Source organism: Myxocyprinus asiaticus, chromosome 8 (assembly GCF_019703515.2).
Source record: "Myxocyprinus asiaticus isolate MX2 ecotype Aquarium Trade chromosome 8, UBuf_Myxa_2, whole genome shotgun sequence".
In the NCBI taxonomy this organism is placed as follows: Eukaryota; Metazoa; Chordata; class Actinopteri; order Cypriniformes; family Catostomidae; genus Myxocyprinus; species Myxocyprinus asiaticus.
The window spans coordinates 50,986,098-51,058,186 of NC_059351.1; the positions used below are offsets into that span (position 1 = coordinate 50,986,098).

General features: G+C 38.5%; 3 protein-coding genes across 3 annotated transcripts; 2 read left to right on the plus strand and 1 right to left on the minus strand.

The window, feature by feature from the left end:
• Positions 1–19,469: 19,469 nt before the first annotated feature.
• On the minus strand, positions 19,470–26,010 carry tekt4 (tektin 4). The gene is made up of 6 exons (XM_051705104.1): positions 25,381–26,010; positions 24,757–24,827; positions 24,423–24,566; positions 22,874–23,096; positions 21,893–22,047; positions 19,470–20,372 (listed from the first exon to the last, which is right to left on the minus strand). The coding sequence occupies exons 1-6, from the start codon at positions 25,924–25,926 to the stop codon at positions 20,159–20,161; spliced, it is 1,353 nt and encodes a 450-aa protein (XP_051561064.1). The 5' UTR covers positions 25,927–26,010; the 3' UTR covers positions 19,470–20,158.
• A 9,022-nt stretch (positions 26,011–35,032) lies between these two features.
• On the plus strand, positions 35,033–39,986 carry si:ch211-202h22.9 (uncharacterized protein LOC559480 homolog). Its single transcript, XM_051705605.1, has 5 exons — positions 35,033–35,168; positions 35,465–35,574; positions 38,208–38,294; positions 38,949–39,093; positions 39,222–39,986. Exons 2-5 carry the CDS (start codon positions 35,475–35,477, stop codon positions 39,325–39,327), a joined length of 438 nt encoding a protein of 145 aa, XP_051561565.1. The 5' UTR covers positions 35,033–35,168; positions 35,465–35,474; the 3' UTR covers positions 39,328–39,986.
• A 4,143-nt stretch (positions 39,987–44,129) lies between these two features.
• LOC127445093 (lipopolysaccharide-induced tumor necrosis factor-alpha factor homolog) lies at positions 44,130–50,508 on the plus strand. The gene is made up of 6 exons (XM_051704863.1): positions 44,130–44,236; positions 47,208–47,323; positions 47,469–47,570; positions 49,341–49,433; positions 49,732–49,879; positions 49,985–50,508. Exons 2-6 carry the CDS (start codon positions 47,218–47,220, stop codon positions 50,088–50,090), a joined length of 555 nt encoding a protein of 184 aa, XP_051560823.1. The 5' UTR covers positions 44,130–44,236; positions 47,208–47,217; the 3' UTR covers positions 50,091–50,508.
• Positions 50,509–72,089: the final 21,581 nt, after the last annotated feature.

The window sequence follows — 72,089 nt, forward strand, 5'->3', positions numbered from 1 at the left end:
TTTTAAACTCAGATCTGTTCAATATTGTAGGAGTCAAGTGTCAATGCTTGAATTGTGAGTGCATGAGTATGGCTGTTCAGATGAGGACTGTTAATTAATTACCCACCTGCTTACTGTGTCCTCACAGAGTGAAGGTTGTCATTGCATGCATGGATCTCTCATTAAAGGCGAAGCGTTTAATTTTTTCGTTTATCGGCGGTTATGTGAGCAGAGCTAGAGGCAAGCCAAATGTTCAAGCTAAAATTATAAAAGTCCCTGGATACATAAGTCATTCATATGTGGCACCATTTGAAAGCTTAGAATCTGAATGTTTTATAGAAAACCATACCTTTTACATTTATGTTACATAAACTAACAAAATAGAGCATTAAAAACATTGCTTCACAAATGAGCGCCACCTAGAGGTGATATAGAAATATGCATATTAATATAAAAGTTTTTCACACAGCACTTAAATAGACATCATATATCAAGTGAAAGCTCTCGTTCTCAGGAATGTAACTGTATAGTTTATGGTGTTGCCCTAACACCACAGTTCGAATGCTTATCAAAAGAATCACAAAATGAAATATGAGCTCTGTGAGACAACAAAGACAAACATCTCATGTCTGCTCCGATCACTGCTTCTGTAAGCCCCAAAGTAGCAAAAACTCCATATAAGATTTTTTTACTGGTCTGTGAGCTTGCCTAGTAAAATAATCCAATGTTCTATCTCAGATGTCAAGTAAAAATTGGAGTCCAGCAGAAAAAGCATTGGCAAAATATGTTATCAACTATTGATAACCCAGAAATCACATTATTTTCTCTGTAGAGCCACAGCTCAGAAATGTTGTTGTGTTACACTGTGAGGCAGCGTATGTGCTGCTGCAACATGATCACACGGGAAGTCAGCAAGTTGTTTCCAAGAGTTTTGGTACACTAGGATCGGCTCCAGTATGTTTCATTTCACCTGTGGCACGACCGGAAGCGCATTGCGTCAGCAGCGTGGGAGACACAGGTTCAGATCCCGTGTTGAAACCAGGAAGTAACTGTGTTAGCCAGAGGTGGGTAGTAACGTGCTACATTTACTTTTAGAGTAGGTTTAAATGTGGGTCATTTTTACTCTCACTCAAGTAAATTTCTAATGAATTTTTTTTATTTTTACTTCGTTACAATGGGCGGCGTTCCTGTCGTTACATTACTGGGTTTAATTTTAATTAATGTGTCATTTATTCAGAGATTATTGAATGGGACTTTTATGACAGAGGAAGTTCATACATCTGCGCGCGCTGTCACAGACTGTCACTCAAGCCGAGTCCATCACTGCTGCAGCATCAAGCTCTTGAAAGTGAAACACTTTCTTCGCTCCACACAATGAAAGAATAGATTCATCATGCAATGCCTTCAATTAACAGCAAGACAAGTGGATATTTCAAGATTAAAATTGAAGCTCCAACTTAAGGCAGCACGTCGAGGTAAGTTGTGGCTCTTTTTTTTTTTTTTTTTTTTTTTTTTTCCCTTTTTCTCCCAATTTGGAATGCCCAATTCCCGATGTGCTCTAAGTCCTCGTGGTCGCATAGTGATTCGCCTCAGTCCGGGTGGCAGAGGACGAATCCCAGTTGCCTCCACGTCTGAGACAGTCAACCCGCGCATCTTATCACGTGGCTTGTTGAGCGCATTGACACGGAGACATAGCGCGTGTGGAGGCTTCACGCCATCCACCGCGGCAACCACGCTCAATTCACCATGCACCCCACCGAGAACAAACCACATTATAGTGACCACGAGGAGGTTACCCCATGTGACTCTACCGGGCGAAATTGGTTGCTTAGGAGACCTGGCTGGAGTCACACAGCACGCCCTGGGATTCGAACTAGCGAACAAGCAAACTCCAGGGGTGGTAGCCAGCGTATTTTACCACTGAGCTACCCAGGTCCCCGGTAAGTTGTGGCTCTAATCCTAACGCGGGCTTTTCTGTGTAATGTGATGGTAGTTTTCAGGGTGATTCTGTAACTGGGCTCTAATGACATCAGCTTCTGAGTGTACATTTTTAAATCAGTGCAGCAATATATCAGTGCGCATTGTTCCGCATGTCATGAGCAGTATTTATGCATTTACCCCGTGCCCTTGTGGGAATACTGGAAACTATCGCAGCTACTTCGGGCTGATTAACTGAATAAATCCATGTAAACATCCAAGTTAAGTGTAAATGCCTTTTGCTCCGCCGTTCACGTGATTGACAACTGGAGCACGAACAGCCAGCATTTCTGCGCGTGCACAGCGTGGGGTTCGAGGCGATCGTATGGCGAATAATATATATGTTAATATAAAGAGTAAACACATTTTATCAAATGTACATTATTGTATTTATTTGTTATACTTTAGTATCTTTAAACATCAATACAAGCTGGATAGCGTTTCTGGTCACATAGCGCCCTCATCCGACCAAATTATCATAACCTATATGTTAAAAAAGAATATTTAAATCATCCACAGAATTATCATGTCCACTGTGTGCAGTCTCCTGAGTTAAAAAATTATATCACCTTTATTTACCACAATTATTTAGTAAATAAAGATTTCTTCAGCTTAATGGCAAAATTCTGTATAAATATAAATAAAGAGTACTTTTTCAAATGTATCTGTATTTTTTGCCTCTCTATATGCTATTATGTTATTTTAATCAAGTAATGATTTGTCAAAAAGTAATTTAATACATTCAGCATGAAATAAAACAGGAGTGAAGGAAGCAGTAAACTCCCAGCTCATACTTCTTCCCCGCGGTGGATTATGGGCAATTAACCATTGTCAAGTGTACATCAAATGTACACTCGAAATTAGAGTGCAAAAGTAGGGAACGAGTGTCTCACTCAGAATTCAGACACTCCTACAAAATGGCAGACACCCGAAATAGTGCACTATATAGTGGATAGGGGGTGGTTTCAGACACAGCGAGTGTTCCACTACCGGGGTTGGTGCCCTATGCAGGCCGCATTTAGAGAGCGGCGGTACTGCTGTATAGAAATAATGATCTAAATTCTTTCGACGCTGAAAACTGTAACTACACTGAAATAAGAATCCACGCAGGACTTTAAAAGTTATGAAATAGCGAAAGTAGGCATTAATAAAACATGATTTTGCTTTGGTTTATATTTCAGCATTATATATAATCTCCCTGTGGGACATTTTCTCATTTTCACCGTAATAATTACTAGAAACATTTCCAAACCTCTCTTCTTATTGACAAATTCATCCAGATCTGACAAGAGCCCTTAAAGAAATAGTTCACCCTTCAAGGACTATGCAATAGCTTTTGCCTATTTTATCATTCGCCAGCAGAAAACTGTAGTTCAATAGTTTAGAAAGTAAAAGCACATGCGTCTTAAAAATGAGCTGCATTAGAGGTTTGTTTAAATCCACAATAATTAACTGTGAATAAAAGTAATAGTAATACTTGCCTTTGCAAACACCATTAAAAAAATTGTTAAGGGATAGTTCACCCAAAAATGAAAATTCTCTCATCATTTACTCACCCTCATGCCATCACAGATGTGTATGATTTTCTTTCATCTGCTGAACACAAATGAAGATTTTTAGAAGAATTTCTCAGCTCTTTTGGTCCACAAAATGCAAGTGAATGGGTGCCAACATTTTAAAGCTAAAAACAAATAAAAAATAAAAATTTAAGAAAATCACATAAGTCAGCATAAAAGTAATCCATAAAACTCTAGTGGTTAATCAATATCTTCAGAAGCGATGCGATAGGTGTGGATGAGAAACAAATCACTTTCAAATTCTTCTTCTTGTGTTTTTGGTGATTCACATTCTTCTCTGCATATCACCCCCTACTGGAAAGGGAGAAGAATGTCTAGCAAAAAATGTCAAATATTGATCTGTTTCTCACCCACACCTATCATATCATGAAGATATGGATTTAACTACTGGAGTCCTATGGATAACATTTGTGCTGCCTTTATGTGCTTTTTGGAGCATCAAAATTTTGGCACTCATTCACTTGCATTGAACTGACCTACAGAGCTGAAATATTCTTCTAAAAATCTTAATTTTTGTTCTGCAGAAGAAAAGGAAGTCATACATATCTGGGATGGCATGAGAGTAAATGATGAGATAATTTTCATTTTTTGGTGAACTATCCCTTTAAAGTGATAGTTCAGCCATAATTTAATATTCTGTCATTTCCCAACCCTCATGTTCCAAACCCGTGTGACCTTCTGTATTCTGTGGAACACAAAATATGTTAGACAGAATGTTAGGGACTGACAGTCTCGGTCACTGTTCACTTTCAAAATATATAGAAAAAATACACATTCACTGAAAGTAAATAATATCTCAGGCAAAGATTCTGTTTAATATCTCCTTATTGTGTTGCATGGAAGAAAGAAAGTCATACGGGTTTGGAACAACATATTGGTGAATGATGACAGAATTTCCATTAATAATAATAATAATAATAACTCTGTAATACATGTTAAATGTGTATTATATAATGGAATATAGGGGAGTTAATGTCCATTATGTCATTTGTGAAAGTAATGAGTTACTACTTGAGTACTCTTTTAATTGGATACTTTCGTACTCTTACTCAAGTAATTATTTATGTTAGTACTTTCACTTCTACTTGAGTAATACATTTTTTTTTTTTTAAAGTAATTGTACTTTTCCTTGAGTACAGTTTTTGGCTACTCTACCCACCTCTGATGTTAGCATAATCAGTGATGAGCGTGATTCTGAAGTTGTATTTTGCCCTGTAACATTACATTTTTACTCCACTGATGGTTAGGTTAAGGTTTGGGGTTTGGTTTGGAGGGTAAAGTTCATAAAGTTTGAATTCCTCTACACTGTATTACAGCCTGAACAGCTGAAAACAACTTGCTTCACAACTCACTTTTGGTGCCCCTCTGTGGACATTTCACCTAGAAAATGGAGCTCAAACATGCCCATGTGTCCAGCAACACTTACTGCTCTGGCCAATTGGGCAGTGTTTCGCATTTGAGTAATCACAGACTGATTTTAGCTAAAGAAAAGTAGATCTACTGTTTCCAATTTGACTGTGAGATCAGTCTGGCTGCTTATGCATGCAGTGTGAAACAGGCTTTAAACAGGGTTTATAACAAAGAATCGCCTCAGAAGCACAGTAATTTGTTTGTTTCAAAGGCATTTATAAAAAAATAAAAAAAGTCTTGTCAGATTTGTTAATCAACTTTGAGTAAATCAAAGAAAAACTGATAAATATATTTTTAGCTTTGCTTTTGATTGGACTGAACTTTATGAAGCTCTGTATGTTCAAGGTTTGATTTACTGTGTAATTTATGACTGTGTGTGACTATGTTTAAAGGTTCTTGTAATTGTGGTTCATTAAGGTTGACAGAGAGCAACACTAACCCGCCAAACACACAGCAGCACAAAAGAACACTTGACATTTTCAATCGTGAGGATTACTTGCCTATTCTATTATATCTCTCGGCCTCTTTCTATCCCTATCTCTCTGCACTTCTTCAACAATTAAGAAACAGCCTTGGTGTAGGAACAATCCACAGGCCTCTCTGTGCTACACTACAAGATATCAACGAGAAACTTAATTAAATGTGTTTCAAAACATAGGCAACTCTCCACAGGGTGTACGAGTGTATCTAAAACAAAGATGGCCTCTTGAGTCTTGAGACTCGAGTTGTACAGAAAAGTCAACTTGAGACTTGACTTGGACAAATTAGAAACTTGTGAACAACACAAGCTTGCAGGTCTACAAAGAGAAATAAATTCTCTACATATTATGACACTGTTTAGATACATGGGAGCCTTTCACGGCACTCTCTGTTGCTTTTCCTATGAAAATGTCCAGTCATTTGCTCACTTTTCAGGAAATCCCTAGAGACATGCGCTAAAAGCCTCTGCCCACCTCTTTATATATAATGTGTGGGGTTTAAAAGTGACCGAGGGCTCTACAGATATCCAGTGAAGATGATGGACTCAGGATTCAACACGATTACCAACTTTAATGGGCAGAATAATAAAGTTACACTCAGAGAGCGGGAGAGAAGAAAATGTGCTCACTCAATCCCAACCCTCTCTCCTTCTTTGTCAGGTTTCCGGAAATTACCCATAATTCTTGATAGGTAAAGGATTACCAAAATAAAAGTCTTCACATATAACAATGTAATATAAAACGACTGTTAAAGTACTAGTCTCTAAATCAGTTTTACACTAGGATAGGAGAAAGTATTTAAGCCGTTAAGGCTAAAATCATCTATATCCGATTCTTTCTCACAGTAAGTGGTGTTCTCCTGTGAATGAACTCCAGAACACTGAAGACGCTCTTATATAATGTGTGATTATTGTGATTGTGTTCTGTAGCGTGTGGGATGAAGGCCAGCAATGTTCTCAGAGGAGATGATGCATCTCAATCAAACACCTCAATCTTCTGCGTACCTACACTCTAGGAAGCCTTGGTAATCGACCCTCAACTCTTGCTCTAACTGCCTCTTTCTTTAAAACAGATTGGTAAGAATGTCTGTCAAGCTCCAAAAAGGACAACAAACACTAAAAACCTACCATAAAAGTAGTCCAGATGACTCATGCTAATTTCCAAGCCATACAACAGCTTTATGTGAGGAACAGACCAAAATTTAAATTGTTATTGTAACAGTTCAAGGATGGGCAAGGAAGGAACCGGCTGAACAGTCAACATACATTTTTATGATATTAAAACAACATAAAATGTAAGGACACAGACACACATGCAGCACGGCCACGTGCATCTCACTCTCCAAAACTGGTGTCTCCGGCTCCGCTTTATCTCACTCTCCCACTGATCAGCTGATTCAGCACCACCCGTGCACCCTCACAGCCCAGCCACGCCCTCCTCCTCGTCACAGTTATTAACTGCAAGTCTTCCCTTCCACTGTACCTTTCAAATCAAACATGGCGACATTGACGTCAGTGATGTTCAGACATGTGAGAACCAATGGTGTTTGGCATCAGTGGCGTTAATGTAGTCAATAAGACTTTTGTAGTCCATTTCACAGTTTCGGCGGAGGGTTATTATCCCTGAATTTTACTTAAAGTTTAGTGTTCATCAATGAAGGCAATTGTAAAAGACTTCGGAGACTTATAATGTAGCGTAAATCATTTGGACTACTTTTATGCTGTTACCAATTGTTTTTGCTGAATTCTCACCCTCTTCTTTCAGGGGTTTGTCATACTCACCGATTAAAATGAATTGTTCACCCTTCCATGGAACACAAAAGAAGAAGCTTTTTTTTATTTTACTTTTTTTTTTAAATATCCAGGCAACTCTTTTCCATATAATGAAAGTGAAGTCTTCTGAAACCATTGGCCGTGTTTCCAGTTTCGGGCCAAATGAGGGCATGCTAGTGCGTGCCAGGGCCAGTTGCGTTCCCAATGTCACTTCCAGAGCTTAATCGTGCCTCCTCAGGGCTTATTTGGGGCCAACGGCCAATGGCCTTTGGCCTGCTGATTACCATAGGGTCAAAGAAGGCTAACTGGGGATTGAGGCGGGGTCAATGTCAAAGGCGGAGTTTAACGAGATACTCATGCTGCATTTCATTCAAGTCAGATATGGGATATTCCTACTTGAATTCTCCAATCTCCGACCATAAAGGAACTCCATTGCCATATGCTTGGAAAATTATTTTAAACAACCAAATCTGCAATGCGCTCATTAGCATAACAGGGGTTTGATTCTCACCAGAGGCGTGTCCTAGCAACCCAACTGATTAACAATGCTACTATGCTAGCATTTGTTCTACAGGTGTACGATCATCAAAAGAGAGTTAATTTACTGTGTTTTGTACACCTGTTTGTTTTAATATCTTTAATGTAGGAACTTTGACTCATTGATTGATATCATTTAATAAAAGTGAATGTTTATCACTAACTTTGTACGTCTCTGGGTGCCGACATTGTTGTGTGACGTCACGCACCTGCATCTCAGCGAAAACAATTGCGGACACATTTCAAATCCGTTAAGATGCACAATGGACAAAGCGGTGCCCAAAGGAAGAACTTTCCATGGCTCGAGATCATGGATGGTGTGCTGGGACATCGTCCCGCTGATAGTGGAGTGACCACTTGGGACACCATGGCAGTTAAAGACGGTGAGTTGTCAGTGGTTACTTATCTTGCTAGTTATCTAACATTTACATACAATATAAACTTGATATTCTAGATAACTAGATAACATGCATATTTGGTTTGGCTTGTGAAATGGGCAGGGTGTGGGACGTTTGCACCACAGTGGTGTATTAAGGGCGGGTTTTAGGGCAACGCTTTCTGGTGGGAATGCAGAGCATTTTTGGTCTCATGGCTCGAGATCCAAGGCTATTGGCCCCGGATGACCAGTTTATGGCACTGGCTCGCACTGGCCCGATAATGGAAAAGCAGCTAATGACCCAATATTAAGTCGATATCCACTGCTAATCATCCTTTCTCCCAAGTTCTGAAATGGACTATAAAACTCATGCATTATGTACTACAAAAATAGCACTTAAATGTCTGATGATATGGCCTCTACATAGATACGTTTATGGGATAATTTCACATATTGTCAGCCAGAAGAAAATCGTAAATTACACTTCTTACCTTAGCAAACACCATTAATAGCTAACTTAAAATGTCTTGACCTGGATATGAGCTGACATCACTGCAGTTGAATATGTCTGAACATGTGCACTAACCATTACCAAATACTTCTAATTTGTACATGGTGTCAGGTGACCATGTTTCTATTAATGTGAGTCGACTACCAGAAATGTATTTTATTTAGAAATTCTATTAATCAACAGCTTCATAATTGCGACTGCAATAATGGTACTGGAATAATGTTCCTGAATTCTCACCTGTGTTGCCTCTGAATCTCTCCCACTCTTTTCTAATGTAAAAATGTAAATCAAAAAGCTTACTAGTGATGATTTCAACCAGTTAGTGTTAGCACACCACAATCAAACTCATTTCCATTTTAATGAGGTGAAGATGAGAGAATAGTAAGAAAGAAAAAAACAAATGGATTGACTGCTTTAGAGAGAGAGAGCAAATGAACAGATAAAAGGGGAAGAGGTGAAAGGCAAGAGAGAAAATGAGATGGCTTTGAGGATGAAAGGTAAAATGGATTGAAGAGAGGAGAGGAAGATGATGAGAATATGAACCCGGTAGGTTAGAATCATTGTAATGAGAGGATTCAGAGAGAGAGGAAGACTATGCTGATGTTCATGTGAAGGGCTGGACATTCAGCTCTAATAACATACACCACAACTCATATCACAAGGAGGAAGAGCACAGATGATATGGTGTATTTTAATAACTCCCTACAACATCATTTAGGTGCAACTGTCAACAAGTATAACTATCCTGTACTGAGTTACACTAACTACAGCATTTATACTCACATAAGAGACATTGTGAAATATGGGGGAGGGCACCAAATAATGTTTATACGTTAATCATTTCAAGCTGTTTTGTGAAGATATAGAGTGGAAAGAGCCACCTGCAGTGTATGGCTTGACACCGTTACCACTGCTAAATTCATCCAGAGTTACACTCCGACAGGATCACGCTCTCTGATTCAGTTACATTCTCTCATGTAATTGGACTTCTCCCAGAGAGCTACATTTATCTACAGTATAACATTAGTCTCCTATAGAGTGACACTCTACTATAGAATTACAATATCATAAAGAGTTTCATTCCCCTATAGAATTACACTCTCCTAGAGTTACACAATCCTAAAAGGTTACACTCTCCAATGAAATTACATTGTCCATAGAATTGCACACTCCTATAGAATCACAATCTCCTATTGAATTATACTCCTCTATAGAATCACACTCTCCTATATGGTTACACTATAGACTATAGAATTGCAATTTTCTATAATTACATTCTCCTATAGAATTGCACTCTCCTGTAGAATCACAATCTCCTATAGAGATTCTCCTATACCCTCCTGTAGAGTTACATTCTCCTATAGAATAACACTCTATAATATCGTTATACTCTCCTATAGAATTACACTCCCCTATAGGGTTACACTTTCCTATTGAATTACAATCTCATATAGTGTTACATTATCCTATAGAATAACACTCCTGTGAGGTTACACTATCCTACACTACAGAGAAAATTACACTATCCTATAGGGTTGCACTCTCCTATTTAGTTGCATTCTCCTATAGATTACACTTTCCTATAGGGTTACAGACTCTAATAGAATTACACTCTCCTGTATTATTACAATCTTCTAACTGCACTGTCCTATAGGTTTGAACATTACAACATAATTTAAATCTTCTACTGAATTCAATTTTCTCATATAATAACACTCTTCTATATGGGTACACTTTCCTATAGAATTACACTCTCCTGTGGAGTTACAGTACATTCTCCTATAGATTCACACTCTCCTATAGGTTTACAGACTATAACAGAATTACAGTCTCCTGTATTATTACAATCTTCTAATTGCAATGTTCAATAGGGTTGCACATTACAATAGAATTTAAATCTTCTATTGAATTCAATTTTCTCATATATTAACACTAATCTATATGGGTACACTTTCCTATAGAAATACACTCTCCTATAGGGTTACACTTTTCTATTGAAGTACAGTCTCATATAGAGTTACACTATCCTATAGGGTTTCACTCTCCTATTTAGTTGCATTCTTCTCTAGATTACACTCTCATATAGAGTTACATTCTTCCATAGAATCACACTCTTCTATTGGGTTACAGTATCTAATAGAATTACACTCTCCTATGCCATTACAATCTTCTATAGAATTACACTCTCCTATAGGGTTACACTTTCCTATTGAATTACACTCCTATCATATTGCACTCTGAGAGAGTTACACTCTCCTAAAGAATTATAGAGATTTACAGTATAATGTTTATGGTAAAATGGTCATTTGAAATTATTTTAATCAGAGTGAGAAAGAAGTATTTATCATAAGTAATAGCTGGCTTATTAATAGTTTCTTTCTGGGATTTCTATCTTAATGTTGCAATCTTCTGGGGTTTGTCTTACAGGCCAGTGAGTTTTGTGCATCACAGATGTTCCTGCCCAAATAGTAAGTGATCCTACAGTCACTTTGATATAGGAGCAAAAGCCATGTTATGACTGATTCAGTACAGTTGTTAAAAGTTCCACATGCATATGCAAAAAATTTTGTTAAACAGCCTCATAATGTCTTTTTTGACTCTTTAGTCTAACATTAAGTGGACGTATTCCTTTCAAACATATGCTTTGGATATTCAGCTTGATGTCAAAGATGAGTACCGTGAGGCTTGAAGAAAAATCCCCACAAGATCCAACATGTAATATATATAATTCATAATTCTGTCATGTAGTATTAAAACTGAAATATAAAGTCAAGAAGCAACTGACCTGCAGCGTACATGAACTGCTTTGATTTGAGCTTTAAGCTTTCAAGGAATAGTTCACTCAAAAATGAAAATTCTGTTCCTTTAAGAGTTTTTATTTTATCTTAAATAATGCCATATATTTTCTTTTTTTTTTGTTTTTTAACCAGCATTTGTTTGACGAAGTTTTTGACCTTCTGTGTCAAACTTCACTTCTGATACTGTGAATCTACAAACTACGTTTATCTTGGTAATCACTCGGGTCTAAAAGCAGAAAAAAAAAAAAAAGTATGAGCAACAGCAATAGTGATGCTTGCTTTAGGAAGCACTACCAATAAAAGGATAAATATACATGTGTGTGTGAGAGAGGGCAACGTTTTCTGATGTCTCGTAACCCACCACATAAAGCTAAATTAGATTCATGTGACTGAAAACTAAATATTAGCTTTCCTCAGGAACATAAACAGACTGAAAATCGATAGCCGTTTCACTCTCAATTAGCTGCGCGTCACTTGTGGTCTGTTAGCGCTACATGAATCTTTCTGCACACCCACAAACGGTAAGGACTGATTATAATAGAGAATGACACTCGTGTACATTCCAGTCATGCAGACTTTATAAAGATCTCTTCTGAGAGTTCAAATATGTCTCCACCATGAATAAAAATGCCATGGCTAAATGTGTTTGGCCCATGAGAGCTGGAACACTGTGACGCTCACGATAAATGAAGTGAAACAGACTACAAAATAAATGTTTCTCCTCAAACACTGGCTATGGTGGATGTGTGGTTGATTATTGAGTAGATCTTGATTTACAGAGCAGAATTTTCAGTTTCTGGTGTGCACAGAATAGATCCACAAAGCATCAACCATTCAGTTAACATAAAAGTGCGTGCGAGTGTTGTTGGTGGTGTTGCCCAAGTGTGTCGACGGGGGGTGTGCGCATGACCTTTGTTCCAGTTAGGGTTAGATTTAGCGCCATGATGATAAAATTCTATCCTATGCTTCATTTGTGCTTTGGGGGGGAGGCATAGATATAATATTTTATCAGCATACCCCTAAATCCTGCCCTGTTTAGTGGTGAAGTAAATATAGCAGAAAAGATTAAGTACTATCTACATTAAATAAGTTAGTTTAAGTATGAACTTGTAAATATTAAGTAAATTCTACATTTCTCCTAAATTCAAGCATGTAAAAATGAATGCTCTAGCTTTTAAGAATAAATATTATTTATGATTATTTGTTATCTTTACAATGTGTCATAATGATCAATCCTTAAGTAGAAAATATTTTCATATTTATTTACTTATTTGAGTAAATTTCACAGCTAAACAAAATAAGTAAATTTTACTAAACTCTTCAAAGCTGGTGTTTCCAGGTTGAATAATTAATGAGCTTGCACTGTTTGCAAGTTTATTTACACAGTTTTCACTGTTGAGTTTGTTGTAACATTTGGTAACTTCTTGTTTTGTGAAGAATTACCATTCATGATAATTTTTTTTTAAATATTTAACACTTAAATGCATACCTCGGGTCTCGGGACCTCATTCCACTCAAGGTTCTTACTCAAGGTGGCGCTGATGTTTTCAGTGATTGACTTGATTTACATTTGACGTTGCTATTTGATGAAGAAACAACATGGAAGTAAACTATAGCAAGTTTAACACATGAACAGTATGATATGACTATTGTCATTTGGGTGTGCTACTGAAATAATGTATGTTGTGCATCTATTTAGATTCAATATGTGCTTGAGAAAATACATATGTGTAATGTATGTGTATCTTATGTGTAGATTATGTGTTATGTGTAGCTCAATATGTGTTTGTCAGTTGTATCTCATTATATTTTAGTGTGAAAATTATTAATCCTTTTAATAATTTGTTTTCTAATTGTCTTGAAAATATTTTTGAAAGTGTTACACTATCTGGGCATTTACAGATATACTGTAAGTGCCGGGTCTCTAAAGACCCGAATATGTAAGAGTGTTTGGGAAAAATACCATGCATTTAAGGGTTAGGTTAAATTTACTCACTTGCTTTACTCAATATTATGTCATAAAAATAAAGTAGATTTTACTGAATTTTATATATAATTTTAAAAAAAATCTGTGAATTATTCCTCATCTTACCCCTAATGAGTGCAAATAAAGGGCTGACACATGAACTTAATAAAAAAAAAAAACATTTGTCCTTATTACAATATCAAGCAATTCTTAAAATAGTTACTAAATAAGTGAAATTCCCATTGCCATCTGAAAGCGGTTTGTTTGAATTGTTTATGTAATGAATTACTGGCACACAGGTGAGTGTAATTATCCCTCTGGTTCATCAATTATTCTATAATAGACCTCAGTGCAGCCCCAGTCCACACATTTTATTTTGGTGATGATGGATGGATCACTCCTGCGCTAGAGTAAGTTGCTCCGTCTCTCTGGATCCGAATGGATTTTTTCTTGGAACTGTAATTTCCCGTGGTAGAAAGAAGCTGATATCTCTTCAACATTAGCAGATCCTGGGGCGTCTGAATGATCATGAAAGAGGAGTAGAATTGGAAAGGAAAATAATGAAAAAGTGAAATCATTCCGTGACTGTCGGCCAGCAGGTCCCTGAGATAAGATGGACAGAGGTGCATGATCTCTCTCTCGACAGAAACAGTGACACGGTTCAGTTCTGACAGAGGCTTCTGCAATGAGACGCAATTCTATAGATAAGATAAATCTGAGAAATGATGACATTTTCAGGCAGAGAGAAAAGGTGATTTTGATGGCGACTGAGATGGTAACAAAGCAGAGGACTTTTTCTTTTTTTCTGTAATTGAATGGTATCACTTCCATTTCCATTTGACTTTAATTCCAGCACTTTCACAGTAATATGGTGACTCTGCAGGGTAACACAGGTTTCACTGCAGTGGCATCAAGCTTCTATAAATAAATATGTATAATCATTTTTAGGGGGGCTGTGGAGGAAAATGGGATCGCGAAGTGACGCAGACCAGACTTAAAACTACATTCCCACTGGAGCGCCAAGGCCCTCGTACAGTACGTCACAATGACACACTATTGGCAACATTTCTTTTATGTTAGTCATATCCATGACACAGTGTCCATGACACTTAGCTTTGATGTTCCGAACCTGTATGACATTCTTTCTTCCACAAAAGGAGAGATGTTTAGCAGAATATCTGAGCTTTATCATACAAAGAAAGTGTACTGTGACCAGGGACTGTTGTGCTCCAAAAAGAATTAAAAAAATACCATAGAAGTAGTTCATACTACTTGTGTTTATGTTCTAAGTCTTCTTGGAAGCCATGATAGTTTTATGAGAATAAATGCACCAAAATTGAGTAAAATCTTTGCCTCCACCATAGCTATCAACTGCTTAAGTCAGCCAAAGCTGATGGTCAAAGCTGGTCTTCAACTGGTCCCCCATCTGACAAGTGTCCAAACTCCCTCTAAATGCAAACCAACTTCGGCTGAGTTAAGCTGGAGGGGGGGGCAGTTTCAGGTAAGATGTCTGTCATTTCCATGTTTCAGTAGCTGTGATCCTGCCATGTGGCCTAAAGCCCTTCACTGGGGGAATTTAGTGAACCCACGACACCCCGGAGACCCCTGAAGCCCACACCGAGGTCATGAGATACTACACAACATGTCACTGTTATGTTGAGCTTGGAAACAAAGAGAACTGGAAAAATCTAAATGTACTCAGATGTTTAAAGACCTCATGAAATCAAAATTGGGGTTTTGTGTCTTTTAGTCCATGTCTTTTAGCTTTGAGTTCATCTACTGTATATGCTAACATTATTCACTTTGAGCGAATATGCACATTTAAAATATAGCTTTTCTATAGAATATGGACCAAAAAATATTGATGACTCATGATGCACTCACTCATTTTGTCCAATCAAATGCTCTCTAGAATGAAAAGGTCCAATCTACTTCTGACTAGTAGAAAATCATACATACGAAAGATACAACACAGGAAAGAAATCAACCCTCGTCAAGCCATTTCATGTGGTAATAAAATACAAATCTATCAGTTAGAGTGACCCTCCAACATGATCGGCATGTTGTTTCGAGAGTTTATGTAGGCTAGGATCGATTCGCCGACAAGCACCATCTCCCATCAGACATTTTTTGCATCGGCTCCAGAGTGTTTACATTCCCTTGTGGTGTAGCTGGAAGCGTGTTAAATCAGCAGCGTGAGAAACCTGAGTTCAGATCCAGCTTGGAAACCAGGAAGTGATTTGCATAATCAGAGGCAAGCGCGATTTCAAGGTTGCACTTTTCCCTCTAACATTACATTTTTACTCCACTGATGGTTAGGTTTTGGTTTGGGGTTTGGGGGTAAATTTATGAAACATGCATTCCCCTTTAATGTATTACAGCCCATCCAGCTGAAAACAACTGAGAATCACAACTCGCTATGGCACCCCTCTGTGGACATCACACTCAGAAAATGGAGCTCACACATGCCCATACGCCCAACAACACTTACCGCTTTGGCCACTGGGGGCAGAGTTTCACATTTCGGTAAGCAGAGACCAATTTTAGCTAAAGATAAGTCAACCTACTGTTTCAGATTTCACTGTGAGACCAGTCTGGACCCTCAGAGGCTGGTTGTTATCATTGATAATGTTCATATATTGTTTACTATCGCAACACAAACAGTTTATGTACAGGCATGCACATTAGCATCATTCACGAACACGATCTGTTCCTCCATGGCGACCTTCACACCATTATCAGGGCTGTGGACAGATTCATGTTGTGCAAAAGAAGCACATGTGTCACACAGCAAACGGTTCTCACGGTCTCATGTTCATGACATGCTTGTTGAACTGTGGTGAATGTGTTCTGGTGGGTTTTAAGGTCTCTGTGCATTCAGATCGTGTCATAAGTGTCTTTACATATGGAGTAAAAGCATAGGGCAACAAAGTTTCAGACAACAAATAAAAATGAACTAAATAAAATGGAATAGATCATTAGATATGTCTGGAATACTTGAAGGACCAATGATCATTAACCCATTAGACTAATCCAAACCTTAACTTTAACCTCTTTTTAGATAAAGAGAAAACATTTAGTTTATCTAAGGATTGCTTTTCCCTTTTAAGATTTTCCCAAAAGGATGTTTAGTCAGATTTGGTTAACATCAAGAACTCTTCTCAATGATTTTGTCCCCAATGTATGAGCTAAGCACACAAAGTAGTAATGCTCTGAATTATTCGTTATTTTTAAGTAAAATGGGTTGTGAACAGTGTTCACATTGACTTCAATTAAAATCTAAAAATGCCAGAAGTGTTAAGGGTTTAGACGTAAGGTTAGGGTATTGCAAATATAATTAGCCTAATATAGACAGAGTGGCAAAGAAAGAGGAAATACAAGTTAAGTCAGGAAAAGACAGGAAGAGAAGAACAGCAGGAGAGAGTAAACAAAGAGAAAGAGACCTTCATGTGGCAAAAATAAATAAATAAATAAATAAATATAATGACGGCTTTGAAGCAGAGAGGAGAGAATAAAGACTGGAATGAGAGGGTTTGAAGTGAAGTGAGTGGCCAATGTGGTGACACACACACCCAAACACACTCACAGAGAGAGAATAGTGCGTCGCTGAGACCCCTCAAGTCACAGTATTCACTTTGATAAGGAAGTCTATGTGAAGTTTTGGACTGTCCTGTACATCAGAATAAAGATCTGCTTGGAGACAGTAATGGGAAAAAGAAAAAGTAGAAGAAAAAGTCTATATCCAAGAGAGTGAAGAGAGAGAAAGAATGCTTTAACAATATACACCCATCACACACACTCACATGGGCCTCCAGATGCATTACACACATTCACACTTCATTTAAAGAAAGATTTAATGGGATTTCAAAGATAACACTTACTGTACCGATTAGATTAAAAAGAGGATTTACTAAACAAGACTAATGCTGCATTGAAGCCGGACTTCCAATTTAGAAACTCGTGCAGAAATCTGTTGTATGGACCAACAGAGCTGAGATATTTGTCTAAAAATCTTCATTTGTGTTCAGCAGAAAAAAGAAAGTCATTCACATCTGGGATGGCATGAGGGTGAGTAAATGATGAGAGAATTTTCATTTTTGGGTGAACTGTCCCTTTAATTTTTTTATTTTTTCACCCAATTTGGAATGCCAAATTCCCAGTGCGCTTTTAAGTCCTTGTGGTTGTGTAGTGACTCGCCTCAATCCGGGTGGTGGAGGATGAATCCCAATTGCCTCCGTGTCTGAGACCGTCAACCCGCGCATCTTATCACGTGGCTTGTTGAGCGCGTTGCCACGGAGGATTCACGCCATCCACCGCAGCATCCGTGCTCAACTCACCACGCGCCCCACCGAGAATGAACCACATTATAGCGACCACGAGGAGGTTACCCCATGTGACTCTACCCTCCCTAGCAACCGGGCCAATTTGGTTGCTTAGGAGACCTGGCTGGAGTCACTCAGCACACCCTGGGATTTGAACTAGTGAACTAGCGAACTCCAGGGGTGGTAGCCAGCATATTTAGGCCCCCCCACCCCCCTTAATTTTTTTAAAGGTGTTTGCAAAGGCAAGTATTACTATTACTTTTGTTCACAGTTCATTATTGTGGATTTAAACAAACCTCTAATGCAGCTCATTTTTAAGACGCATGTGCTTTTACTTTCTAAACTATTGAACTACAGTTTTCTGCTGGCGAATGATAAAATAGGCAAAAGCTATCGCATAGTCCTTGAAGGAGGGACCTGATCCATATCTAAAAACCAGCATATCATAAAGACTTGGTGGTGAGCTGTTTTGATTTGCTCTTTACGAAACCACACAGAACACCCAAGCAACCACCTAGAAACACCCTACAACCACCCAGAAAACCTTGGCAACAGCATAACAACGTCCTAGCAACTGCCCACAATACCCTGCATTGGAGCAGCAACTTTTGCACAGGCAAGCATGACTAGTTTTTTCTTCAGAAAATGTAAAAAATCTAGTTTACTCATGAAGCCGACTATCAATTCAAATCAATGATTCAGGCAAAGGTGCACTCAGTAATATTTTGAATTTGTCATCTTGGACTATCACTGACACCTAGGGGCCTGGATGCAGGATCATTTATGGGGCGGCTGTGGCTCAGGTGGTAGCGCGGTTTGGCCACTAATTGCAGGGTTAGCGGTTCAATTCCTGGCCCACATGACTCCACATGCTGAAGTGTCCTTGGCAAGACACTGAGCCCCAAGTTGCTCCCAATGGCAGGCTAGCGCCTTGCATGGCAGCTCTGCCGTCATTGGTGTGTGAGTGTGTGTGTGTGAATGGGTGAATGAGTCACAGTGTAAAGTGCTTTGGAACTGCTAAGGTTAAAAAAAGGTGCTATATAAGTGCAGACCATTTACCATTCAAATGCAATACATTTCAGTTATCAATGCCATTGTAGAAATTCACTATTCACAGTCAGCCATGATAAATTTTATCTATGAGTAAAAATGTCCAATAGCGGGGCAGTTAATGAGATTAAGCAAATAGTGCTAGGCTAGCCATGTGATCCTAACATGGCAGCACCCATGAGGGGACCCTCTCCATGTAGAATAAAACCACTTTTATAAGGTTACTGATACAACTGGAGTCCTCATCTCATGTACATGTTTCAAAATGACAACTAATTTCTTTAGAAGTAAAACTTTTTAAATGAGGAAAAATACTGCACCTTTAAGATAAGTGAAATGAATAAAAAGTTAAATTATTCTTATGAAGAAATGTATAGGTTAAACCCAGTGAAGCGAAGGATTTTTTTAAGAGATAATTTTTGAAAATTAAACACTAGAATTGTGCCAGAGTGTGTTTCCCTTCAATCTTTTGTTGTCCTTATGGGAACTGCATTTATGAAACTGTCCCCCACTGAATAGCAAAATGATTAAACTACATTGTGGGCATGTCCCCACAAGACAAAATGTCTATAAAGGGACTAAATAAGGTCTCAGATCATAAATAATAATGTCAAAAGTGATATTTATAGTAAAAAAATTATTAGTTTATACATGTGAAATCAGAACTCCCCACAGAAGATGTGTGTGAAAGAAAGAGACAGAGGAAATGTGGGTTTTTATCTCTTTTCTAATTTGCTCGTCTTCTCCCATCCCTTGGTCCAAAAGCCCTGCATGTAACCTCAGCACACACTTACTCATCTTTATCGGTGCTCACTGATAAGAGCCAAACAACCGCCAATCAAAACTCCAGATACGATGAGTTTTCAACATCTCTAAATAAAAGAACCACTCGATGATTTCATCTCCGTATCTCATTTCATCTGAAAAGGAATTAGAAGAGATAAGCAGAGGAAAGATGACCAAAATAAGTTTGAATTAGCAGCGCGTTGACTTAGTGACGAGAGTCGTGTCGTTTCACTGGTAATAATAGACCCTTTTTACCTGTTTCTCTCTATCAGTATTTCTCTAACATTCACGCACACATTAACACACACATTATACATGCATTAATGTGGACTATGTCCTTCAAATTTCCCACACAGAGAGAGGATGCTATTGTAAATGTGCCATGTGATAATGACAGTTCAGTTTAAACTTGCATGACACTCTATGGCCACCCTGTGTTCAAACATAGTACTGCAGGCCTTTCTGGGTGTGTGTGTGTCTCATTGATTCACACTCTCCCTTTTTTATTTGTTTGCCTTGGAATCACTGCAAATACACACAATAACAACCAGTACAGACACTACAAACAACATGAAATAACTGTAACTGGTCTAGATCTCCCATCCTGTTGTGAGTGTGTCAGTATCCAGACAGCATTGTAACAGTAGGGTATCGTGTGCGGTGTGTCATACACTTCTCTCGGTCGATGAGGACGGAGTTGGTTTTGCAGGCGATGTCTTTCTCCAGTGTGAGTCTGCTCTCCTCGAGGTCAGATAAAGATCTGCGAGCTTCATACAGCTGCTGCTGCAGGGCTGATGCTGTACCGCTGAGCTCTGACACCTCACCTAACAGACTACACACACAAACACACTTGTCAGATGGGTTTATGTGTGTCACAGTAGTATCTGGGACTTTCATTAGTGTACACAAGGGTCTCTAGGTTTGATTTGTATCCTCTGTCCTTGTTCCTTGGCATGCTTTTATTTTAAAACATGTCAAGAATACTTGTTGTCTCTGATCCAGTTGTTCACACCAAGGAATCAAGTTAGCATGGACCAGTTAGCCCCTGCTGGTAGATACTGTAACTACACTATTATGAGGGCAAAAAGCAACTTTCTCCATTGGCAGCTATTCCAACCTGATCTCAGTTGGCTAAATTGTACACATTTTTCAGAATTCTCCTGATGTATAATGCAGAAGTAAGGGAAATGTCCGCGTGTCAAATGTTGCGTACATGCTTATTAATTTTATGCTCTAACCCAAACCCCATATTTAAACCTAACCAAAGAGAAGAGACCGTAAGCATGGTTTGTGCGTATATGACGTGTGACGCAAATTTCGTCATCAGCAGAGTGCTCTTTTCTAAACACGCATACTCTGAACGTGCAGAATGCGCATGCACCTGGAATTATTCGCACTACTAAGTGGATCCACAAGGTGGCAACACTCAGTGTTGAGCCATTGCTGTCACAAAGAAGTGCTAGAAGAAGATACCGTAATCTCTTCTAAAAACCAGGAGACGAAGGTGGAAACAACAACAGTGGATGTGCACGTCAAGAGTGCGTGTGTGAGGAGGACAGGAGATACCTGCAATTGCATAACTCATGTCTGAAGGAATGTAAAGACATATTTATGGATCTAAACTCCTACAGAGAAATAGTTCAGTATTTCAAAGCAGTCGTTGCGTGTATGCGTCAACCACCTGCATAGGCACACACAGTTATATGAAGTATACTTTGAAAGGCTAGCGTCTGACTGAATGCAGTGCACCCTCGTTTCCTCGCTCCTCCTCCCTCGAGTCATTGACCCAGAAACCAATCAAAGTCCACCATCATGAAGGATGTATCAAATCTCTAAATGCACCATGAGAAGGCAACTAACGAGGACAGATGAAGCTTCCCGAGGATGCTTGAGCGAAGAAGCCAAGGAGCATCGTATGCGGAAGACTTTTTGGTCGAAGCACCTGATGCACGCATAAATTCTCCTCCCCCTTCAAATCTAACACAAAAGTCTTAATTCACGTTTCACTATAGTTGTCACATACTTAAAAGTACATCTTGAATTATTATTTTTTATTATGACTATATTAATAAATCAACGGCAAGTGCTCTGATGTAATGCAGCTGTGAAGAGATGACGCTTTGAAGTGACGCATGAGTGAGCAAGACATTCCATTTTACCAATGTGCCTGTTGAAAATGTAATTTCATTAAATCATGCTTGTGTTTCCCTCTTGTTGCACTCGGGTTCTTTACCTCTGCGTTTGAGTCATGTTTGCTTCAGAGGACCAGACCAAACATGAAACGAGATACTTCAATATAAAAGCAAACAGGACAGACCACAGTAATAATCCAACCTAATGTGACATGTGTACCTGAGTTGTGGCTGGTCTCGGCACAGCTCCATATTGGGTCTAAGGGCCCGGTAATGCAGTCTGGACTGGGCCACTCTGAGCGGAGCTTCTTTATCGTACACAGCCTGCTGCAGGTATGAAATATTCCTCTCCTGAGCCCCGATCTGCTCCACAATCTACAGCACACACATTGAACATTCATTTATTCAAGAACGTCTTACCCCATTACATACAAACTGATGGAATCAGATGTTGGCAAAGATAAGATCTGTACTTAAAATATGTTTATGCTCTTATTCATACAGACTGATCTCAATGTGAATTCAGCAACAGTAGGTTGAACGTTCTCCGGTTGAAAGCGGTCTGTGTTTACTGAAATGCAAACCACTGCCCCCCAGTGGCTAAAGCTGGAAGTGAGCTCCAGTTTCTGGAGAAATGTCCACAGGGTGGCACCAAAAGCCGAGTAGTATTTTTAGTTGTACAATGATGCAATACAGTCAGCAATAATGCATATTTTATAAACCGTCCTTACCCAAACCCCAACAATCCTAATTCCAACCATCAGTGGAGTAGAAATGTAATCTAAGAGCGAAAATGCAACCTCCGAATCGCACTTGTCATTGTTTATGTGAAAGCGATTACTTCCTGGTTTCCATGGGAATGTATGTCTCTGAGGCTACTCATGCAACACACAATCAGTAGCGCCAGAAGAAAAAGTAAACATATTAATTGATGTAAAAATGTCTGATGGGACATACCACTTGTCAGTAACTCGGTAGAATGGGGTCGAAGTGAGGGTGCTGGAACACACGGTAGCGACATGTCGACTTCCCGTGTGATCATATTGGATTAAATGCCCCATAATGATATATAATACAGTGACCCAAAAGAATATTTGGACACTTAAAAATGGCTGATGTCATTAAATACCAAAATACCAAACCAAGTGCTTTATTTCAAAGAGAGATAGCGCATGTTAGCATGTTTTTGTGTATGTGTTACCTGTGTTAGGTGGAGTTCCAGCTGTGTTTTGGCCTGGCTCAGCTCCATGCAGCGCTGGGTGAATGCCCGATCTACAGCGGCACATTGCACCCGCAGGTCCTCAGCCGTGTCCTGCAGAACCTGCTCAGACAGCTGCCGCAGGGCCTGACTCGCCGCCTCCTCTTGCTCCGCCAGCCGTAGGTTATCCTGAGTAAACTTACGCCATGCCTCCTGATCACTCACCCTACAGAGACACACATCTGTGAGCAACATCACTGAGTGTGTTTCACCACTACAGCTGTGATCTCAAAGCTTTGACAATGTTATAAATTATATATACTTTTCCATAAAACAGCTCTGAACTGACTTCAATTCAACTGAGAGTGAGAGAATAGAAAGAAAGAATATTAGCGACTCACATAGACCGTAGATAAATGTTAATAAATGTTCATTAGAATCAAATAATACAGCCTAATGCCATAAAAGAACCTTTTGATAAGAACTTGTTCTACTGTAGTTCTTTAGAAAACTATCGATGTTCTAGTTTTAACCAGACACCAATTTAACTAAAACGTAACATCTCGAACCATAAGAATCATTTAGCATCTGACATTTTTTTTCTTCATATTTTTAATAAATGTAAATAGAATGTAAAAATGCAACGGTAAAACACAGTTAATTGGTTAACTCGTAGTTACCTTATCATATACGGTGAAAATGTATATTTATTTAACAATATAATTTTATGATAAAATACTGGAAAAAGATTTTTTTTTAAGAGGTATATAATGTGATTTACCTTATCGTTAATAGTGAACATTTATATTATGTTTAACAAGACAATACCTGTACTTTCATGGTATACTATTACTGTATTAAAATTATGGTGAAAAACAAAAATTGGGCATTCCCAAAAGTACCTGCCTGACACGTCACATTTGTAAAAAATGTTTTACATATTCTATTGTTTATTCCATGTTTGTTGCATTTGTGTGTGTGTGTGTGTGTGTCTGTGTGTGTGTATGTGTGTGTGTGTGTGTGTGTGTGTGTGTATGTGTGTGTGTCTGTGTGTGTGTGTGTGTGTGTGTCTGTGTGTGTGTGTGTGTGTGTGTCTGTGTGTGTGTGTGTGTGTCTGTGTGTGTGTATGTGTGTGTGTGTGTGTGTGTGTGTGTGTGTGTGTGTGTATGTGTGTGTGTCTGTGTGTGTGTGTGTGTGTGTGTGTCTGTGTGTGTGTGTGTGTCTCTTCTGTCACCCTGATGGTGTTTTGTGTTTGTCTGGTGTCATGTGTATTGGCCATTTCTTGGAAAGGCCACCCTTGATAAAATTTAAATCATCATGTGGCATTTTGCATTTCCGCCTGCATTACTATGGTAGTTAACAGTAAAATTACATAACGTAATGCCTGAAACATGGTCACTGTATTTTATTCATTTTTTTATTTTTTTATTTTAAGGTGAATTTCAGGCAACCACCAGGACATCCTTTGATATTTTGAAATGTTGTGTAAGAGGTGTGTGACAGTAAAAAATAGTTTGTGTCATTGTTCTATCTGTGTTTGATTTGCACTTACTGGTCCTGCAGCACCGCTGAGCTGGGATGCCATTGTGTGTCTGTGCTCATGTTGTTATAGCGACCACACTGATCGTCCAGACTGTAGGCCTGCTGTTTATCAGACCAGTCTAACTCAAGAGTCTGCTTTACCTCCTGGTTCAGCCTACCAGACACAAACACACAGGTTTATTATTATAATCAGACTAAAAGATTACAAATTATTAATTCTGATTTTACTAAAATTATTTGATAGCCAAACTACCAGAGATTGGTACTGTTTGTTTGTTTGTTTGTTTGAATACTTTTTGGGAAATTCATTGTGTGGATAACTAATAATAGTTTTGATAACTTACCTTATCTGATTGACAGTTTGATCCAGAGTTTTTTTCAGCAGGGCCTGAATGCTTCTGATCAACTCCACCTCCTGTTAGAAATAATTTGACAACTTCGTAATGTGTTGTTCAGATATAGTTTTTTAATGCTTAATCTATTATTTAATTAAATCTATTATTATTATTATTATTATTAATACTAATAATAATGATATAATTATTATATTTAATATAATAATAATAAAAAATGATATTTTCCTTATATTATTATATATTTTTATTTTATGTATTTTTCTTTAATAATAATAATTATTATTATTACTGTTGTTGTTATTAAGTTAATAACAACAACAGTAATAATGGTAATAATAATAATAATAATAATAATAATAAATGTTATGATTATTATTATTATTATTATAAAGAAAAATATATAAAATATATAATATTAAATGAAAATATATAATTAAAATAATATTGTATTAACCTGCAATTTATTGACCTTGATCAATAAGTAAAGAATAAAATAAAATTGATGACATATTTTAATATATAACAATACATATTATTTGTTAGGCTGTTATTACTAGAATCAATTTTATTTTTCTGCGATCAATATTTTTTCATCTCTTCAGTTCGTCATACCTTCAGTAGTTCCTCCTCCACCTGATCCTTCACCAGGTCCGGCCCGAAGCGTCTCTCTCGGCAGGTCAGGTTATCAGTGGCGATGGCGAACGGGATCTCGGTGGCGTCCAGCGCTCTCTCGAGCCGCCTCCTGGAGCGCGTTTGCAGGTCTGTTTCTGCGGCCAGGCGCTCGATGAAGCGCTCCAGCTCGGATCTCCAGCGGTGGATGTCCTGCAGGCGCTCGCCCAGGTGTTTGGTGCCCTCAGTCTGAGTGCGTAAAGTCCCGGTGTCGGTTTCTGCTTTCAGCGCTTTGGACTCGTGGCAGATTCTCTCCGCGATGCTCCGGTCTGTGACTGCCCGGTTCAGCAGGGTAGAGTTATTGGCGAACCACTCGCCGGTGGTGTATTTGGCGCTCCGGTAGCCCGCCGTTGCCAGACCGGCGGATGTACCGGCGTACAGGTTTTCCTTAACGGAGGTCTCCGGTTCGACCGGCAGTTGTAAGCCATTCTGCGCCACAGCTCGTGTGTCAAAACGGGGTCGCGAGACTAAAACTTGGGATGACATCATTATAAATTTGTGTAAAATTAAATCATATATTTAACCGATATATATATATTTAATGTATTTAATTATTATAAATATATTTATCGTTTCCTGCAGCGGCAAACAATGCTGAACACAATGTTTGTGTTCGCTCCGTTGCCTGGATACCGCCGGTTTCTAAGGACGCGTTCCATTGTGCATTCTAAGTGTCAAGTTCCAAAGTTCCACTTCAAATTATCTGATTCTACTCATTTAAATAAGTTTGATCAAATTAAATTAAATTGAATACATTTAATAAGCTGGCTGCTTCATGAGCTGTTTCTTTTTTTTATCTCTAAATACTTTGTTATTTAGAGATCAAACTCATTTTAACCATGTCCCCATCATGTTTTAGGCCTAATTTATAATTTATAAAGATGGAAATTATGTTAATAGCTTCCTTGTATCGCAGTATTACGATTAAGTGAACATGCGGGTGAATTTTAAATAATTTCACTGGTTTGAGTGGATGTTGCCATTTTTGCCATGTACAGGTGCATCTCAATAAATTAGAATGTCGTGGAAAAGTTCATTTATTTCAGTAATTCAACTCAAATTGTGAAACTCGTGTATTAAATAAATTCAATGCACACAGACTGAAGTAGTTTAAGTCTTTGGTTCTTTTAATTGTGATGATTTTGGCTCACATTTAACAAAAACCCACCAATTCACTATCTCAAAAAATTAGAATATGGTGACATGCCAATCAGCTAATCAACTCAAAACACCTGCAAAGGTTTCCTGAGCCTTCAAAATGGTCTCTCAGTTTGGTTCACTAGGCTACACAATCATGGGGAAGACTGCTGATCTGACAGTTGTCCAGAAGACAATCATTGACACCCTTCACAAGGAGGGTAAGCCACAAACATTCATTGCCAAAGAAGCTGGCTGTTCACAGAGTGCTGTTAACAGAAAGTTGAGTGGAAGGAAAAAGTGTGGAAGAAAAAGATGCACAACCAACCAAGAGAACCGCAGCCTTATGATTGTCCAGCAAAATCGATACAAGAATTTGGGTGAACTTCACAAGGAATGGACTGAGGCTGGGGTCAAGGCATCAAGAGCCACCACACACAGACATGTCAAGGAATTTGGCTACAGTTGTCGTATTCCTCTTGTTAAGCCACTCCTGAACCACAGACAACATCAGAGGCGTCTTACCTGGGCTAAGGAGAAGAAGAACTGGACTGTTGCCCAGTGGTCCAAAGTCCTCTTTTCAGATGAGAGCAAGTTTTGTATTTCATTTGGAAACCAAGGTCCTAGAGTCTGGAGGAAGGGTGGAGAAGCTCATAGCCCAAGTTGCTTGAAGTCCAGTGTTAAGTTTCCACAGTCTGTGATGATTTGGGGTGCAATGTCATCTGCTGGTGTTGGTCCATTGTGTTTTTTGAAAACCAAAGTCACTGCACCCGTTTACCAAGAAATTTTGGAGCACTTCATGCTTCCTTCTGCTGACCAGCTTTTTAAAGATGCTGATTTCATTTTCCAGCAGGATTTGGCACCTGCCCACACTGCCAAAAGCACCAAAAGTTGGTTAAATGACCATGGTGTTGGTGTGCTTGACTGGCCAGCAAACTCACCAGACCTGAACCCCATAGAGAATCTATGGGGTATTGTCAAGAGGAAAATGAGAAACAAGAGACCAAAAAATGCAGATGAGCTGAAGGCCACTGTCATAGAAACCTGGGCTTCCATACCACCTCAGCAGTGCCACAAACTGATCACCTCCATGCCACGCCGAATTGAGGCAGTAATTAAAGCAAAAGGAGCCCCTACCAAGAATTGAGTACATATACAGTAAATGAACATACTTTCCAGAAGGCCAACAATTCACTAAAAATGTTTTTTTTATTGGTCTTATGATGTATTCTAATTTATTGAGATAGTGAATTGGTGGGTTTTTGTTAAATGTGAGCCAAAATCATCACAATTAAAAGAACCAAAGACTTAAACTACTTCAGTCTGTGTGCATTGAATTTATTTAATACACGAGTTTCACAATTTGAGTTGAATTACTGAAATAAATGAACTTTTCCACGACATTCTAATTTATTGAGATGCACCTGTATAAGTACAATCTACTAGCTTCTAAATTTAATAAATAATAATATATAAAGGCATATTCCAGGTGTTTTTCCATTGAAACAAACCATTTGAATTTCTAATCAATCTTTAGGTTTTTTTCCCCTTTAATCTCAATATCACTTTCCATCCATTTAGTCTTTTGTATCTAACAGGATGGAGATAATATTCCTTGGAAAGATGAAAGAAAGAAAAAAAGCTAATTCCTTAGTGACATTGCCCTCCAGGAAGTGACACTATTTTAATGTGAGGGAAACAACAACAAAGAAATGATTGAAGAAATCGGTAGGCTATGATCAGAATCAAAATGAGCTTTATTGCCAAGTATGCTTACACATACAAGAAATTTGTCTTGGTGACTGAAGCTTCCAGTGCACAAACAATACAGCAACAAGAAAGATTATAATAAATGTAAAAAAATAAATAAATAGAATAAAAATAAAAAGTGAATAGAAAATAAAGTATATATAGAAATACACAATAGGACAATTATATTATATATATATATATACACACGTATTTACAATATACAAATACAAATCTATTATATACAGAAGCGAGGGAATGTAATGGCAGAAGAGGTGTGGTATGTTGGGGCAGTTTGAACTGTTCATGAGATGGATAGCCTGAGGGAACAAACTGTTCCTGTGCCTGACGGTTCTGGTGCTCAGAGCTCTGAAGCATCGGCCAGAAGGCAACAGTTCAAAAAGGTAGTGGGCAGGATGAGTGGGGTCCAGAGTGATTTTTCCAGCCCTTTTCCTCATTCTGGAAGTGCACAGTTCTTGAAGGGGGGGCAGGGGGCAACCAATAATCCTCTCAGCAGTCCGAACTGTCCTTTGTAGTCTTCTGATATCTGATTTTGTACAGTTATTGAAGTGCAGAGGACTGACTCAATGACTGCTGAGTAGAACTGTATCAGCAGCGCCTGTGGCAGGTTGAACTTCCTCAGCTGGCAAAGGAAGTACAACCTCTGCTGGGCCTTTTTCACAGTAGAGTCAATGTGGGTCTCCCACTTCAGGTCCTGTGTGATGGTAGTGCCCAGGAACCTGAATGACTCCACTTTTGCCACAGTGCTGTTTAGAATGGTGAGGGGGGACAGTGTTGGGGTGTTCCTCCTAAAGTCCACAATCATCTCCACCGTTTTGAGCGTGTTCAGCTCAAGGTTGTTTGACTGCACCAGACAGCCAGCTGTTCAACCTCCCTCCTGTATACAGACTCATCGTCATCCTGGATGAGGAAGATGACAGTAGTGTCGTCTGCAAACTTCAGGAGCTTAACAGAGGTGTCATTTGTATACAGGGTGAAGAGTAGTGGGGAGAGGACATGTACCTGGGGGGTACTAGTGCTGATCGTACATGTGCTGGAAGTGAATTTCTCCTGTCTCACTAGCTGCTGCCTGTCCGTCAGAAAGCTGGTGATCCACTGAAAGATAGACATGGGAACAAAGAATTGGTGTAATTTAGTCTGGAGTATAGCTGGGATGATGGTGTTGAAAGCCGAATTGAAGTCCACAAAAAGGGTCCTTGCATTTGTCCCTGGTCTGTCCAGATGTTGCAGGATATGATGCAATCCCATGTTGACTGCATCACCCACAGACCTGTTTGCTCAATAAGCAAATTGAAGGGGATCTAGAAAGAGTCCAGGGATCTCCTTCAGGTGGGCCAACACCAGTCTTTCAAATGATTTCAAGACCACAGACGTCAGAGTGACAAGTCTGTAGTCATAAAGTCCTGTGATTTTTGGTTTCTTTGGGACAGGAATGATGATTGAATGTTTGAAGCAGCATGGGACTTCAGACTGCTCCAGTGATCTATTGACGATTCTATCTATTGAAGATTCAAGATTATTGATAATAACATCATAACTTCAAGATTAACTTCAAGTCAACATGTAAGCTAACTTTCAATCACTCAGTAAGCAATGGCTAAGTTTATCTCTTTATTTCTATCTTGTTAGGAATCTTGTTAAATTTCTTGTCATTGTTTATAAAATGAAATTATAATTAAAAAAGTTTAAGCCTCTGACCTTGGTACAGCACATCATTTTATAGACCATTTTAAGAATGTAAACAAAAACAAAGGAATTAGAATGGTCCAAATCTCTGTTTTGACAAGCAGGAAATGTTCGTGGAACAATGACATCATTTGACATCAGCAGCAAACAGTCAATTTCAAGGAGTGTTCAAGACTATTTCAAGGACTGTTCGTTAGTGTTCCATGAACATTTCCTGCTTGTCAAAACAGAGACTATTTAGCAGAGACGAGCCACTACTATTAAAATGAATGGGAGAAATTGGAACGCCCAACGGCAGCCAACAATCAACCCGCCTTACATGTAAAATAGCCAATCACCTTTTAGATACAGAAATCGCCTGTCAATCAACTCGAGAACATGCATGCGCATTAGCTATACAAGACAGTATAATTAAGTTTTTAGCGTAATCTGAGGTATAGAAACACAATTTATTATACCAGTAGTGACGGAATGACATGCCCTTCCTGTGGATCATCGTCGCCCCGCCTCGCGTGATGGGGCTTGCATGTTCCCAATGAAGAGCCTCATCACCGCTGCCTTTAAACACAGAGCGTGCCTCTCCTCGGGAGACCGGTCTCTACCTGCTGGCATCTTTACAGGTCAAGGAATGGAGCCGCACCCCGGAATCCCGGTGCGAGTTGGAGCACACAATGCGGCCGATGGACCAGGATGCTGGGCCGCTATTCCCCTCAAGTGCTGAGGCCCAGGGAAGCCGGACCACTCGAGTGAAGCTGCACAGTGTTATCAGATTTTACTGCTTATTTGAAATATGATTATTTTTTTTATTTTTTTCGTAATCTTGACCAACCCTTTTGGAGATTTCAGTCTTTTCCCATTCAAGTAGATAGGAGCTGCACTGTCATGCCACTTGTTTACATAGCTGCCAAAACTGCCCAAGAATGTTCCAAAAACGGCCGCCAAGTGGACTGACTTACCTTGAAAAAGAGACTTTGTTGAAAGGATCCAGAAATACGTCCGGACCGTTCTAATTCCTTTGTTTTTGTTTACATTCTTGAAATGGTCTATAGAAACTTCTTATATTTACACTGATTGCCAGGAGCTGGTTTACAGTATACAGTGCAGGAAGACTTGGACGTTCTATAGGAGACTAAAGGTAGACCGATATAACAGTTTTACCGATTAATCTGTGCCGATAGTTGCTTTTTGGAACAATCTGTTATCGGCAAAGATCTATGCCAATAGTTGCCAAATGCTTTATTCTGGTAAATAGAATATAGAAGCTTAATTTGGCAAATACTTAAATATATATAGGATTGTAATGGAGCCAAGTCTCAGTCATTTCAAATAAAGTCCCACGATATGCACCGAATCTTCATTTTTTCTGGTTATTTGTTTTTTTATTTTGGTTGACCAATAAACTGCTTTTGGGATTTAATTCATTTTGGGCTCTTGTAGCATCAATGCCTGTGCCCATCATAGTAAGGAAAGACTTTTGGAAAAACTATCGGCAGATTAATCGGTTATCAGCCTTTTCCACCACTTTCATTATCATCGGCAAAATTCACTATCGGCCGACCTTTTCTGAGACTACTGACTGTATAAAATTAGATGAGTGAAGAAGAGATGAGAGCGTGAGGATGTGGCTTCCATACGGGGAAAACTAAAGGTCTAAACATTAAATGTTTGGAAATTAATAATTGATTTGGGCAGTTGTCAGTGACAAAGTAAACTCACTTAGAAAGATAAAAGACATTTCAACATTCAGCATTGTATGTTTGGGAGGGTCACCATGGTGAAGTGTTTACCAATGATGTTGCGCTCTCTCTCTCTCTCTCTCTCTCTCTCTCTCTCTCTGTTTTCTACTAGTCACGTGTTGTCTAGCATCTAGCATTTTAATTGATGTTGTGGAATCATGTTGCTCGACTAAAGTTAATGACTGACTAATTCCTGGAACTAGGACTCGTTTTATAAAGGCTCAAACTCAGTGATGTAAATTAATTATTTTTGTAAATTTGATCAAATTAGAACTGAAGAGCACTCAGTGCCGGTTTCACTGAAACTTACACTTGACTTTGGCCTGTCATATTCAAGGTTCATGAGCTGGATGAGTTTAAATTGACATAGCAAACAAGTGATTGATGACGCATCTACAGTACAACAGTTTGTGAACGGTTCACTCAACTCCTGATAAAGTCACAGTTTGATCCCCAATAAAAGGTGAAGGAAAACAAGAAGCTGATAAAGATGATCAGAATTAAATCAGTATGAACAAACTCAGAAAATCATAATGTTTTCACCTCTAGTCTGCAGCTTGTACTTTCCACTAACAGGGTAGACTTTGGTGTCCATTGTAAAAACAGTTGTTTCATTATTAACTCATTTTAATTGCAAACAAATGTAATGATCAGCTGGGTTAAGGGAAGTGAGTGTCACAAAATTGTGACACCCAGGAAGTGACATCATTTTGACTTTTCTTGCAGCATAGCATAAAGTCTCAATATTGACTCAAAATTCACACAAATTGAAGTGTTGTATTGCAATTGTACTGCATTTATCAAGCTCATCCAAACAATGATCAAACAATTATTTATCTTCAGTTTATTCAAATATTTTTTGTAGCCCCTCTTGAGCGATACTGCAAGTTAAATTAGGCTATACATTATATATATTATGAAAAGGTTTTTACATTTTACATTCAGTCAGTTTCATTAAGCCAACATAATTTAGTTGGATTAGGTCAAATTATTGTACTATAGTAGTTTTAACTTCATTAGATTCCTCAAACTACTGTAGATTTATTAAGGTTTATTAATATCGCCAGGTGAGCAAGTGCAAGCAAGGACAGTGAGACTATTGAACCGCCAATTTCATAGCAAATGCTTATAGACCTAAACAGCACTCAAATCAAGCATCACTTGAAAGTGATAGTCCATCCTCAACCTGAGCTCAAGTGCCATTCTCCACTATAATGCTAACCCCCAAATCTCCAGCATAACAGACACTCTTTTTAAATACCAATATTACAGAACATTAACATGATCAAATCTCCTCTTAATTCTCATCTTGCTCAAAAATACATAAAATATGACTTAATTTCAACACTTAACCCTCCCTATATAGTCCCATGCAAAGCATTCTGGTAAATTGAAATCCCCTGCACAGTTTCATCAATGCTAAATTAACCTCATGAAAAGTATTCATGTAGTCCCAACTCAAATTGGCAGAACCCAATGAAATCAAGTTGTGACAAAATGTTCTAGAATTGTGTCACTTTTGTTCATTTTAATTAAGTGAATTGAACAGGCAGCAAAAATCCTTTCTGAGTGTATTTTATTAACTTATTTGTAATATTTTAGAAATGGCTTATTTAATTGTATTGTTTATTTGCTGTTTAAAAATCACAAAGATTTTTTACACTATTTTAATTGTTTGCTTTATTTTTGTATTGGTTTTTTTTATTTTATTTTTTATTTTATTTTTTTTATGTTTATTTTCTGTTAAAAAAAATGTTAATTATTTTAAAGCTATTTTATTTGTTTTTTAATTTTAATTTGATATTTTTTAAATCGGTTATTTAATTTGGTGTTTATCAAATGAATATTCCGGGTTCAAGACAAGTTAAGCTCAATCAGCAGCATTTGTTGCATAATGTTGATTACCACAAAAATGTATTTAGCTCCTTTTCTTTAAAAGAAGAAGCAAAAATCGAGGTTGCAGTGAGACTTACAATGGAAGTGAATGGGGGCCAATTTTTGGAGGGTTTAAAGGCAGAAATGTGAAGCTTATAATTTTATAAAAGCACTTACATTAATACTTCTGTTAAAATATGTGTATTATTTGAGCTGTAAACTGCGTAAATTTGTTTAAATTGTCATTTTTACAGTCGTTTTAGGGTTTAAGGGTTTGTTGGCATTACTGTCATGCTAACAAAGTTGTAAAATTGGTTATAATTTTACACAGAAAAGGTTAGTAAGTGATTTTATCAGACTAAAATCATGTTAACACGCATTTCCATTATGTCTTGTGACTATACTATTTTAACTTTCAAAAATTGGCCCCTATTCACTTTCATTGTAAGTGCCTCACTATAACCCAGATTTCTGCTTTTTGTAAAGGAAAAGAGGAACAAGTCAAAAAAATGTTTTTGTGGTAATCAACATTATGCCACAGATGCTGTCGATTGAGCTTAACTTGTACTGAACTCTGAATATTCCTTTGAGCATTTAAAATCACACCATTTTTCTTACTTTATTTTATTAATTTGTTTAATTGTATTTTATATTCTATAAAATGTTTATTTACTGTGTAAAATCACACAAATATTTATTTAATTATTTTATTAATTTTACTTTTTTATTTTATTAATCAGTTATTTAATTTGGATGTTTATTTACTGTTTAAAATCACTTAATTTGTTTTTACAATATTTTATTAATTTGTTTAATTGTATTTTATATTCTATATATTGTTTATTTAATTTGGATGTTTATTTACTGTTTAAAATCACATAAAAATGTTTACAATATTTTATTAATTTGTTTAATTGTATTTTATATTCTATAAATTGTTTATTTAATTTGGATGTTTATTTACTGTTTAAAATCACATCACTTATGGTTCTTGTATTTAGACCCACATTTTCGATTCCACACCTCCTTTCACTGACTGTTTCCGGAAAAAAATGTACTTCATTTTTTTGTAAAGTAACATTTCAGGCTATTTAGCATAATCAGGTAGCTATTTGTGGAAAGTGATATCTGAATCACGAGTCTCTCTGATGATCTGTTATATTACGACATTAACAGCAAAGAATATATCTCCAGAATGTTTACAAAAATTACTTGGTTAAACTGATATCTCTGTCTGTTTCTTTATTGTCATGGAAAACTGGGACATTTAGTTCACTGGATGTAATTAAACAAGTTAAAGATAACCCTTCCCACACTGTCAGTGTTACAGTAATCCTCCCCGTAATTATAGTCTGTTTTATGCCCACATTTATGACTCTTGTCTGCCTTCATCATTGACCAACACTCTTACAGTCATCAAACACACCCTCTCTCTCACAGCTATCAATATTCTGATGTACTTTCTCACTCACTAGCAAACAAGGAACACAAACTACACAGTTCCACACAGAATACAGGAACTCACAGGTACGTTTTGTGTGCATGTGTGTCTGTATACTTAAAATTAAGTTTTAAATGAAGTGAGGTTTGTGCTTAACTCATATAATGCTGAGTACAGAAACATACTGTATGTGTCATTCAGATTTGCATTTATAGTTGACACCATCACAAGAGTGATTCAATTATACACTGTGTGTTTTTTACTAAAAATATGGAAATGAAAGCAGAACGAAACTCAGAGAGAGGAAATACCACGAGATAGAGAATATTACATCCACTTTCTCAGCTTAGAATTCAAACAGTTCACTTATTCTCGTTCACAGGTCTTTGATAATGGACAAAGAATCCAGTCCACCTCCATATGCTGGTCCTCAGGCACAACAAGCAGGCATGAACCACCCTGGACAGCCGGCAGTCTACCCACCTCAAGCAGGTCAGCTGATCTGTCTCTCCCATCTGCCTTTAAAACCTCATAAACAGGAATAAAGTAGATGATTACTCAACACAAATTAAAATGATATAAACTTACAGTGGTAGAAGAAAGAACATTGGTGTTCCCATGTAAATTTGACCAAAAATGTGGGCCGATCTTCATAAAAGCTTTAGTAATACTTAGTAAAGACATGTATTTGTTGGAGAAATTGTGCTAATCAGTTTTATGGACATGTTTTTATCAGGAAGTCAGATGTTCCGATCAATACACTGTTCCAATCTGTGATGTCAGATGTGTGTTTAAGGTCATTCCCTGTCAAACAAACAGACTTTGGGTACTGCCGTCTCAGATTGTGCTACAAACATTTCTAAAACTGCTACAAAAGACTTTGGCCTTAATAAATTGTCATGCAGAGTGAGTACTCATGCTTGAGGTGTGTTTTTAGCATGCTGTGTCAAGTTAAACGTAGTTTGAAACTTTGAAAAATGCATCTCGAGAACCCTGAATTCTGTTGTGCTCGGTCGAGCTGGAGCGCTGACTGCCCCCTGCTGCCACAAACTCATAAAAACATCAAGGTGGCACATCATGCTTCAACTGGTTTGATAGTAGGAACATTCCTTATTACAGAACTTGCATACGGATTGGGGGCATGATTAATTGCATTTTACTTTTGTGCCCCTCTGTGGACATTTCACCCGGAAGCTGGAGCTCACATGTTCCCATTCGTTCTAAAACACTTCTCCCTTTGGCCACTGGGGGCAGTGGTTTAAATATCGGAAAGCACAGACTGAATTCAGTAGCAGAACTTTCAACCTACAGTCGGCGAATGCTTTCGAGTTTCAGGACTTGGGCAGCTTGAGTTGCAAAACACTAAATTCCAGATCATCCCAGCAAATTTTACAGAAAAAGGTTTGGATGTCCATGCATCAACCAAGGCTTCAAGACTGCGGATAATATAGCATGGCAATGACCCGGGACACAATTAAATCAACAACTGAATGACTGATTCAGAAGGATTTTCAGGTTTTAAATGATCAAGTCCTGATTTCACCTTGAAGTAGCTTGTATTATGCCAAAATTGATGTAGAGGACTAAACGACTGGTACAGGAAAGTTTGGTTAATTATTGATAATAGAGGAAGTACAAGCAGTTTTTTATCTAATAGTTTATCAAATTAATGTAAGACCACATGTGACTCAAAGGACTCACCTTCTTTATCTCATGCACCACTAAAGGTGTGCATATGATCAGTGGCGTAGCCAGGAAATGACTTTTGGTGGGACACAATAAAAAATGGGTGGCCACATTTTTATAAAACTCACTAACTACAGCATGTGTATTGTGAAAAGCAGTATTATACAAATAAAACTGACTTGACTTAAAGGGATAGTTCACCCAAAAATGAAAATTCTCTCTTCATTTACTCACCATCATGCCATCCTAGATGTGTATGACTTTCTTCTGCAGAACTAAAATAAAGATTTTTAGAAGAATTTCTCAGCTCTTTTGGTCCATACAATGCAAGTGAATGGGTGCCAAAATTTTGAAACTCCAAAAATCACATAATTCAGCTTAAAAGTAATCCACTGAACTCCAGTAGTTAAATCCGTGTCTTCAGAAGTGATATGATAGGTGTGTGTGAGAAACAGATAAATATGTAAGTAATTTTTATTTTTTTTTACAATAAATTCTCCTCCGTGCTTAGTAAATCTCCACTTTAACTTTCACATTCTTCTTCTTGTGTTTTTGGTGATTCGCATTCTTCATAAATACGCCCCCTACTGGGCAGGGAGGAGAATTTCTAGCAAAAAAGGACTTAAAAATGTATCTGTTTCTCACCCACACCTATCATGTTGCTTCTAAATAAATGGATTAAACCACTGGAGACGTATGGATTACTTTTATGCTGCCTTTATGTGTTTTTTGGAGCATTGTATCGCAATTTTGCAACGTATGGACCTACAGAGCTGAAATATTCTTCTAAAAATCATAATTTGTGTTCTGCAGAAGAAAGAAAGTCATACACATCTGGGATGGCATAAAGGTGAGTAAATGGTGAGAGAATTTTCATTTTGGGTGAACTATCTCTTTAATTTCCATTAAGTTACATCAGTTTTTCTGTGCCTTTGATGGCAGATCTCTTATTTTGTGCGCAGTCATGACAATGCCCAGTACTAATTTGACTAATTGTGTTGTCCAATCATCTTTTCTAAAAAAGAAATAAAAAAATAATGCAAAACTATTGCTTACTTCGCCGTGATCGCACTGTCATTTACTGGCAGATTACCGCTCTGATGATGTTTCTGGAGGAGTTGACTGAAGGCCAATTAGGCCACGTTGAATTTATTTATTCATTTATGTTATTTTATCAGTAACACAAATGTAATAACAATTTTTATATAGCAGAATCTATGCTTTAACCATTAAATATAAAAAAATTAAAATTTGTATTAAATATATAAATATATATTCAAAGAATAATCTTAAATATTCTGGGTGGGTCTAGTTTGGGTGGGCCCAGGCCCATCCCAGTCCACCCGTTGCTACGCCCTTGAATATGATTATCAGGTAACAGACCAGCTAATCCACTGTGGGTTTTGGTGTTTTCATCTTGTGCTTTGACTCTTTTACAGATCAGTCAGCTTTACTTTACCCTCCACCGCCATCATATGGGTTTGGTGTTCCGCCCACCACAGTCCAGCCCACCGTTGTCCCTGTAGGTGAGTGTTCAACACCGAAGAACTTTCGTGGATTTCTAAAGGAGATTTTAGGCCGGAATGTTAGTATCAGACAACATTCACTTTCACTGTATAAAAATATGCAATGAAAGTGAATAGTAACTCAGGCTAACATTCTGACTAACATCTCCTTTAGTGTTAATTTGAAGGAAGAAATTCATACAGGTTTGGAACAACATGATGATTACAGAATTTTTATTTTGGGTGAACTACTGTATCTCTTTAATTTTGAAGTCACACAGATATTACCTAGATGACATCTACTTATAATCACCTAATATCTTTCCTAATGTAAAGCATGGCCTTGCAACCTCTAGAAGTTTGAATTTGTGGAGCTGAGAGATGTCATTTTTTGTATGTTGGTTTCCTGTTGAACACTCGAGGGCATACTAGCTATTCATAATAAGTTCTATTAACAAATACTGTATAATGTATACATCTTGTGGCTTTTTGAAACAGTGTATAGCTACTTTAGCTTTTATTGACTGGCCCCATTCACTTCTATACTAAGTGCCCATATCTGAAACTGCAGTATATACATTATATAAGCGAAGGATGATATTAGGCCTGTCAATTGAGCTTAACTTGTATTGAACCTAGAACATTATTTAAATAGATGTGTTTGTTCATGCCTAGTTACGCAGATGGTAATGGTGACTTCTCTCACCGATGTGCCGGGTCACATTACCTGTCCGCATTGCCTGCAAGATGTTATCACGGAAACTGAACACCTGAGTGGTTTACTCGCCTGGTTAATCTGTGGAACTCTTGCTCTCTTTGTGTGAGTATAATAACTTTACAGCAATTACAGCCTTAGGGCAGGGTATTAATGTACTAGATAAATACACGCAAAGATTGCTCAGTCAAACAAAAGCTTATTTTTAGAATGTGTCTGCTGTGTTTTTCCAGGTGCTGGCCATGTTGTTGCATTCCGTTCTGTGTGGATGCATGTAAGGATGTGAAACATAGCTGTCCAAACTGCAAGAAAGTAATTCGCATTTACAAACGTGTGTAGCTCCTGCACCAGAGAACATGGAAGAAGACTTTAGGTGATGCCATGGAAACTGAATGGAGTTTCCAAGACATCCAACCTTATTATGAACATGTGGTGGATACGGTTCAAAGCGATGCGAAGAATGACAGAATGTATACTAAGTAATGTATACGAACTAAGTTGATTAACTTCTTGTAACTTTTTCATTGTTTAAATATTTTTCTTATTCCATCTTAATATGAAGAGAAAAGTATATGTAAGCCATTCATAGGTTAAGTTCCTCAAAAACTGAAAACACTGTGTCTCTGTGGCGCACAAAGATTCCTCTGTTTGTTTTGACCGTCCCGTCCATCCTGATGCAACTACATTGATGCAACCAATGGCGAGTTTGGAGCGGGACTATGTTAGTTCGACCAATGGGAGAAGAAGGGTGTGTTCAGAAAGCTATTTGAAATCAATGTTATTTTTCATAATTCTGCGCAGAAATTAGCTTCAGCTTTAACTTTTATTGAAAAGTACCTTTCATTCATTTTGGAGTTCATGAGATTAAAAATGTAAAATCATGTAGAACAGAAGCATAATTTAAATAACTGTACAACTTTTCAGATGTGTAGATGTGTGAAGTTATTTAATCAATATTTTTTTATAATCCATATGTGAATAAAATACATTTTGTTTTAGCTCTTTTTGCTGTGGAACATCATTTGATCTGTTTTACATACAAACCTGAAACTTCCAGCTGGCAGTTCTCCTCCACGACAACTGAAACGTACCAGTAGATGTGCCAAAACATCTCATCAGGTTGCAAGTAGAGATCTGGTAAAGGGCACCGAAATGTTGGACACTCTTGGACACGACAAAAAAAACAACTCAGGGTGAAAACTAATTTCTGATGCCTCATGTCAGTGTTTTAACTAAGAGAACTTTGGAAGAACTTCTTGTTAAAAAATAGGAGCCAAGGAACAAGTCATCTGTGAAAGATGAAGATAAGTACAAGCAAATAGATTCTGACTGTCAAGGCTTATGGGCACAGATAGGAATCCAGAACACTAGTACTAGAGGGCACATTATCTTTCATTGGTTGTTCTGCATGTGGAATGTGGAATAGGTTTGTCAGGATTAACTGTAACAGCAGGTTAAATGGAGCAAATCTTTGTCTCTAGTATATGTGAGAAACAGATCAATATTTAACTCCTTTTTTTTACTTTAAATGTCCACTTTCACACTCTTCTACTTTTGTTTTTTGCCGATTGCATTCTTCATGCATATCACCACCTACTGGTCAGGGCTGGTCAAAGGTGGAGCTTTACAGAAAAATAGGACTTCAATAGTTATCTGTTTCTCACCGACACCTATCATATCACTTCAGAAGATATGGATTACTTTTATGCTGCCTTTATGTGCTTTTTGGAGCTTCAAAGTTTTAGTCACCATTCACATTGTATGGACCTACAGAGCTGAAATATTCTTCTAAAAATCTTCATTTGTGTTCAGCAGAAGAAATTAAGTCATACACATCTGGGATGGCATGAGGATGAGTAAATGATGAGAGAATTTTCATTTTTTGGTGAACTGTCCCTTTAAAGTATCGAAGTATCATGGCATTACCATGTTTTTTCTACATGTGCCTTAAAGTACCATGAAAACCCACTTAAACATATCAAAGTCTTTGAAAATATCACATGGTGCCATCTAGAGATGCTTTGTAGTCCATATTATTTACATTACAGCTACACTATTGTACCCAAGAAAATGCCAAAATTATTCAACAAGTCACCTAAATTGAGTGCTTTGGTGCTGTTTTTGCTAAAGAATCCTTGTGGGGGAGCATGCTCTTTATTTGAGGTGCTAAAACTATTTTTTTATTCAACAAAATCGCTGGGTGTGGTTCTATGTCCATAGTTTCAGCTGCAACTCTCTGTCGATCATATCAGCCTGTTTTACTTGATATTGATCAAGGAAGAGCGTCAGCATTTCCACAGCTCTCCAGTGACCACAGAAACACACAGGTAAGTGTCATTTAATCTTATGTGTTTGTGTTTTACATTGAAAAAGAAGATCAAGTTTATTATTTTGGTGGACTATGGTCTGCCTCAGCTGATATCACACTGTCACAGTGACGTTCTGTATCATCAGCGACACAGAACGGCATTTAATCTGTTGCAACATGTGTGTTTCTCTCACCTCTTCCTGCTTCCAGTGACGCCTCTTTGGAGGGGGCGTGGCTAAGGGGGTTCCACTTCAGTAGTGCCACCCCCCCCCCCCCAAGGTCTTTTTCACACCAAAAATGATCGTGTCGCTTTAGAAGACATTAATTTAACCACTGGAGTCATATTGATGATGTTTATGCTGACTGTCTGTGATTTTTTGGAGCTTCAAAGGTCTGATCACTATCCACTTGCATTTTAAGGACCTACTGAGCTGAGATATTTTTCTATTTTTCTTCAAATGTGTTCTCGTGAAGAAAGAAAGTCATGCACACCTGGGATGGCATGAGGGTGAGTAAAAGATGAGAGAATTTTCATTGTTCAGTGAACTAACCCCTTAAAGTCAGTCAGCAGCAGGTTGTCTCTGAGACAAAATATGTCAACAGTCTGCTCACCTGGGCCATCTGTGGAAGTCTTGGCATTTTGCTGTAAGGAACCATGTTCATTATTACTCTACAATACGATAACACAAACTCACACTCACTAAAGTTCAGAGGTGGTGTCAAACTCTCATGTGAGGTGCAAATTAGTCCCACATAACTAGACTTTTGACTATATTGGCATAATTTCTAAATGAAGCTGGAACTACAGTTGAACAAATGCGCACCTTTGCGTGACACACTGCACAAGCGCAAGACGTGAGCAAACATCAGAACGAAACAATTAAGTTGTAATTACTATACATTAATAACACAAGTAACTGTGTTATTTGACATATTTCTTTGCAAATGTAGTATCTTGCTAGCTGGAAATCAAAAGGAATGTGATGTCAAAGGAACAGCGGGGCCGATTTGGGTTATGAACATTTACCACATGGTGGCGCGTGTCAGAAATTCACAAAAAACACAGAGGGGCCAAATTTGGGGGCATAACAATTCAGAACCAACACGTCAGTTTCCTGCAAGATCTTTTGTTTGCAAGGTATCATTCCATGTTTTGATATTCAAAAGGTCCAGCCAGTGCTATAAGCGGTACAGTGTATATATACGGTCGAACAAAAAAGTACAGATGTTGTACAGATCTCATTGGGGTCATATATTGTACAATCTGACATGCAACAACCATGAAGGACATCAAACATCTCAGTTTCAGGCTGAGAGTAGGAGCGAATCAGTGAACCACCAAAACTGAAATAAAAACAAACCCATACAAACTGAGAGTGTGTTTTTGTGTCTTTGCAGAATCTGGCCATGTTGTTTGATTCTGTTCTGTGTGGATGCCTACAAGGATGTAGAACATTGCTGTTCAAACTGCAAAGTATCGTCTACTTGTACAAACGAATGTAACTTGTTCTGAAGTGAAGAACATATGGACAAACCTTCAGAAAAATTATTTTTGAGAATCGGCTCCCGACGCCCCAACACATAAACAAAACACGTAAAACATGACATAAATTCAAAGTTCTGTAGGGAGCTGGGGGGGGGGGGGGTGTCATGGGGCATGGTGTGGCGAGAAAGGGCGAGGGGAATGGGACCAGGGCAAAATCCGTGGGGGGTGGAGCCATGAGAGGCTTGAGGGGCGGGTCAATTTAAGGCAGGGCCATTGAAGGTGGGGCCATGGAACTAGGTGCCCGGAGAGTAGCCGAAGACTCGAAGGGCCAGGGTGGAGCTGATGGCAGGGAGGACCAAGGCAGTGCTGGAGGCTCGGAGGAGCAAGGCGGAGCTGGGGGATTGGAAGACTGAGGTGGAGCCGGTGGGACTGAGGACCAAGGTGGAGCCGTAGGGGAGGTCGTCCCCGGTGGAGCTGACAGACCAGAGGGACGAGGTGCAGCCAGAGGAATTGCTCAGGAGTGGCTATGACGTGGCACGGAGCAGGCTGATGATTCGGGGCAAAAGATGGCGCTAGCTCAGCGACCATGACTAGGAACTCTGGCTCGGCAGCGGCCATGTCATGGACCTCTGGCTCGGCATCCCCCTCCCCCACAGTGAACGTGGAACCAATGATCTGAAGGGCGAGTTCGATATATTGAGCCAGGCTGAGGGAAATGCGACCGCCAGGCATCAAAAAAGAAATGGACACATTCAGTCCAAATCTAAAACAGGTTTCAAGGGCAACCTCATTAAAGTCCACCTGGCAGGCTAGACCGCAGAAGTCCTCAACATAGTCCTCCAGAGGACGATTCCCCTGACGTAGGCGCAGAAGTAAAACTGCTGGGTTCATGGCTGGTCAAGTATTCTGTAACATAGTTGGCAGTGATGATGACGAAGACAATGACGTGAAGATGAAGAACCCAAGTGCAGTTGATTCAAACATGACAACTAAACAAAACAAACATAAACGACCTGACTTTGACTTTGATTACGTTACATTCACATTCAATACTTGACCCAAGATACAATGGTAAACATGAGGCTTAAATACATGGACATGGGGGAACATAAACCAATGAACAAACAGAACTGATAACAAGCTAATTAAACAATCAACCAATAAAAACATGACACATGAACATGGAGGGAAAACATGAAATCACATGGCAAGGGAACAGGAACTAAACATTTCAAAATAAAAGACATGAATCAACAAAATACACATGACATCATTAGGAATAATTCTGCATATCATCACATAGCTGATCTGAATTTTTATTAGCAGCCCTCATACCTGTAGTTCTAGCTCCACCCACTCACTCTTTATAAGATCAGTAAGTTCTGCCTGCTTTCTCTTTACATTCTCTTAGTGAGTTTATAAGGAAGAGCATCAGAGTTTCAACAGGTCTCTAGGTATGTGTTATATTCTCATGTGTTTGTGTTTTTAAATCATATAAAAAAAGCTACGTTTTTTACTTTGGTGTACTGTAGTCACTACGGAAGTCATTGATGAAGTAAGAGAATAGTTATATAAACACTTGATGTTTTGAGTGTACATTTTACAAATTCCAGTGTAATTGTACAGTATGTACTTGTGTAGTTGCTGTAAATTCACAATACATTTTCCATAATTATGTGAAAACTGTATATTGTGAAATTACTCTAATGAAGCATTGTGTTATGATCATCTTGCAGTAATGTCTTGCATATTTACAGATTAACTGTAATAAAGTCAACAGTCCTGTGTCGGCACTTTGGTTCCCAACATGATATGGCGTGAATACAGTTTGAATTTGATATGTTTTACTATTACGATCAGGGGCATAGAATAATCTAGACTAGCAAGTACACTTTAAGTAAACACTTAACTTCAGTGAACTACATAATTTAAACGGATAGTTCACAGAAGAATGAAGTTCTCTCATCATTTACTCACAATCATGCCATCCCAGGTGTGTATGACTTTCTTTCTTCTGCAGAACACAAATGAAGAAAAATAGAAAAATATCTCAGCTCTGTAAGTCCTTAAAATGCAAGTGGATGTTTAAATGAATGCCTTCTAAAGCTATACGATCACTTTTGGTGTGAAAAAGATCTATATTTAAGTACCTTTTAACTATAAACCATCGCTTCCTTTCAGAATTATGAGTTCATGTGGTCTCTCATGTGACATATTCACGTTGGCATGTTACAGATGTCATCTCTCATTCTTATCCAGGATAAGCACACAAATTCATCGTTGTGAAAAACAAACAGATAAAAATACAAATCTAAACCAAAACCAATGAACCTTCTATACAGCATTCCTCAGTTGTAAACAGCGCTGCTCTTCCGGGTGTATCGCATGTGCGTCAGTTCTCGCGTGAACATGCTACCGCGATTACGTTTCACGTGCATACTGCTGCTGACTGGAAGCGATGATTTATATTTAAAAAGCACTTTAATATTGATCCTTTTCACACCAAAAGCGATCGTATCACTTTAGAAGGCGTTCATTTAACAGCTGGTGTCGTATCCATGACGTTTATGCTGTCTGTGATTTTTGGAGCTACAAAAGACAGATCACCATTCACTTGCATTTTAAGCACCTACAGAGCTCAGATATTCTTCTAAATATCTTCATTTGTGTTCTGCTGAAGAAAGAAAGTCATACACCTGGGATATCATGAGGGTGAGTAAATGATGAGAGAATTAAAAGTTTTGGGTGAACTAACCCTTTAAGTACCGTTAACTAGTAAACTTAACTAATCTGTTATTAAAGCATCACTGTTTTTATTTCATTGTTTAAATTGAGTTATAGCACATCTTATACAGTATAAGGGAAATTATAATAGGGCTCTGGGTCAGCCAGTACAGTACTTAGTGCACAGAAATCTGCACTTTTTGTAAAGTGGGCCAACAGTTGATTAGAGAACAATTAATTCAGTTTAGTAAAACTAGTCAACCTAATGGTGATTTCACACAAATCGCAACCATCAGCCAGCTACAACTAAACAACAATAATAGTCATGCCAACACAGCTGTACGGCAATCGAAAGAGTAGAGATCGAGAGAAGACCAAACACATATTCTGCTGACTTACATATCACTTAGTTTACAGAAAACCTGACAGATAAAATGTTGACAAACTGGCTGGTCAGGGCTCTATTATCAGTACAGAAGATCACATGGCAACACAGCTGTACGGCAATCGAAAGAGTAGAGATCGAGAGTAGATCTTAGAGATGTACTTAGATGAGAGAGATTGGCAGTAACCCTAAAGAGTATTTGGACACTTAAGGCACACTTTAAAATGTATTAATGTCATTGCACTGGATACCAAAATAACAATGCAAGCACAACATTTACATTTACATTTATTCATTTGGCAGACACTTTTATCCAAAGCAACTTATAAAAGAGGAAAACATAAGCGAATCATCTTAAGGAGACAGTGGTACTAAAAGTGCCATATTACAAAGTTTCACTGGCATCAGAATAGTATTCAAAACAGATTAAAGTGCAACAAGAATTTATTTTTATTTTTTTATTTTTTTATTTTTTTAGTGACTGGTTAAGTGCTCATTGAAAAGATGTGTTTTTAGCCATTTTTTTGAAGACAGAAAGTGAGTCAGTTTCACGGATGGAGTTGGGAAGGTCATTCCACCAGTGTGGTACGATGAAGCTGAAAGTTCGGGAAAGTGTTTTGGAGTCTCTTTGTGTTGGTACAACAAGGTGACGTTCCTTAGCCGACCGCAGGCTTCTAGTGGGCGCGTAGCTCTGCAGAAATGATTTTAGGTATGCTGGAGCAGACCCAGTGACTGTTCTGTATGCCAGCAACAGAGCCTTGAATTTGATACGTGCATCAACCGGCAGCCAGTGGAGAGAGATGAGGAGTGGTGTAACATGTGCTCTCTTTGGTTCATTATAGACCAGATGTGCTGCTACATTCTGGATCATTTGCAGGGGTCTAATTGCGCATGCAGGGAGGCCTGCAATGAGAGCATTACAGTAGTCCAGTCTAGTTATGATAAGTGACTGAAGAAGTTGTGTGGCATGTTCAGAGACGAAGGGTCTTATTTTCCTGATATTGTAGAGTGTAAATCTACATGATCTTGTGACAAGCACACATTTCAATTAAAACATTTTAATAAAAGATGTTTGTTTGGTTTGCAATGCTAAAAAAACAACTACTGTTGTATTGTGGCATTCTCTGGCTGTCAGTGTGTAAGAGCAAGTGTTTCATGTGTGTGTGTGTGTGTGCAAGTAGTATGTTAATGTGCACGTGTTTTAATAGTTTCGCCTTAAACGGCCTCCCATAGGTTTATAGTTAATGTGTTGAACTGTACCTGTGGTTACCCTTCTGAGTTCTGATTTCCCTCTTGTGCTCTTTTTACATTCACAGATTGTTGATAATGGATAAAGGAATCATCATCAAACCTCCACCGTATTCTGGGCAGCCGTTGGTCCAAGGCAGCGTTCCCTACCCAATACAGCAGTTTGCTCAACAACCTCAACAAGGTCTGCTGACCCTCACCTCTAACTCAACCACACAAAGAGAAACAAAGGAGAATATGGTTAACTGATTACTTAAAATCATAACACGACTATAATAATTTCAGATCTTTCTCTAGGTTTTCATTATGAGCTTTCATCTTTTTTACAGTTCAAATGATGGGTAATTTCCCCCCACCACCTACACAAGGGACGGTCATGGCTCCAACCACCATAACCCAAACAGTCCAGTCTGTATCTACACCTGGCACAGGTGAGCGCTCATGCCTTAGTTTCACATTGTGTTACGACACTTTGGATTTGGAGTTAACTAGAAGGTTCCTGCAAAACACCTTAATGTGAAAGGCTTTATGAGGTGTACAGGAAGATTTAACTTACTTGAAGATTTTACATTTAAAACTGATTTAAGATTGTCAACTTTTCTACTTCCTATTAGCTGAAATATGGTTGTTGTTAATTATCTTAAAATTGACGAATAAATAACGATAATAACCATAAATACTGAGTGAATATTAATCATGATTTTCATTGAATTCATCCATCTGCTCAACAAAATCACACACAGTAATGTCATTCTGTGGTTTGGTAGCAAATCTTGGGGAACCCTTAATGAATTAAATCCCTTGCGAGCAAAATTACAGTTCATTATGAATGTCACTAGGGGAAGAAATACGAAAGTCGAATGTTAAGGTCAGAGACAGTGAAAAGGTGTCTTAAAGGCCCCAGCACACTTAATGTTCCTGCATACTTCATACAAAATCAAAGAATGAATGGGTGTGACGTCATTTAGAAAAAATCTGGCCATGTAATTGACCCATTTCCATATGCAATTATGATATACATGTCACAGAATATGGTGGAAGTTAATGTAGGATATGAGATGCAGAAGAATTGCAGCAATATGATTTGGATCTAGGGAAATCAGCCTTTTAATCCTGAAATTCCTCGACGTCATAAATTAAAGGACCAGGCACCAACAAACCTAGTGAAGGCCTGCCTTTGGACAATAAAATGGTCAAAGAGACTGAAACGGCACGATTTAAAGAAAAAAAAAATATTGGTCAGACAGGCCCCTCAGCATGACCTTCTGAACAGAGATAAAACAGGCTTCACTTTAAAAGGTTTCCTTGCAAAGACCCTCAGATTTGCACGATTCTAATACTAAGCCATTTCATCTTAATCCAGGAACATTTCACACAAAGTCACAGTACGTTACTGAAGTTAACCCTCTGGAATGCACAGAGAGCATTTGGACCGAGATATACACCATGCCTGGCCTGGCTAAATAATCTGAAAATTACTTTGACCTGTGATTACTTTTATAACTGACAAATTAATGATTATAGCCTGATGTACCTTTTTAAAATATGTGTAGTGATTTGTAATCACTTCTAACTAACAAATCGATGATTATAATCGTCAATCTTGTACGACTCATCTCATTCTACTAAGAATGGTAACTATTATTCATGGTATAATATTTATGAAAGTGTGTCATGTTTGGTATGTAAATGTTTGCTTGTTTACATAGAGAATTTTGATGACAACGAATGTCATGTTTCTTGCAACGTTTTCAAGATATAAAAGTTCATGCTTAAACATTCACTATTTTGAGCGGGAATTCTTCACACAAAGGACTTTTGAAAAGGACAGACCAGTTGACCAAGTGACTTTGAACAGCCACTTCTGATTGGCTCAGAACACCTTTTGGGGTGCAGCCAATTTCAGTTCAGAAGTCTTAAACAGGAAGAACATGCGCTCTCTTGCCTTCCTCTCGTCGCTCTATGGTTCACACACCCAAAGGGAGTCGTGAGTCTTCCTTGCAGAGGGCCTCGTTTCAAAGCCCACTTCATCATCCAACGAGACAACAATTATCAGCGTTCATAACAGAAGTCCAAAGCATCGACGGAACGAACTTTCTACAAAGAGCTAAAGAACCAAGCAACATAAGCATACATTAATCTTTCACTTGCACTTAACAGGTTCTGTAAATTTATCATGTGCTTGTTGTTTTCTTTTACAGTTCCAGTGGCGGCAGGATTTATCCCACAAGGGCCAGTCATGGCTTCATCCACTGTGACTCAAACTGTTCAGTCTACATCTATGCCTGGTGTAGGTGAGCGATCATGCCTTAGTTTCACTTTATATTATACTGTAAGTCTAACTAGAAGGTTTTGCTTATGCTGCTATATTCTGTTTGTACAACCAGTGGAAGACAGGGGGAGTTTTCTGGAATCAGTTTGAAAACAGTAACTATTTTTGCACTTCCATTCGGTGACACTACTGGTGCAGAAATTATACACTTCAACTCTTTGACTGTGGAAAGATCTGTTGAGACTTTACTCTAAATGCCCCTCTCTTAAAATGTCAAGGCCGTAATAATGAAGAGCAACTGTGTCTTTGTGTGTTTTTAGTCCCACAGGTGGTAGTGGTGCCCCCCCGTCTGACTGATGTCTCGGGGCAGATGAAATGCCCACACTGCCAGCAACAGGTTGTCACGGAGACGACATACACAAATGGTCTGCTCGTCTGGGCCATTTGTGGAAGTCTTGGCATTCTCGGGTAATTAACCATATTCACCATAGTCTTGCGTAGTCAGAATTTTTACTATCAGCCAACCTGGTCTCATAGAATCACTTCGATGGAGAGAGTTTTTTCTCTTTGCAGGATCTGGCCATGCTGTTTGATTCCGTTCTGTGTGGATGCCTGCAAGGATGTAGAACATCGCTGTCCTAGCTGCAAGACCCTCGTCTACGTGCACAAACGCATGTAATTGGTTCTGGACCAAAGCAAATCTAAACAAATTACCAAAAAATAAATAAAAACTTCAGTAGAACTTAAGAGAAATCAAAATAAGAGTGTCCCAAAGCCTTAAAAAAGAAATGTCAGCCTTAATGGTATAGAACTGTTTTAGATATATTTTCATTATCACTCACAGACAGACAGACAGACAGACAGACAGATAGATAGATATTCTATCATGAAATGTCAAATTTAAACCCTGCGGGATATACAGTACATATTAAACAAAATGTAAGTTTTACTTCTTATTAACATTTTTGCATGACATACAGTATGTTCAAGCTTATGTTTATTTGATTAAAATTTTGTTGTTAATCTAAACATCTGCATTGGGTTTTTATCAATCACTCAAAAAAAGCAAACACATGTTCAACACAGACATAAAAATATAAAAATAATTCAGAGCATGTTTTTTCTGTTAATGTCCGAGCACTGAGATGAGTTGGCATTTTAGATCAAATAAATACAGTACCACAGGTGACTCAAAGGACAGACATCCTGACAGCTTCACTTTACCCTCCATCACCCCCATATGGATTTGGAGTTCCGCCCACAACAGTCCTGCCCACTGTCGTCCCGATAGGTGAATGCTCAGCACTAAGAACCATAGAAAAAGTTTTGAGAACATTGCTTTTTGGTTCTCCCCAGATTTTCCTTGTGCCCCCACCCGAAATGACCAAGGGGAACCTCCCCCAGTAAGACAAAGAGAGAACCTATTGCCCACAATAAAGGTAAAAATTCCCCCCCAAAGATTACATCCCAGTACCTGCCCGGTTTGGCTCCGTTTATATGAACACTAGAGGGCATGCTCGTGTGCACTGGCATCCATCTATCTTATTGGTCTGTTATGGATGAGCAAAGAAACTCTCTGTTATATCAATGAGTTCAGTCTGTGTTCTCTTTACTCTCTAAATGAGTTTGTAAGGTAGAGCATCAGTTTCCACAGCTTTTTTAGTGCACCTGGGTGACTAGGAACATGAAATTGTTCAGCCATGACTTCCTGTTTCACAGGGGTATAAATATGCGGTATCACACAAGCCAAATTCACTTAGTCATCAATCACAGTGGGTTAGACTAAAGAATATAGTTCTGATGTGTGGCAAAAGGTTGTTGAGCTTCACAAAATGGATAATGGCTATAAGAAAACAGCTAAAGCATTGAAAATACCAATTTCCACCATCAGGGCAATAATTAACAAGTTCCAATCAACTGGAGATCTTAAGAATCGGCCTGGAAAAGGACGTGTGTCTATATTGTCTCCATGCATGGTGAGAAAGATGGTTTGAATGGCCAAAGAATCTCCAAGGATCACAGCTGAAGAATTGCAGAAATGAGTTGGGTCTTGGGGTCAGATCCAACTAGTTTAAAAAAATAAAAATCAGACGTCACCAACATCACCTCAAGTTGTTTGGGAGGGTTTCAAGAATAAAAAGCCTCTGCTCTCATCCAACAACAAACTCAAGCGTCTTCAGTTTTCCAGACACTACTGGAACTTCAAATGGGACCTGGTTCTATGGTCAGAAGAAACAAAAATAGAGCTTTTTGAGAGATGGGTTTGGCACACACAGAGATGAAGAATTACCCATTGCCCACGGTTAAATGTGGTGCTGGATCTTTAATGTTGTGGGGCTGTTTTTCTGCCAGAGGTGCTGGACCTCTTATTCGGATACATGGCATCACGGTGTGGTGGAGCAGAACTACGCACTGTTCCTTTAAGGATCCTCCACCGCCTAATTACACACAGAGAGAGAGGGAGTATTAAATGGCTGCTCATCACAAAAAAGAAGAGAAAACGGTGCTACGACAAACGGTGCTACAAAGAGGTGCTACAACAAAGGTGTGACTTGAGTTGACACAGGTGTGGGTGAAGCAGAGTCGTGAGCTGAGCTGGGGTTTAAGAAGAAAGTTTGTGTTTTGTGTATCAGTGTTGGGAAAAAGGAACTCGATTTGAGTAGCGAAGAAAAGGGATTGATTAAAAGGTGCTCATCACTTGAACTCTGTCCAGCATCAAAGATTGATGTCTAAAAGGAGTGGCGTGAGTTTCAAGCAGCCTGCTGCCCCGTCAAAGAGCTCCACGGCCAAGGTGACGATTTCTCTCAAATCTTATTCTCCTTCTTTGCTCCTGTGGCACTGCCCCACACTCAAGAGGGTACATGCAAACTCTCCTGACCAGCATTCACTATTTATCTACTCCCCAACACACCTGAACTCTTTCACATTCTTCCCTACACCCACATACACCTACACCCGGTACACTTATACACAAAGCCATATGTTTATTCATTTTAGTCATTTGATGTTGTGATACTGTTTATGGTTTGTTTTATTTAACAGACTGTTTGTTTGATTTTCATTTAAATTGTAAGATTAACCTTTTCATTATTGTTTAAAATTAAATATTTAAAGAGATCTTTGTCGAGGGGTAATTTCTTAGTATTATATAAAGATTTCTAATATTGCTGTGACCGGTGGTTTCTAACAGCTATCCGGTGTCTGGCGCCCACATTTATTAATTCAAATTTTATTATTAAATTGAATTATTTAAATCAAAACCATGCCTCAGCCAGAAAGCTTAAAATGGGCCCTGGTTGGATCTTCCAGCAAGACAATGATCCAAAACAAACATCAAAATCAATGTTCTGCCATGGCCATCCCAGTCCCCTAACCTGAACCCCACAGAAAACCTGTGGGGTGAACTGAAGAGTCCACCAGCATGAACCTCTGAATTTGAAGGATTTGTAGAGATTCTGTATGAAGGAATGGTCTCCGATCCCTTGTCATGTGTTCTCCAACCTCATTATGCATTATAGGAGAAGACTCAGAGCTGTTATCTTGGCAAAGGGAGGTTGCACAAAGTATTGAATAAAAGAGTGCCAATAATTATGGCCAATGCATTTTTGGAGAAACAATGTATTTAATAATGAGATATTTCCCCTCTTTCAGTTGTTTTACTTCAATTAAAGGTTAGATTTGTGTTTTCTTTTTTATGAAAGATCAAAAGCAAAAACAATGCAGATTTTTTTTTTTTCACAGCTCATATTTACCAAGGGTGCCAATATTTTTGGCCATCACTGTACTTGGCCTGGAGAGTCTCATGTGTGTCCCACTAGGGGTGGGAAACTGGGACAAAATGAATGAATGAATGAAACACTAAAGATGAAATAAAAGACATCAAATTGATATGAGAATGCATTCAACACACAATATAATGGAGAGTGTCTATTATGTTTCTTCAGAATCCAAAAAAAGTACCGCAGTACCGTCATTTCTATTATTAAATGATAAACTTAATATATTAACCTTCTGAAACTGTAAAAATCTGTTTTTACTTTTAAAGGTATTGTTAATCACTGCAGTAACTACAGAAGGACACATGATGACATGAAGTTCATCAGTAGTGTGTGAAATTAAAATAATGCAGTAAACATGTAGAGACAGCGCTCAGCGTCACTCACATAAACACTAAACCCCATCAGGGTAACTCATGTGAAATTAAAATAATGCAATAAACATTAACTAAACTACATCAAATATAAAACAGATCACACTAATGTACATAACTGATATTAGAAATGAAGAAACATAATTATTCCCATAAAATATAATGAAATATGGGTCATGCAGGGAATTGTGGGAACAATTTGCCGTAAAAAGTACATGTACTCTCTTGTTAAACATAATATAAATCTTAATCGTTAATGATATGGGAACATGTTTACATCTAAAAAAAAAATATTTTTACAACATTTTACCGTAAACCTACATGTATTGTCTTTTTAACCCTTGTGTGTTAATAAAAAAGTTACTCAGAGGTCCTTCGAGGATAAAAAAAAGTCCACTTTCAATGAGTAAATTTTTTTTTTTTAACCAACATCAGTCCTGATCATAATTACCAAATATTCATTCATTTTCAGGATTTTAACCCTCTGAATGCCAGTTTGTTTACATAATGCCACTGTTGTTTTTTTACACACACACACACATTTCTCAAAACACACTGTGACATCCATACCAACACCCCCACACAATTTTAGCTGCATCATTTATTCAATTGTCCTGCAGTGCTCTCTAATACAGCAAATAGAGAATAGGGGAAAAGCTTGTATTTGCTCCATAGGCTAAACATGAGAAAAATGGCGCCATCTGATTGAAAATATTAAACATTTCAATTTTGAAGCCAGGGCTCCTGAATGAAAGCATAATATCATAGAATTCATGATTTGATGCTTTAATGGCACTGGGATCAAATATTGCAGTTTTAATGGGTTTCAATGGGGACATTTTTGTCCCGAAGGTCCTGAGTGTAACTATTTTGTGTACACAGTGTATTATAGATGTTTTATAGGAACTGAGGTTGAAATATCAAAATTCCACCAAAAATACACACCTTTGTAACAATTTATGCCGTTGGCATTAACACAGCCAAAATGATCGAAAAAACAAAAATGAAAAAGACAGAAGGTCGCACAAGGGTTAAATATATTAAAACATTTTAACGTATATTTTACGGTAACTGCTTAACCAATTTACGTTTTTAAATGTAGCATTTTTACAGTCTTTTACCATTAGAATTACGGACATTTTTTTAAAGTGTGGTGTTGAACTTGAGGCACGTCAGAGCTATTTCTGTATGTACATGTAAATACAGTGTTTCACTCATTCACTCTTAACTATGTAGGAAATGTCAAATAGAAGAAAGAGTGAGCAGAAATGTAACACACAGAACCCCTCTAACAAGGGGGAGCCTTCAACATTAACATAGCTGTCTGGTTTTCCAAAAATCCTATTTAAAAAAAATATATGAATGAGGTTTGAATCATGTCTGATTTCATGCTTTTTTGTTGTTAAGATCACAAGTTAACAGGATTTGAGTTATACAGTAACATGCTCTCAAGAGGAAAACACCTAAATGTTACGTCAGTTTGAAAAGTATCTGCCAGCTTACTGGAATTGGCTGGGAAAGTGAATACTTACTGGAAAGTGAATACACAACTTTTTTAGTCTGTTTTAAATGATTTACGCATTTCAATTTCATAACGAAATTCCATCACATTGAATTGTGTAATGTTTAACAAAATAAAATTAATTAATGAAACTTATAAATATTAAGGTTTTAAATTTGTATTTTATTTAAGATGACTCAGTGCAATTTTATGAAACTGAAATGTGTAAATCTTAAAATTATTTTTTTTAAGTTGAAGAAAAAATGTGTCAATGATGTAACGCTCATTTATTTCTCTACATCTATTAATATATTCAGGAATACATTAAAATTCATCCAGACAATGACTTGAATTCACCTCTTATACGATGAACATTTTCAATTTTTGAATTTATATTCAATCATTTTTTGAGTGGCATAAAATATTAAATCTCTAGTTGGCGTTTCTGTCCTGTAATCGGAATAAAGAAATACAATCTCATAAATCATCTTTGTTACAACACAAATGACAGATGATTCAAGTGACTGCCAATTAACACACAAAGTTTTACATTTATGGAAAGCATTCAACATTCATGTCTGCATTTTTAACCACATTACATTCCCCAAATATGAAGTGAAGTCATGGACAATAAATCATAAACCCACAACATGACTAATGGCCCGTAACAAAATCCATTGACTGAACCGGCCTAACTGGTTATAAACGAGGACTTTGCTGTTATTGACAAGTCAGGAGGTGAAACCTCATACATGTATTATGGAAAGAGTATTATAATGTAAAAAAGGCAGCTTTTGTCAACATGAAAGTTGTCTGCTATTTTATATAATTTTACAGTATTTCAGTGTAGCAGAAATTAGCTATTGTATGTGGAAGAAGCACTGACTGAAAGTGGGAAATCAAGTCCAGAAGCTAAAAATACAGCAAGTACAGGCTTCTTTGCTCTAAATAAAATACTAGATTTTTGCTTACTGAAAGTTGCATATAATATATTCCACAGTACTAAATGTTTTAAACAGTAGTATGCTGTATTGTCACATGACCTCATGTTTAATTCCACAAGTGGCGTCGACACCCTGACAGCACACGTACATCAGGCATCGGTATGCAAAAAAAGAAATGTCCCTTTTTCAGGACACTGTATTTTAAAGATAATTTTGTAAAAATCCAAATAACTTTACAGATCTTTATTGTAAAGGGTTTAAACAATGTTTTCCATGCTTGTTTAATGAACCATAAACAATTAATGAACATGCACCTGTGGAATGGTCGTTAAGACACTAACAGCTTACAGACGGTAGGCAATTAAGGTCACAGTTATAAAAACTTAAGAGACCTTTCTACTGACTCTGAAAAACACCAAAAGAAAGATGCCCAGGGTCCCTGCTCATCTGCGTGAACGTGCCTTAGGCATGCTGCATGGAGGCATGAGGACTGCAGATGTGGGCAGGGCAATAAATTGCAATGTACGTACTGTGAGACGCCTAAGACAGCGCTACAGGGAGACAGGAAGGACAGCTGATCCTCCTCGCAGTGGCAGGATCAGTAAACAACACCTGCACAGGATCAGTACATCCGAATATCACACCTGCGGGACAGGTACAGGATGGCAACAAAAACTGCCTGAGTTACACCAGGAATGCACAATCCCTCCATCAGTGCTCAGACTGTCTGCAATAGGCTGAGAGAGGCTGGACTGAGGGCTTGTAGGCCTCTTGTAAGGCAGGTCCTTACCAGACATCACTGGCAACAATGTCACCGATGGGCACAAACCCACCTTCGCTGGACCAGACAGGACTGGCAAAAAGTGCTCTTCACTGACGAGTCGCGGTTTTGTCTCACCAGGGGTGATGGTCAGACTCGAGTTTATCGTTGGAGGAATGAGCGCTACACTGAGGCCTGTACTCTGCAGCGGGATCGATTTGGAGGTGGAGGTTCGTCATGGTCTGGGGTGATGTGTCACAGCATCATCAGACTGAGCTTGTTGTCATTGCAGGCAATCTCAACACTGTGCGTTACAGGGAAAACATCCTCCTCCCTCATGTGGTACCCTTCCTGCAGGCTCATCCTGAAATGACCCTCCAGCATGACAATGCCACCAGCCATACTGCTCGTTCTGTGCATGATTTCCTGCAAGACAGGAATGTCAGTGTTCTGCCATGGCCAGCGAAGAGCCCGGAGCTCAATCCCATTGAGCACTTCTGGGACCTGTTGGATCGGAGAACTTGCAAGTGCCTTGGTGGAAGAGTGGGGTAAGATCTCACAGCAAGAACTGGCAAATCTGGTGCAGTCCATGAGGAGGAGATGCACTGCAGTACTTAATGCAGCTGGTGGCCACACCAGATACTGACTGTTACTTTTGATTTTGACTCCTCCTTTGTTCAGGGACATATTATTCCATTTCTGTTAGTCACATGTCTGTGAAACTTGTCCAGTTTATGTCTTAGTTGTTGAATCTTTTAATGTTCATACAAATATTTACACGTTAAGTGTAACCGACTGCCTTCTCCTGTTTTTAGAAGACCTGCACGAAAGACTGGTGCCAGAGGTAGAAATGGGACAGGTGGGAGACCACTTGCCAATATATGTGATCACATGGGACAATGTGGCATTCCACCATTCCCGTGCAGTCACAGCCTGGTTTGACCCCCATCCGAGGATGATGTCCCTTTTCTTTGCCCCTTACTCAACTCCATTGAGGAGTTTTTCTCAGCCTGGAGATGGAAGGTTCTTGACCATCGTCCACAGGACCAAATGTCCCTCCTGGATGCAATAGATGCTGCATGCCAAGACATCACAGCTGAACACTGCCAGGGGTGGATAAGGCATGCCAAAAGATTTTTCCCAAGATGCCTTGCCAGAGAAGATAGCAGGTGTGATGTGGATGAGAACATGTGGCCAAATTCAGAAGACCGGGCAGATTAGAAGATTACTTTTTTTATTATTATTATTCTTCTGTGGCTTTTTCTGTGAGTATTTTCACATAATAAATGGCAGCTATATTGCATATTTTTGTTATCTTGCAGTAATGTCCTGTTGCAAATAAAGCCTTTACTGCAGCAATTCAATAAAGCTACTCTGAGATGGGTCATTCATATTTTTTTTTTTTTTTTTTGTATTGAATTTCTGCAGCAAAAGAAACAAAATGCATGCATTTACTAAACCCAACAAAAAAATGTAGAGAGGCTTCAAAAGAAACTACAGTGCAAAACACAATCTATGATCAATACAATATACTGTCTATTGTATAATGGCAGACCTGACCCATAAAATAATGCCGTTTCTGTAATTCCATCTAATGTTAGTGTTTTTATGACATTGTGCTATGATTGACTAAATGTTCCTGTTGGATGAGAACATTATTTGGAATAATTATATGATTTTGATACATGTTTGCAGTGTTTTGGTAGACATAGTGTAATGTGTTAGTGTATTATTGTATTTTGAAAATTAGAGTTGGAGTTTATTTACAATGTGTGATTCTGAGCATGAAATTAACCGTTTTGCCAGTTGTGTGTTGTAGGTGTGTTGGTGCGTTAAGAGTTTAGGAAAATTGTTAAGTATTGAAAAAACTGTCATAGCAATCGTAAAACAAACTGTAATCAGACGTTAATTTGGAGCAGAAGAAATAGAAATAAACCTTGTGTAAATTGTCAGCTTTACGCTAAGCTAAAATGCTATTTCTAACCATTTTACATGCACATGTTACCAGACACGATCATATTTTTTATCAAGAAAATTCACATTAGATCATAATTTCTTTTTTTCTAGTAAGACCTTTGATATTAGGGCAAAAATCATATTCTTGATAATAATTTTTGTATTGTTTTCCTGTAAAAATATCTAAAATCCTTAAAACAAGATCAGTTAGATTTATCTTGTATTTATGCAGTATAAGATATTTCGGTTTTTCAGAGAATGTATTTTTATCATGTGTATTTTGTCTTACTGTACTGGCAGAGTTTTTATAGTCAAAACAAGTGAAAAAATCTACCAGTGCTGAAGAAGTAATCCAAAGTATTTATAATACATTACTGACCTTGAGTAATCTAACGGACTACATTACAAATTACATTTTACAGCATGTAATCTGTAATCTGTAGTGGAATACATTTCAAAAGTAACCCTCCCAACCCTGTTTATAACATACCAGTGACCCTGTGTGGCACTATGGCCCTGATTGAAGATTTATGTTTTAATGTAGGCTACTTGTGCAGTGGACATTAAATCACAATGAGGGAACACACATATCTGTACTTAAAGGGATAGTTCACCCAAAAATGAAAATGCTCTCTTCATTTACTCACCCTCGTGATATCCCAGATGTGTATGACTTTATTTCTTCTGCTGAACTTAAATTATATTATTTTTTTACTTGTCCCTCCTTTTCATTTATATGTATTTACAGTATTTGTGTCATCTTACTTGAACCCTGTGATCAGCGCAACTCAAGCATTGTCTGTGTTTGATGACGTTGCAGGGTATTCCAAATTAACAAATTTTGTCAAGTGAAGTGGACTTCAACAGATATCCCACGCTCAGTGAGTAGGGAGCAGTGAACACTGCGCAGGGACCATGCGGACTGAAACGCACCTAGTCTCTCAAGTCATAAGAAAACGAGCATAACTAATGTCAAAGCCCTATTTTCACTTTAAATAGATGTTGTTTGTCTGTCATCCTTAATAAAAGGGAAACAATCTTTTAAATAGAGTTGTTAAAATACACTCCTATATATTTGTATTATGTTATTGATCTGTTATAATAACACTATATGTTTGAACAATAATGTCCATTTATACAGTGATGGTGCTGATTAATAACACTTCAATGCACAAGCTTGTTAACGTGTCACAGGTGATTGAGTCATAAGTGTCCCAATGTTCAGTGGATGAACTCCCTTGCCAGTGTCCGAATTCATGTTTACGATATCCTGATTCACGACATAGGGAGCTAGGGAGCTAACTGAGACACAGGCCCAGCATTCCGAATGGGATAAATCACCCTCTGAAGGGCACTTTGAAGGGAGAACAATCATGATAGTCTTGCTGTAAGATCGCATCAAACAGAATTTCCAAAACTGACTAAAAAAAATTTACAGTGCATCCGGAAATATTCACAGCGCTTCACTTTTTCCATATTTTGTTATGTTACAGCCTTATTCCAAAATGGATTAAATTCATTATTTTCCTCAAAATTCTACAAACAATACCCCATAATGACAATGTGAAAGAAGTTTGTTTGAAATCTTTGCAAATTTATTAAAAATAAAAAATGAAAAAAATCACATGTACGTAAGTATTCACAGCCTTTGCCATGACACTCAAAATTGAGCTCAGGTGCATCCTGTTTCCACTGATCATCCTTGAGATGTTTCTACAACTTGATTGGAGTCCACCTGTGGTAAATTCAGTTGATTGGACATGATTTGGAAAGGCACACACCTGTCTATATAAGGTCCCACAGTTAACAGTGCATGTTAGAGCACAAACCAAACCATGAAGTCCAAGGAATTGTCTGTAGACCTCCGAGACAGGATTGTATTGAGGCACAGATCTGGGGAAGGGTACAGAAAAATTTCTGCAGCATTGAAGGTCCCAATGAGCACTGTGGCCTCCATCATCCATAAATGGAAGAAGTTTGGAACCACCAGGACCCTTCCTAGAGCTGGCCGCCCGGCCAAACTGAGCGATCGGGGAAGAAGGGCCTTAGTCAGGGAGGTGACCAAGAACCTGATGGACACTCAGACAGAGCTCCAGCATTTCTCTGTGGCGAGAGGAGAACCTTCCAGAAGAACAACCATCTCTGCAGCACTCCACCAATCAGGCCTGTATGGTAGAGTGGCCAGACGGAAGCCACTCCTCAGTAAAAGGCACATGACAGCCCACCTGGAGTTTGCCAAAAGGCACCTGAAGGACTCTCAGACCATGAGAAACAAAGATTGAACTCTTTGGCCTGAATGGCAAGCATCATGTCTGGAGGAAACCAGGCACCGCTCATCACCTGGCCAATACCATCCCTACAGTGAAGCATGGTGGTGGCAGCATCATACTGTGGGGATGTTTTCTGGGAACTGGGAGACTAGTCAGGATCGAGGGAAAGATGAATGCAGCAATGTACAGAGACATCCTTGATAAGAACCTGCTCCAGAGCGCTCTGGACCTCAGACTGGGGCGAAGGTTCATCTTCCAACAGGATAATGACCCTAAGCACACAGCCAAGATAACAAAGGAGTGGCTACGGGACAACTCTGTGAATGTCCTTGAGTGGCCCAGCCAGAGCCCAGACTTGAACCCAATTGAACATCTCTGGAGAGATCTGAAAATGGCTGTGCACCGACGCTCCCCATCCAACCTGATGGAGCTTGAGAGGTCCTGCAAAGAAGAATGGGAGAAACTGCCCAAAAATAGGTGTGCCAAGCTTGTAGCATCATACTCAAAAAGACTTGAGGCTGTAATTGGTGCCAAAGGTGCTTCAACAAAGTATTGAGCAAAGGCTGTGAATACTTATGTACATGTGATTTTTTTTATTTATTTTTTTTTCGTTTTTTATTTTTAATAAATTTGCAAAGATTTCAAACAAACTTCTTTTACATTGTCATTATGGGGTATTGTTTGTAGAATTTTGAGGAAAATAATGAATTTAATCCATTTTGGAATAAGGCTGTAACATAACAAAATGTGGAAAAAGTGAAGCGCTGTGAATACTTTCCGGATGCACTGTAGTTCCAGATGACCCTTATGTTTCATTCCCACACCTTTTAGCCTTTCAAAGCACTCATAGTGGATGGTAAAGTCTTCGAAGGGAATAGGACATAGGGATGATCACTTCTGAATGGAACGCACCCATGGATAGTACTGAGATAACAACCTTCATGGCTCTATCATTGTAGAGAGCGTAACGGCAGTAACGGTCAACTAGCATTTTACGACAAGGGATGTTTAGTGTAAAACATGTTGAAAAAGGTGATTAATTCATTAAATGATGAGCTGTTTCCTTACAAAAGCAGTTTATTCAGCGTTGGAAAGCATCTCCTCGATAGACATCCATTCAAAAAGAATGGCCTCTTGTCTATGGAATGGCTGCATTACCCTAATCTATGCTAACCTTGTAGGCTTCCCTATCAGGAGGGCTTTGGTGTCCAACATTCCACACTCCGCTTTGACGGTTGAATAAGTGCATCATCCGGGTACTAGGGCTAGGCGATATCCGATAACATCGTGTTATCGACGATATCTTACAAAGATCCCGATGCCGATTGCAACACTCAAATGACAGACGATGATCGACAATATCGGGAAATGGCAAAACCATGGATCTGGGAAGTCAGCTAATCCAGTTCGCAATCTCCTCACCCAAATGTATTTCATGCGCGGGAAATTTTGCTCATATACTCGCAACAGGCAGGCGACCTTTCCCAGATAGCACACGTACGTCTCCGAGATGTCCGTTTTAGATCTTTTCATCTGGAAAGCATCACAATATAAATAACATCTGTTAAACATCTTAAAAAGATCAGATTTACAAACATCCTAAATTATAAACGTTTCAAAGACATCTACTGAATGTCTTACGGACATCCGAGAAAAAACGTCTTTTAGACGTATTGCAGATGAGCAAACAACCTAAAAAATACGTCTTCCAGATGTAAAAACACATCAAATAGACGTCAAGGTGATGTACGTGTGCTATTTGGGTTAAGACGTCACGGAGTGACACATGACAAGAAATGCTGTTAGACACAAAGACCCATGCTTGAAGAAACACATTTTATTATATTTTTAAGAACAGTCTAAGAAAAGCCGTCAATGCTCGTGTCTGATTCGCTGTTTGTTCTGAGGCGTGCAGCACAAGCCTGTCTCGCGGAACAAGCGCATGCAAAGAGTTATCACTCTTTTTTCTCTGTTTCACTCATCTGAAAACTGTTTGTAAGAATAATGTCATCTATGAGAATGCTGCAAATTATCTCCAATCATCTCAGGAGGTGCTGTGAGTTTAGTTAGCTTTATTTCTACAGACCAGTTTGCACTCAACATGCATTGTGAACACAACTCTTCATGTTCGGTAATAAATATCTTTCTATTAAAGAAACGAGACACATTCACCTTGAACCTAAAATATAGTTATATTTTCTTTTCTTTAGGCAGCATTAACTGTTATTACCAAACCACAATACAAACACATTCAATAAGAACACACATTTAGCAGCATTATTTTGGGAACACAAAGGAATTTATTAGGCTTATTTATTTTGATTATTATTGTCTATAGATTTCTAATTGTCTTTAGTTCTTAATCTATAGGCTATTAGTAATTTTCCACCTGTTGTCGTTGACGGATGCTTGCATGATGGCAAATGCATCTGTTGGAGATGGTAAATATTGGGATTTGGGGAGGTGGTTATAAGATTTTTGATCACTTCATTATTTTATTGCTTTTTTCATTTAGTTTAAAGTGCAATTTGAATTTAGAAATGTCTTTTATGTTTTTCATGTTTCAATAAATGAATTAACATTTTAAAGCAAAATCAATAAAGCAAAAAATATTCACCCACCCTCGGCAGGGGATTTGACAATACAATCGAATAACGTGATATTTTTCCAGGCGATAATCGATCAAATATTTTTCACATATCGCCTAGCCCTATAGGGTACTGAAAGTACACTTCTTTTTACTAAATTTTCAGTGTAAACATACTCGCACTACTTAAACTACAAAATGGGGTAGAATAGTGCAGAAGTGTGCGTTTTGGGATGTGCCTAAAGACTTTTGTACCATTTCTTTGGTCAGGTCCAGCACTGAATTTTGATTGGATATAACATCAAAGCCATTAGGTGTGTTCCACTTCATGCAGCGCTGCACAGACTGATCGGCACTGGACTTGAAGCAGTGCATGTCGGTTAGAAATTTTGTCTGACTTGAAACGGCGCCATCGCCGCGTCACCGTGACGTATGCCATCAAAGTATCGCGAGAGCGATTCGAGAGCAGTCGGCTGACGCAGCCGCTGCAGTATCTCCAGAGGAGCTGCATGAGCGCTGATGACAACACAGCTCATTCACGATTGGCCAGAATCACAACGTGACAACGGTTACACGTGTTTTATGGGCTGCGTTTGCAATTGCACACTTCACATACTACTCTTACTACTTCTGCTATGTCAGTCTATGGCAGAAATAAGAGTAGTATATTAGTATGCCATTACCATGGTGTTTATTCTGACGCCTCCAGCTCCAGTAAAACTTTTTTAATGTGATAAAAAATACTGATTTCACCTTTAACAATTCTGCGTTCCCTGATTTACATGTTATAAAATTCTGGGACATTTGTTTTGGGTATAAAACACTAGCAGATACTAGAATGACCTAGATAAACTCTGAATTAATCATCAGAATCGTTTTTAAAAACACTGGTGTGGTTCCTTGTTTAAACACTAGAGGGCATATGGTAGTCGTGACTGGTTGATCTATTCATATTTGTACATGTGTCTGTACATGTGTCACTGGGTCACATTAATTACAGTATTTTCATTGCATGGAGGAACTCATCATGGAAACTGAATGTCAGTGGTTTTCTCAACCCTTTTTCTCATACTTTGCATACATTAGAAGTATTCTATTCTGCTGTATAGAACTATTACAAAGTCTACCATCTAATACTCAGACTTCTGTAAAGAGTAAGATACAGAATGGCTCCATCCACTACTTTACCGTAGGTCGCTTAGTACTGTCTCACCACAGTCCCTCAATCTCTCTCTGTTGGACTGTGGAACTGCCAGTCAACTGTCAACAAAGATGATTTCATCCCAGCCTTCCCCAGTCAATCAAAACTCAATGTGTCATGTGTCATGGATCGGGATAGACAACACTGCAAATCTCTCAGCTCTCTCTACCGACTTTACTTCCACCCACACCCCTCGTCTGACTGGGCGGGGTGGGGGACCCATCCCTTCTTCCTTACCTCCCACTCCACCTATGGTCTCCTTCCGCTGTAACCTCCATTCTCTCCCCAACTCATTTCTTTTCTATGGTCTCTACATCCCTTCCCTCCATTAATCACTTCTCTTCACTTCATGTCAATGAAGCCACCAATGCTCTTTGTGCAACGTTAACTTCTTGCCTTGATAGTGTCTGACCTCTTACCTCCAGGTCAGCACATGCCACACCCTCTATCCCCTGACTGTTGGAGACACTCCGTGACCACCACACTAAGCTTAAGGCTTCTGAGAGTTAGTGGCGAAAAGCATGGCTATGCGGGTCCACCAGCTAGACCAGCACCAAACAAGCACTAACCAGCATTAACCAGCTAAAACCAGCATGGGGATTCATGGATTTTTTAGCAGGGACTGTTTTCAACTTTCTCTTCTTTATCTTCCTCCAACTCCTCCTACTACTTCTCTGACTGATGAAGACTTTGCCAATTTTTTTTACTGACAAAGTAGCAAGCATCAGCAGAAAGTTTCCCATACCACACACCCACAACCATTTTCTTCTCACACCCAATCCTTTGTTTTCCTCTTCCTCTTCTCTCTCTGAGACTCAGGTATCCAAAGTGCTTTTTCTAACCATCCTACCACCTGTCCCCTTGACCTCTATCCACGCCAATCTTCTACAAGCTGCCTCTTCATCAATCATGCCTGCACTCACACACATCATCAACACATCTCTTAAAACTGGAAACCTTCCCAACACATTCAAGCAGGCTTGCATAACCTCACTGTTTAAAAAAACAGTTGTTTGCGTTTCTTTCACAGAAAAACCTACACGACAGACTTCAGTCTGGCTTGACCTGTCGACACGGTGAACCACCAGATCGTCCAGTCCACCCTCTCCAACTTGGGCATCACAGGAACTGCTCTTAGAGAGTCATACCTCACAGTCATACCTGCTTGGACCCCCTCCTCTTCTCAATCTACACTACATCACTCGGACCGATCATTAAGGGATACGGCTTTCCCTACCACTGCTTTGCAGATGATACACAAATTTACCTGTCATTCCAGCCTGACAACCCCACTGTCTCAGCTTGTATTTCTGTATGCCTCTCGGAAATCTCAGCCTTGATGTAGGAACACTACCTTCAGATCAACTTTGCCAAGACAGAATTCCTAGTGATCCCAGCCAACACATCTGTTGACCACAACCTCATTATTTATCTTGGTTCAACTACACTAAAGTCAGTCAGGACAGCCCAGAACCTGGGAGTGATGATTGATTATAACTGTCTCTTTGGTAATTTATACCCTCAACAATTATATTAAAAGAAAGGGGGAACATAAGTATACAACACAGACACATAGAAAGCTTTTGAGACATTTAGTGATGATATTTGATAGAAGACACAAAACTAAACATTCAAATCCAATGCACAATGAAAAATGGAAGCAAGTCTCAATATTTCTCAGAGAAGTCCAGTCCCAATTTACTCATTAAAGAGGATACGAGTGAAGCAATCCAGTTTATGTGATGAAATTCGTAAATCCAAATTATGTGATGAAAGCTGTCGATGATAGCAAGCAAACTTTAAACAGGTTTGAGGTGGTAGAGAAGTCAATGAACAGTTCAATAGAATCCAGTTCAGTCTTCAGGTAAGAAGACTTCCAGTCAGTTTTACTTCCCCAAAAGGGCAAAAATGTCCCTATACAAACATATTAACCAATTTGAGTGTATAAACATTCCCCAGAAGCCTCGTATAACATAAATTACTTCAAAATCAAATCAAATCAAATCACTTTATTGTCACACAGCCATATACACAAGTGCAATGGTGTGTGAAATTCTTGGGTGCAGTTCCGATCAACATAGCAGTCGTGACAGTGATGAGACATATACCAATTTACAATAACATCAAATTAACACAACACAATTTAAACATCTGTTATACACATAATTACACACAACAATATACAAATAATAACATACACTGTACAGTATACAATACGCTGTTTTTGTTTTTTGTTTTTTTTACTATATAGATACACATTATTCAATAAAAAAAATAAAAATACAAAAAAGTATATATATATAGTATATATAGAATGTACAGTATTGTACTGTATTGACATTCAGGCTGTCGGTTGATAGTCAATTGTTAAGAGAGAATATAATATAATAATAATATAATTTATGACAGTCCGGTGTGAGATATAAGAGTAATAAGAGTAATAAAGTGCAGTGCTGATGTATTTTGATCGTGAGAGATCAAGAGTTCAGAAGTCTGATTGCTTGGGGGAAGAAGCTATCATGAAGTCGGCTGGTGTTGGTCCTGATGCTGTGATACCGCCTGCCTGTTGGTAGCAGTGAGAACAGTCCATGGCTCGGGTGGCTGGAGTCTCTGATGATCCTCCGAGCTTTTTTCACACACCGCCATGTATATATTTCCTGGAGGGAGGGAAGCTCACCTCCGATGATGTGTCTGGCAGTTCGCACCACCCTTTGCAGTGCTTTGTGGTTGTGGGCGGTGCTATTGCCGTACCAGGCGGAGATACAGCCAGTCAGGATGTTCTCCACAGTGCAGGTGTAGAACCCTGTGAGGATGTGGCGGTTCATTCCATTCAAACCAAACAACAAACAAACATTTCCATTCTCCAGCATAACAAGATCTGAAGACGCAAACACAAAAAATATCCAAACTCATTATACATACTTAAATCAGCAACTTATCATTGAACACAAGAATTTCCAAATTCTTCAACCAGGACTTTAGATGAACATGGATTGGCAATTCAGTGAAGCATGAAACAATCCTTGCTTGTTCACCCTTTACTCTCCTTTTTTTGTCACTATAAATAGAACTCTGAGATGAATCACTCAATTATCATCCTCTAGTGGCAGGGATGTGCATTGCACTCGTTTGAACACCATAACAGACTTGTTTGTGTTTGTTACATGATGTCCAGCCTATTTTCACAGCCCACATCTCATCCTCAGCCCGTTCTTGCAGGGTCACTTTACAACATCAGGAAAATCAGACCTTTCTTGTCCGAGTATGTTGTGCAGCTCCTGGTCCAAGCTCTGGTCATTTCAAGACTGGACTACTGTAACTCTCTGTTGGCTGTCCTCCCAGCTAGCATGTTTAAGCAGATACAGATGGTCCATAACGCAGCAGCACATCTGGTCTTCAATCAACCAAAGAGGGTTCATGTCACTGCCCCTCTTGATTTTACTCCACTGGCTACATGTAGCTGCCCGGATCAAATATAAGGCTTTGACTCTGGCCTTCAGGACAGCCATTGGAACAGCAACCTATTACTTCAATTCACTCCTCCAGATCTATGCCTCCACTCGCTCTCTGCATTCAATGGACGTGCGGCAGCTGGTGGTCCTGTCACAAACAGGCACAAAGTCCATTTCACGATCATTCACTTTTCTGTGCTTCTGTGGTGGAAAGAGCTACCTCCACACAATCTGCTGAAACCATCTCAACATTCAAGAACCAGCTGAAAACACACCTATTCCAAGAACACATAACCAATCCACACTATTTGCACTAATTAAAAAAAAACTCTTTCTCTTTCTTTTGTGCGAGCTTCTATACTAGTCCAGCTACCCTGACAGTGCAATTCTGCAAATATTGTTCACATTTGTTTGACAAATTGCTTGCTATGTTCCTCATTTGTAAATCATTTTGAATAAAAGCGTCTGCTAATTGACTAAATGTAAATGAATGAATTTATAAAACTAACATCATTTAGAATAGCATACCTACAAAGACAACATCCATATGAGCACTCCTCTACCATCAAGGATACTGTACGTTCAGATTCATTCTCTAGCCTTACTCTCCAGTTACATATGTTTGTTACTAAGATTATTCTGGTTATATGTATTACGTATGCCCGCTGCCGTCTTGTTTAAGTGTTTATGTCAAGCATTAACGAGGATATGAAGGTAAACTGTCTGGTTTAAAGTCCACAATGGATGAGGACAAAGATGGATGACCTCACTGTGACGAAAGGGTGGTTGTGATGGGTTGGGATGTAAGTGGCTGTTTATATTAGCACTGGAATTTATGGGATTTAATAACCATGTTCCACCACACACTGTTTATCAGGAACGCCATTATTTCTGCTTGATATCACACAGTTGTTTTTAATGTGCATTAGCAGCTCTCATACCTGTGGTTCCAGCTTCACCCACCCTCTCTCTGTTATATCATTGAATTCAGCCTGTATTTTCTTTATACTTTCAGTGAGTTTATAAGAAGAGCATTAGAGTTCCCTAAGTTCTCCAGGTATGTGCAATATTCGTATATGTTTGTGTTTCAAATAATAAAAAATAAAGCTACATTTCTATTCCTTGGTGTACTGTTGTAGTCCCATTTGAAGTCATTTTTTAAATAACAATAGTTAAATAATAACTTTATGGTGTTTTGTTTTGAGTGTACATTTTTTAAAAATGTAGTGCGATTTTACAGTATATTCCTGTGTAGTTGCCATACTTTCACAGTATTTTATTTATTTATTTATTTTGCAATAATGATTGTACAATGATTATAATTAAATGAAAACTATATAGTGACTCGTGATATACAGTGAATAGTACCAGGAAATTACTGAAATGTACCATTGTAATGATCATATGTGTATCTGCATTACAGTAATCTCTTACATATTTACAAATTAAACATGCTTTTTTTTTTTCATTAAATTACATGCAAAAGTCCTTTTAGTATTATCTGTCAGATATTGTTGAAATAGGTGCCATGAAATATCACACCTGTCTACGTAACAGCCCTAGGCTCTGTAAACAGTAGTGAAAAGTTGTCCGAGTTGACAGGGCAGCTCATATATGCTCATATAAGCATCTGTGCAATGTCCTGCTCCCGCAAAACAACTCAGGATCGGACAGCACTTGTTTGAAGCTGTGTATCATTTCGAACGCTGTGTGCTCCGGAGGTCGCATTTGTCGGACTCATAAGTCAGAGAGGCTGTCTCATTTTAGAAAAGCAAGTGGGACACTCCGAATCTTGCCTTCGAATGCAACCTTCTTTCAACAGAATTCTGATGATGCAAGATGTGTATCTTTCTAATTCCTTCTCAAATCTAATTAACATCTGCTAAACATCTTAAAAAGATCAAATTTACTAACATTCTAAATTATAAACGTCTCAAATACATCTTCTTATTCACATCCGAGAGGAAACGTCTTATAGACACATTGCAGATGAGCACAGAACCTAAAAAACACACCAGAAGAACAGCAGCAAAATCCATATTCTTTCCTCTCTACATCGTTAGAACTCTCCTAAAGTTTACCTTAGATATTTCTTTCTTCCTCAGAGCGCTTGTGCTGGTTGAGAGCGATGCGTGCTGTCATAGCAACAATGTTACATTGAATGATGAATGAACATTGAACTTATATAGTGCTTTTCTGACACTACCCGCAAAGAATTTTACATAGAGAATGGGGGACTCTCCTCAACCACCACCAGTGTGCAGCATCCACCTGGATTATGCGACTGCAGCCATAGTGCACCAGTACGCCCGCCACACACCAACTGTTGGTGGAGAGAAGGTAGTAGGGTTTAGAGACAATTCATGGATGGGTATTAGGAGGCCATGATTGATAGGGACCAATGGGGGGAATTTGGCCAGGACACTCCTACTCTTTATGAGAAGTGTTGGGATTTTTAATGCCCACAGAGAGTCAGAACCTCGGTTTAACATCTCATCCGAAAGACGGTGCCTTTTTACAGTATAGTGTCCCCATCCCTATATTGGGGCATTAGGACCCACACAGACCGCGGGTTGAGCACACAACTATAGTTTTCCTAAGGAAGTGTCCCATCCAGGTACTGACCAGGCTCAATTCTGCTTAGCTTCAGTGGGCAACCAGTCTAGAGCTACAGGGTGTTCTGGCTGCTGGACACGTGCCTTTGTAGACCGCTGCCTACAAAGGCGCGTTCTACCTAGCAACAGCCTTCGTAATGAAACACACCATGAATCTGATAACGTCTTTGGAGGGTGGGGTTTTGGAAAGAGCTGGGGTTTTGCTATTATTTGTCTTAACGTGTATATTAATAGTAATAAAATATGTAATTATTTTAAAATGTGTTATGGATATGGGTTTAAATAAAAGGTGATCTATATTATTTTCTCTCTCTCTCATTTGTTTTAGTTGCTATACTTGCAAAGCACTAAATATTACGTTACCATGCTTTACCATAAGTTACCATGCTGTTACAATGAGCATCTCTGCGGAAGAACTAGTCTAGCAATTTTTGATTAGATTTGCCAAAGATGGCAATGTTTATTGCATTGAATCTTTGAAAGAAATTAAAGAGTAGGCTATTGTTTGAAGCAGATTATTTGATTAAGTGATTATTTAAATGAGCTACCACTTTGCTGCTCATGTCATACTACATTAGATAATTAAATAATAATAAGGAAATCATTTTGAACATACTTTTCTGTATGCTAATACATTTAAATTTTTGCCAGTAAACTTTTAGCCCAATAGCGCCATTGCTAACACCTTAAAAAGTACAGCCCTGGCCCAGCCTTGGAAACCTGACAGATAAAATGTTGTCAAACTGGCTGATCAGGGCTCTGCCATCAGTAGATCTCAAGCCAACACAGTTGTACTGCAGTCGAAAGAGTAGAGATCGAGTGAAGTTGTAAGAGATGTACAGTGACCCTGAAAAGTATTTGGACATTAAATGCACACTTTAATATGAATGAATGCCAATAAAGCACTTTGAAATGGATTTGAAATGTAAATATATAAATAGAGCAAATACTGATTTCCCTCTTGCGCCCTTTTTACATTCACAGATTGTTGATAATGGACAAAGGCATCATCATCAAACCTCCACCGTATTCTGGGCTGCCGTTGGTCCAAGGCAGCATTCCCTACCCAGTACAGCAGTTGGCTCAACAACCTCAACAAGGACTGCTGACCCTCACCTCTAACTCAACCACACAAAGAGAAACAAAGGAGAATATGGTTCACTGATTACTTAAAATCATAACACGACTATAATAATTTCAGATTGTTCTCTAGGTTTTCATCATGACCTTTCATCTTTTTTA

Coding starts and splice junctions, on each gene's coding strand:
- LOC127445093 (XM_051704863.1), top strand. CDS start 47,218: ATGGATAAAGGAATCATCATCAAACCTCCACCGTATTCTGGGCAGCCG. Junction 47,571..49,340: donor TGTATCTACACCTGGCACAG/GTGAGCGCTCAT, acceptor TTTCTTTTACAG/TTCCAGTGGCGGCAGGATTT. Junction 49,880..49,984: donor GGAAGTCTTGGCATTCTCGG/GTAATTAACCAT, acceptor TTCTCTTTGCAG/GATCTGGCCATGCTGTTTGA.
- si:ch211-202h22.9 (XM_051705605.1), top strand. CDS start 35,475: ATGGACAAAGAATCCAGTCCACCTCCATATGCTGGTCCTCAGGCACAA. Junction 35,575..38,207: donor AGTCTACCCACCTCAAGCAG/GTCAGCTGATCT, acceptor ACTCTTTTACAG/ATCAGTCAGCTTTACTTTAC. Junction 38,295..38,948: donor GCCCACCGTTGTCCCTGTAG/GTGAGTGTTCAA, acceptor GTTCATGCCTAG/TTACGCAGATGGTAATGGTG.
- tekt4 (XM_051705104.1), bottom strand. CDS start 25,926: ATGATGTCATCCCAAGTTTTAGTCTCGCGACCCCGTTTTGACACACGA. Junction 23,097..24,422: donor TCAGCGGTGCTGCAGGACCA/GTAAGTGCAAAT, acceptor GTGTCTCTGTAG/GGTGAGTGATCAGGAGGCAT. Junction 22,048..22,873: donor TGGAACTCCACCTAACACAG/GTAACACATACA, acceptor TGTGTGCTGTAG/ATTGTGGAGCAGATCGGGGC.